The 72,089-nt window shown below is 32.0% G+C and overlaps 2 protein-coding genes and 1 long non-coding RNA gene across 5 annotated transcripts in view; all 3 read left to right on the top strand.

Moving 5' to 3' along the window:
- The first annotated feature begins 23,101 nt into the window (after window positions 1–23,101).
- Window positions 23,102–38,476, top strand: LOC118187309 (uncharacterized). 3 transcript variants are annotated; one of them, XM_035357503.2, is made up of 5 exons: window positions 23,102–23,172; window positions 24,444–24,643; window positions 28,343–28,522; window positions 35,579–35,714; window positions 38,278–38,476. In XM_035357503.2, the coding sequence occupies exons 1-5, from the start codon at window positions 23,160–23,162 to the stop codon at window positions 38,373–38,375; spliced, it is 627 nt and encodes a 208-aa protein (XP_035213394.1). In that variant the 5' UTR covers window positions 23,102–23,159; the 3' UTR covers window positions 38,376–38,476. The 3 variants fall into 3 exon arrangements, with proteins under 3 accessions (XP_035213394.1, XP_035213395.1, XP_035213396.1); XM_035357504.2 differs by lacking the exon at window positions 23,102–23,172 and adding an exon at window positions 23,687–23,711; XM_035357505.2 differs by lacking the exon at window positions 23,102–23,172 and having other exon boundaries at window positions 24,511–24,643; window positions 28,330–28,522.
- A 5,639-nt stretch (window positions 38,477–44,115) lies between these two features.
- Window positions 44,116–48,222, top strand: LOC118187305 (uncharacterized). The gene is made up of 3 exons (XR_004757918.2): window positions 44,116–44,715; window positions 45,892–45,956; window positions 47,020–48,222. It is a non-coding gene; the product is annotated as an uncharacterized LOC118187305 (long non-coding RNA).
- A 17,410-nt stretch (window positions 48,223–65,632) lies between these two features.
- LOC118187307 (uncharacterized) overlaps window positions 65,633–72,089 on the top strand; it is a 20,108-nt gene continuing 13,651 nt past the window's right edge. The window contains exons 1-2 of the mRNA XM_085825513.1: window positions 65,633–65,688; window positions 65,821–65,916. Coding sequence (XP_085681639.1) covers window positions 65,659–65,688; window positions 65,821–65,916 — 126 coding nt within the window. The 5' untranslated portion in view covers window positions 65,633–65,658. The remainder of the gene's footprint in view (window positions 65,689–65,820; window positions 65,917–72,089) is intronic.

The raw sequence follows: 72,089 nt of genomic DNA, 5'->3' as shown, positions 1-72,089 counted from the left end.
CTATGATTTTTCGGTATCTAAAGCAATGATAGACGATACTGTCAATAAGAAAAAAAAAGTTAGAGTTTGGTTTCAAGAAGAAAAAGTGTTCATAATACATATCGTAGGAAAAACGGAATGTTTCGAATGTTGCAAATGTAAGATTTTCTTTTAATATTAAATTTTAAAAGAAAATTCGCTTTTTAAAAGTCCGAATAATTATTTTTTTAATATATTAAATATTAAAAGAAAATCTTCGAAGCTAAAGGACAGTTGAATAATCATTAAAATGTTCAGTGTCAACTGAAGCAACTGTAAACAAATTGATTAATGCTTATTTGAATCTCAAAAAAGGCGAAAAAAATATGATGTGCATCGTCTTTCTCCACGACATATCACCGAAAGCAGAACGTGATTCAGAATTCTCTATAAAAAATAATTATTCGAACAAGAATAGAAAGATGTTGTCACAATAGATGCATCTTGGGTACATTTAAGTAACTGCAATAAAAAGAGATACATTTATTATCATCAAAGTAAAGGAAAAAAGTCTTAGAACATGATTGAAAGCATCTAAAGAAAGTTTTTCAAAGGGATTTATGATTGTTGTTGGTTTTCGATATAACGAGAAATAAAAATTAGGGAAAGTGCAAAAAACTGATAAAGTCAACTCCAAATATTACCAGGAATATATTTTATACCCAATTTTCAAATATGAAATAACTTCTGTTTACTCCAGTGCCATCCATCAGTAGAACTGCATCAAGACAAAGCAAGCAACCACATGTCAAAATCCTCTGTTAGCTTTCTGGAAAAAATGGATCAAGAAATGGGTATCAGCCCCTACCCTATACGTTATATTCCTACTAAATATTTTTATGTATCACCCATAGATTTTTGAACTTTAGGACTTTTAAAAAGCGAATTGTCCTAACGTCGACCTACAACCTTCCTTAGATTTGGAAAGTTTTTCAAGAGGAATTGGATACAATACCTCTCTTAATACTAAAAAAGTCTTTATTGTCTTGGAAATTATATTTTAGATAGATAGTGAGTTATCCCATGGAACATTTAAAATACAAAAATTTAGGTAAAATATTTCTGTAAATACAATGAAAATCGTCTAAAAATGTGCGAAATGTACGTATAACTTTAAAATCCTTGTGATATTTGAAGTAATTATATGTAGCTTAACAAATAATTCTGAATACCGTTCTATCACCATTTAGAACCTAACGTAAAACTCTTTTGCTTCCAGAAATTTTACACTCATTTTTTTTTTTTTTTTTTTTTTTTTTTTGTGCCAGTCTAAATTAAAAGTTCTCCTCGAAAAAGTTTACTACAGCCTAGGAAATAGAAATAAGTTTATCCCCATAGGTACAGTGTTAACATAGATCCTTGATTAATGATTAAATCCAACAGGAATGCAAAAGTGAATTTTTAAAGTTTCCAGAAAATGCACAACTTGGTAGTCTTTATACTAACTGCAATACAACAGCTGCATTTCAATTATATTTATTCTTCTTAAACTTACTTAATTTGCACATTTTGAGAAAAGATAGTATAACTTTGACAGAAGGTGTTATATTATACCAAATAATTTCAGAGCTTAATGTTTCTAGTTGTAACAAATTTTAAAAGATAGATATGTATAGGATAAGTAGTTTTATCTTAAAATATTATTTGAGTGTGACTGTCATCAAAACAAAAGCTCAAATCTAACTTTAGGCACTTTTCTCATATTTTTTATTAAAATCCAAGCAAACGATAGTAGTAAACATTTTAGGCAAAAAGACTTGAAAAGATATGAGACACTGGAGCAGAGTTTCCCAAATTTATTCCATTAAACAAAAGTTTCCATGGTGAGAACATAATATTGAAAATTAGATATTGAATGAATGTATGAAATATATTTCAGTATTAACTAACGCTAACTTATAAAAATTAACCGCATTTACGATTGAGAAATATATTTCAGTAACATACTGTTGCGTGCGTACGGGTTCGTAATAAATTGAATACACAAGTCCGATGAAAAGGGAATAAAATTTATTATTATCACAACAAATAAAACAAAATCCTTAAACTTCCTCAAAGATATTAGTACAGTATTGCAATATCTCACAGTAGTTATATTTTAAACTACGGAAACGTTCAACAGAACTTAAATCAAAACAGAGAAAGGTAATCCGATTTCACCGCGAATTTGCTACAATCAATAACAGCAATAAGTAAACAACTAAATTGAGATGTTTTCCTCCAGCTTTTATAAGCTTTTTAAATGCAAGTGAAAATTCTCGTATTTTCTCGATTTTTCTGCAAAGCAATATTACAATTACGAGATATCCATCTATTAAATGCGTGTGCTCCTGCATTTCTAATTTTTGAGTAACTTTCTTTTCAAATAAGTCTCGTGCTGTATTGCACGGTAGTATAAAACTATTGAGGACTGTAAAGAATTATTAAAAGATGCAAGATAAATCTGAAGTACACAACATGGGGCAAAAATTTTCATTAATTCTATTTCAAATAGCTAAATCAATACAAAAAAGTAGCAATACGTTTCCATGGTGAGACACCACATTTAATTTAAAACATGGAAGAATTGAAAATAAGTGTTTCTTTCTTACTTTGTAAGTAATTTAGTAACACGTAACTTCAGCAACCAAACCTATAAAATTGCTTATCGATGTGTTATTTTGCTCGCAGTTTCTTACTATATTTATTGATTTTGTCAATCCTTCATATTTGTCTGAAATGGCTTTAACGGTAAATTCTTTTAAGCTATTAAATGAGTTATCGATGCATTAAACTAATTACGTTCTTTGCTATTAATCATTTTTCTTTAAAAAAAGAATAATGTATTCCTCCTTAGATATTGATGGCACTTTTGAATGTGCTCTGGCTTCCGAAGGTCTGACTTCCATATGCGTAATATGTTATTTGTTTCCAAACTTTTAATTATATTGTTAAATAACATTTTTCATATTCAGGAAGCTGTTTGAGGAATTAGCATCGCCATTTAAATATGCACTATTTAATAATGCTTTTATCAATGAGTGTTTTTGCAAGTATCATTTGAAAATCTAAAAACACTTCGTTTACTTAGTACTTAGAATGGACAATTTTCGGTAGCTTTTCTTGAATTTGAAACAAATTGTGATGACCTTTTCACGAAACATGTACAAGCTTCATGTGTTTATTGCTATCTGAAAGTTTCTGAATATATTAATCTTTTCATTAGTGATGATGATACAGAACAAAAAATCTATCGTTTCTATTCTGCAGAACGTCAAAAAATACTATGCAGTGAATTTACGGAGAAGATTTTTTTCTTCTTAAATATTGCTCACCTAAACACTGTCAAGTCATCATGTAACAATTTCTCGCCGTTTATTCCTTCACATTCCATTACATTTATGAATCAGTATTCCATTAAGTGCTAACGAGAATTACACGCATGGCAACATAGACTGTAAACTGAAAATCTTTTTGAAGAGAATGCGAAGATTTCTTTTAAAATGAAATCAAGTAGCGGATATGTATTTTCTGCTTTTAAATTTAGTGCAGTTATAAATTTGGATATACAGGCCCATGATTCTACAGCAAATAAGATGCTAAAATGCATTTTTTACGTACTTTGTCATTTAATAACAGTTTTCTATATATTTATAGCTATCAAATTCTTAGTAGATTTTCCCAGTGATGTAAAAGCAATAGGGAATTTATTCTCCATATTTTATGCAGTAGCAATTCGATTCCTTTTATGTTTGAGATTACGTAAGTTGAAATTGATTGATACACAAATTGGTCAATTAGAGCTGTACAGAGAGGGCAGGGAAAAAGTATGGATTAATATGTGGTTTCTTGTTTCTGTACTAGGGCAATCTTCAGCATGTATTTTAGGTCTACTGCACAGAATAAATAATTCGAATGAAAGTTTTGCAGCAACTGATTATTACACTATAAATGATACCAAAAAGTCCTATGCAATATTCAATTACATTTTAGACGTTATATTCATTATTACGTCTATGTGTTGCTTAAACTTGCCAATAAACACTTTCGCAATTTTCTACACATTGCAGAGTCATCGAATGAAAGCTGCAATCTTAAAAATTGCAAAAAGGATGGAATTACCTAATTTAAATTATGAAAAGTGTTTGCATTCCTACGACTTTTTAAAAAAGAGTATTAAACATATGGATGAAGAAGTGTCAATTTTTGTCTTTTTAAGCACTCTTTATAACGCCTCTTTAATGTATTTTGCAGTGTCTGTGCTGATTCACGGTAAGTTTTTTCAAGAAATTTATTCTCAGTCCTCTGCAATAATACTTTTTATGACAAGTTTCTTATCATTTCTAATTATGACTATCTCTGGATCGTCCGTTTATGAGGCTTCATTAAAGGTAGCTACTGCTGCACAGTTCCTACCTATAAACTTAAACTTTTCAAATCCGTATTATGAAAGATTTCAGATGAATGCAGAAAAGGAAATCTCATTGACGGTTTGGAACATCGTACCTGTAAAACGAAGCTTCATCTTGGGAGTTATTGGAACAATACTAACGTATATTATTCTTTTAGACAATCTGCGAATGTTGTCGACAGAAAACTTTTCATAAATTAACACTGTTGCTCTACGGACATGAGATGAAGTGAAGCGTAGATGAATGTTTTTCCAAAGTTGCTTAAAACATCATGTTACAGTCAAATATTGAGGATTGTAAAGAATTATTAAAAGATGCAAGATAAATATGAAGTACACGACATGGGGCAAAAAATTTCATTAACCACTTCACCTTTTCCCCAGAGACAGACTCCTGTATTTGAAAAGGGTCTTCAGGCCTCAGTTACGGCACTCATTCTCAATGAAATTACGATCTCTCCACAGTGGGGTTGGATCAAGTTCATCGAAAACAAAGTTCACTGAAAATATGGAAAATAGAAATGTTCTTCGTGTATCTTTTAGCTGACATTGCAATAGAATTATTGTCGAATTGAAAGCACTCCTTAAGCGGATGGTCTTTTTTAATTTTCCGAGAAAAGTCTAGGAAGCATAAAAGAATTTTTTCTCCTGGTTATGGAGAAAATATTCAACGTCTTTGATTATAACAATTAGGCGGCTTTCTAAATAGGTCTTGACAGATGAGAATAGAAACATTTATAAAACCATTTTGAAAGGCAAAATGAAAATATTTATCTTTGGAGGTATAAAAATGAAGCAAATGTTTGAGTTTCGTAGGAAGATGTAATAGTTAAGGAAGTTTGACAACGGCACTAAAGCTTCTAAAATTTTTCGCCTGCGTACAGTAGTAAAAAAAAAAACACTTCTGCTCCAACATGGAATTTCGAGATGGAAAACCCGGAGTTTGAGGGTTTCCCACACCTCTTTCCCTAACACCAACCCCTCGAGACGATTCCGGCTGGTCGTGTAATTTTAGTGTCTCCCTGCTGCAAAAGAAGCTATACGCTTAAAAATATCCATGCATTTTTCGGGATTCGAAGCCTTCAGTACGGCTGTCAGCGTCACTAACCACTATCAATGAGCATTATAAGAAAATGCCACTGTCCCGTCTAGACGGTAAAGTTCGTTGTATACACCGACATTCAAAAAACCGACCATCGAAATACCGGTTTCTTCAGATTACTGGCAGGAATTTTTGTACACATTTTTTAATTTACCACTTTAATGCTTCATAGTTTTCTGGAGGCGACGTTTATGTTTTGGTGGCTCTGTACTCCTGAAACAGTTGTTGGAGCTTGCTTGCACTTGCTTATTCCTTCTCACACGTTCGCGCTTTCTAACACACATTCCTGCTTATTTCTTCTCATTTTATCATTTATTTGCTACTGTATATTTCCACTGTGGATTCCGCGAAGAAAAGAGATGATTTAAAACGTAAACAACATGCTATCGAAAGAGGAAATGGTAAAAATATTTGTTACCGTCGTGTCTCACTTGAGAAACATTTGAAATTGTATTTACGGTTAAAAGCCCGGAAGGAAATATATGTACAAGTAGTGATAAAGATCAAAAGCAGTGAAGAAAATACGGAAAATATGAGAAAAACCATCTCCATTGGCAGATATTTACTCTTTGGATTAGAGCAAATATCCAAAGATAGTCCTAATCCAAAGAACAATTGAATTGCTCTTTGGATTACTCATTTGATTTGGAGTTACTCAATTGCAACACAAATTACATTACCATACAAGGACAGGAAAAAAGTGTCACTGAATGGTTGCGAAATTTGGCGACTATTGGCGATTTCTCGTCGCATTTGGCCACACAAATTATTGGCCAAACCATCGTCAACTTGGCGATATCTCGCCAATTTAAGGAAACAGCTATTTAGTCAGTGTTAAGGGAACGGCGGACTTTAAAATAGCTAAAAATCAACCAAAATATTGAATTTGATTTTTTACTCTCATAATGTTCCATATACCTAACTAAATCGTATGCAAAAAAAACGAATTCAAGGATTCTAATTTTTAAAGAATTGACAATCATTTAAAATATATAAACAATGTAAACTTTGCCATTTAAATTTTGGAGAAAATGTTTAAAAAATGTATTTCAATAGTTATAATTTATATACATGTATTTGCCTAAAAGAAGTGTTTATTTCTAAAAAAAAAGGCTAGAAATGTCAGGATTGACAACTATTAATGAATTTAACTTTGGTTATGTAAATGCTATACTCATAGAGCATGGGGGAACTCGTTTTCCCTATTCGTTGCAAAAAAACGGGATCAACGTCGCTTGAACCAAAGCAAAAAGAGAAGTTTACCTGTTTTAAAAAAAAAAAAAAAAAAAAAAAAGTAAAAAATATTGTAAAGCATTAAAAGATAATGTAAAATGTGACAAATGAAGGTAGAACATATGGTGCAGGTGAATTTTAAAAGTTTCATTGGATATAATACATAAATTATTTCTCCTTATAACTTTGAATCACATGCCAATTTGAGATATGTTTATATTTGTCATATTTAATATTATGAGATTAAAAATAGGTAAATGATACGAAAATGTTATTTAGTGTTTACAAATTCATATTTAAAGTTAATTTGCTGTTTCTCATGACCATGTATTAAAGGTAAGTTTGAAGAAAAACTTTAAATTCGGTTTTCACAAAACAAATTTTTTGGCAGCTTCTATGTCTTGAAAATGCTCCATGCCTCTCATTTTTAGTTCAAAATAAATTATATTTGGAAGAAACTATCTTGTTATATGTTACAGTAGAGCTGTCTATGCATTTTTGGATATGAGGTTATTAAGAAGTTTAAACTTGTGATAATGTTTAACAAAAGGTGATATTTTTCCGAAAACTGGGTTTAAGTTCACAAAATTCCTTTTTAAAAATTTTTGATTCAACATATTCAATAAGGGATACACAAAATCTTTTGTTAAGTCTTTATAACTAACTAAAATTAGGAAAAAATATTGATAGGAAAAAATATAGAAAATTAGAGCCCAAGGAGCATTTTGAATCTTTGATTAAAATAATTAACTATTTGTTTTAAAAATTTTTAATTTAAAATAAATTGAAATTTTGAGCATATATTTTATAAACTGATGTTATAAAATGTATGTGGGCAAAATTTCTTGTTGAAAACACAAAAACTTAAAAAACTAATTTTTTAAAGTCCGCCGTCCCCTTAAATAAACTTCCCCTATATTCGTATTTTTTCGGTGATGATTTGCTTCTTTAAATTGTCATGTTACATGATACACTACCCGACATTGAAAATGCAAAACAAAGAAAAGTGGCCAGAAAGTGATGAAACTCGGCAAACAGAGAAAGACAGCAACGTATAGTAAGTGATCTTTATTTCGAAATGATATGCATAATACATAGCGAGAACAACGTCGACTCAAATATACAAATCCGTAACAATATTTTTTACAATAATTTGCTTAGATATGCTCCTTAAATAATATCTTAGCATCAAAAACCATCTTCTATACGATATTTTATTTTTAGTTCGTGCAAATACAGACATTTCGGTATTCCATTCGTGTACTGTAATTGAATACTATTCCTGATATTAATATCAAATATCTCGGTCAGTTTATCTCTTATGGGAATCAGAATTTTTGATTTTCGTTTATACACAATATTACAAAGTTAAGTTTGGTAATTTAAAAAAAAAAATAGTTTTTTTTATTTAAAAATACCAAAACATGGATCTTTGTGTCATTTGAATTATGTTAGTAACTGGAAGTAAATGTCTATGATAAACGGTTGCGAAAATAAAGGCCATGTAATGATTTTGCGGACGTCATGTACATTCAAGGAAATATCTAAGGAAAAGATATTTCCTTGAATTCCTTGAACTGTGTAGAAACTGAGTACAAACTTATACCAGATATTCTATTACTATCGAATTGAAGTCTGTAAAATGTGCTACAGCTACCACCTAAATTCCCTCCACAGATTGAAGCAGTTCCTTCTGCTAAGGGATACGTTTAATGTCAGTCTTGTCCTTTCACAACAATTCTTCATAGTCGTCTACCATCAACTGATGTTAATGCGTATAAAAGATATATATTAAAAACTCTGGCATAATAAACATTACAGATATTTATAAAATCCTAAAATCGATGGGGCAGGAGTTAAATACAGCTGCTTAGTTACATGAACCTATGAATTTAATTAAAGCTCCTCTGTTATTTCTTTATTCTCAAACTCCTCTTTCTATATATACATAACTCTGAAACTCCTATTCTCAAGCTTCTGTAATCTCCTCCTATGGTTCAACTAAGGCTCTTGCATTGTTGCTTCTGAATGGAATAATATGTTTGGACTATGTCTGTTATGCTAACCAACAGGTGACCTCGTCTTTCATCACCTATCACCTATTAGTGTCAGTTCTAAAATCATCCTGTTAGTTCATCTATTGTGTAGCTAATTTTCGACGATAGAGCAATGTTTAAAATTCTAGGTAACTATTTTCCCTAACTGGATTAAAATTCTATAGATTTTTTTTGACTAAAATTCTGAGGAATTATTTTATGTATTCAAGTCCAAATTCTGCAGAGTTAGTTACTACAGTTGAATTAAAATTCTGTAAAACTGCTTTATTCAGCTGGTTGAGCATTAATATTTCTTTTGCTTTATAGTTAGTGCTTCATTATCCTTCCTTAAGAGACTATACTGGGAATCATTTTCTGTTAAATATATGCAACAAATATAAACGTAAATTCAGGCATTTTAAAAAATTTGGCACTTCAGAGATGGTCTTATTTTTTAACACCAAGCTGTAGTAATCTTATGTGCGTTACTTTAAAATTTTTGAGTTATTTATGCGAAGAACTGAAAGGTAAGTAAAGATCGTATCTTACATCGAATGCCAACATGTCTGGTAACAAACTGTTTGTAAATCTGTTTGAATCATACGTGTCTTGATAGCAAAACATAGAGTAATGATATTGTAAAAGCGAAAAACTTAGGTTATAGATATTTCCGAGATTCAAACACAATAAATTCTGCAACGTTTAAACCTCCATCTATAAAGCAGCACCAAAGAGTTAAAAAAAACTAAGAGGAGCTCGTAAGTTCGTAGGTAAGTGCGAAAACGTTTCCGAAATTTTTTCGTAAGTTTTCGTAATTTTCGTAAATATTAAGTATGAAATATTCTTAATCCATAATTCAAAAACATCATAAAATGCATGGTATTAAAACTTTTAAGCGCAAAATGACCAACATTGTTAACTGGAAAGTAGAGTCAATCATTGCTCATTGCTTCCACACAGAAATAAGGCTCCAACTGCATACCCGAAATGATCCATACGGTTTCTAATGTTAAACCATTGGTAACATAATAAAACCCGCCGACGCAGAAATCAATTGCAAAATTTTAAAATACATTTGTAGTAACAATAAATAAAATAATAAACCAAGACTTATAACTTAAAAAACTAAAAAATATAGTCTTCATCAGGTTTTGCTGAGGCATATAGATCAGTGCGGAACAATTTGTGGAATCCTGCATGAAAGTTATTTACCATGAGATAAATCGAAATATATTGTAACGCTTGATGGAACATGGATTAATTTAAATAACTGCAAGAAAAAGGTATATTTATTACTGAAAATGAAGAGAAAAAATGTGTACAAACCTGGTTCCATCAATGAAAAAGAAGGTTTCAGTAAGGGTTTTATGACTGCCACAGAATTCTCTTACAATCGGAAATTAAAAATAAGAAGAATGGAGTAAAAGTTAAAATCAATGTTCTATCAAGAGAAAATGCTTCGTCTGATATTTACAGAAGAAATTATTTTTCTTTTTTCCAAAGGCTTTCAAAGAGTAGAACTTCATCAAGACAAAGCAACAAGTTATAATTCGAAAAATACCATTGCAGTCTTTCAAAAAATGAAGACTGATACTTGTACTGCATATATATCTTTTCAACGTAATCCTGAAAAATCGCCCGACGTCTCACCTGTGGGCTATCCTGTCTGGGATCTCTTGAAATGCGTTCTTCCTAAGCGCAAATTCTAGCACGATTGATGAACTCTTGAAAGCACTGAAATATGAATAGAAATTAATTGCCGTGGAAATTTAACGAAAAGCCGTTCTATCACGGAAATTAAGATGCTGACTTACAGTCTAGTAAAAGGATATCAGATGGGACATTAAAAATATTACTTTACTTTTTAAACATGAAGGGTGGAATCGTTCCTTACTACGTGATGTACCTTCTGCAAATCACGTAGTAAGGAAGAACTCATATAAAATAAACATGATATATACATCATGATAATCAAGATGACATACGCTTAAAACCGCGATATATGTTATCTTGTGGGGATAATAATGTTGAAGGAAGAGTTGATTGCATTGAAAAAGAATATCAAGCACATTTTATTTAAAACGCGTGAGTTTGCTATGTTTTGAAGTTTAAAAGTCATCCGAGAGAAAAATTGGAAAATAAACGTTGTTGTCCAACTAACATGTAAGATATAAGAAAATACGATGGCTGCTTTAAGAAATACGATGGCGACCTCAAAATTAACGATTCTAGATTTTATGTTCTCCCCCTAAATTCATCTGTTCTCCCAAATTCGATATATTTCCATGTTACATAACACTGCTTGAAAAAGGTAACTAAAACTAAAATTAACCAATCATAGCTTAGAGTACTTTCTGCACCTACTCGGAATAATTACTGCTGGACATTCAAAAAGGGTTCAGTTGTGTAAAAGGATTAAGAAATGTTGGTGTAAATTATCCAGTTGCAAACAAAATCCCAACATAAAAATTTAACATGCTGCTAGAAATTTTGTATGTAGATAGGTGATTTTAGTGCAATTATAAGTGAAGGTGTTGTATTTTCTATGTAAAGCAAAAAATCTAAAGACACAAGCTATGCCGAAAAGTAGAATACAGAGGCACATCCAGAAAGTTTAGTAACTGAATAACACATAAATAATTTTAATCGTAAAAATATTTTTAACTGTTTTTAACCGTATTTAGTGTTGTAGGTTTTCCTATATTTTAAAATTTTTAATGAAGATGTTTAGAGTTTTATATATTTTTGCCCTGCCGCGAAGTGAGAGTTAAATTGATTGAATAAGAAATATATCTCTAATGAAATTCGACGCTTAAATGAAGTGCAGCAAAAAATGCATATAATTTAAGAGGCTGTACAAGAAAGTGATGTGGTGTCCACATCAGATTTTTTATATTATCATTATTAATTTTGGTGTAACTTTTATTTTTTATTTTTAGGGACATATTTTTTATTTTAAGTACATTTTCCCCTCATTTCTGAAGGCATTTTGAGTGAATTTTTATGTCATTAAAATCGGGCCTTGATCATTATCAATCTCTTTACGAATGATAAATACAGGGCAGGAAAATACAAGTTGCTATAGACAAAGAAGCACAAATACTGTGCTATTAGTACCACAAATTGCTGTAGAGAAGGAAGCACAATTAATTACATACTCTGAACATTTCACAATTAAATTGTTTTTGATAATAATTAGGAATTAATAATTATGAGGTTTCCTTAATAACTACGAGTATACATAAAATTAATCATAAAAAATAATAAAAATGAACCGATGGATTTATATTAAGCATATTCAAATACTAATAATAGACATAAGTACTTTTCGCAATTTGAAAATAACTCATTTTATTTCTTCACGTCCATGTTCATGTTCATTATTCAGTTTTAATAATTTCACAGGAATCGAAAGTAAAAATTATGGGATTTTGTATTATGCTCACGAAATGCTCTGGCCGCTAGAAATTGAAAACCGCTCTTGCCACTAGTCGCCAGTTGAAATCTCTAACAAATATGCAAATATTTATAAGTGCTTAGAAACTCAGGAAATCCCGTTATTTTTGCCTATAATTAGAAAGAAAGATGCTATATCATTTATTCACATTAATACTCTAGCTTCAGTTATTAAGGCTTCTGTTGTTCTTAGATATAATTTAAGTGTCTCAGCATTTATTGGTAATAGTGAAATAAAATCATACAAAGAAGATAACTTTACGGTTAAAGACTGAATATTCAGTCATTCAGTCAATTTCGGATGCAATTTGGGGATTACTAGGCATTCTTAAATTGAATGATCAAGTCGAAGAATTTGTTATTCATTTTTTGGCCGAACAAGCTTCTTTTTTTTTCCACGCAATAAGATTAAACGTCGACACTCACCAGAAAGATTAATATTTTCAACTTTATTGCATTCCATATTCTCAACACGCATACAAGTTTGTACGACAATCGGAAAATATAATTCTTCCCCATCCAGGAAAAGTTCGAAACATTTGTACTCAATTTAATGCAAGTTCCTTTGAAGAGCAATTTAAAGTATTCCTTCATTATGGGAGAGAAAGATTTGTGGAACTTCAAGCTTATGAAAGAATTGTTTCCCTGATGATGGATGAAATTCATATTAAATCATATTTGGATTTCAGAGGAGGTAATATTGTCGACTCTCCTTTTAACACCAAGGATGCAGCAACAAGTGCTCGTGTTTTTATGATCCAGAGCTTACTCTTCCAGTATAAAGATGCTGTGCATATTTTACCTGTGAAAACCATAACAGTGGATATACTGTTACAGGACTATAGAATATAGGAATTTCGTGGTTTGTGTATGACAATATTTCACTCAATCCTAAAAACTATGTCTTGGTTTTCAAATCGATCGAAACTGAGTATCGTTTATCCTTCTGCAGTGAAAGCAGGAAACTTCTTCTTTCATGTAATTGATGCAGTACATATATTAAAATGTATGCAAAATAACTGGCTGAATCAGAAAACCTTAAATCAGTGTTTTCAACACCCAAATTTTGAGACGTTTGAAAGTAATGTTATTATGAAAAATGCATCATTTTATATTATAAAAAAACTATATGAAGTTAAAAATTTATTTAGACACATTTAATCGCTCTCTAACTTTTAAATAGCTTAAGCCATCGAATTTAGAGAAGTAGAATGTTAAACTCGAATTGCCGCTTTTTAATGAACATGTAATAAATGCTATAGTAAAACTAGAGAAAAAGAACCTGCAATTTCCAAAGAAATCAGAAATTTTATAAAATAATTCATGTGTGGAGGTGCATTATAAATATCAGAAGTCTCCATAAAGGAATACAATTAAGAAATGAAAATATGAATCCATTAACTAACTTGCCTGACGATGAAACTGTGAAGTTGTTAAGCAAAGTTTTGAAGTGTCTGGATATTTGCAAAAGTATGGATGCACTACAGGGAATTTTACAAAAGAAACTCAACATACTGTTGCACACGCAACTCATGCTTTATTGGAAATGAAGCAGCATTGTATGAAAAAACTGAAAATGAAGTGCTTTCTCTATGGAAAAATACAAACTGATTTCTTAGAAGAGAGATTCGGAAAGTGTATATTTTTAGCCGGATCGCAATATCTTGTATCAGTGAGGCAAATGTTTGAATGAGACTCCAGGCTCAGATTACAAAACACTTTTTCATTGAGATCTGCAACTCTTGTCAAATTACTGTTAATGTGTTTAATCTTCATGTGAGAAGGAAGATGAAGTAATTAATTACCTGAATATTGATGTAACTAATGAAGATATTTTAATTATCGAAACTGTAAAACCAGTCTTTACATACCTTGCAGGATACTGTGTTTATGCCATCTGCAAAAACAAGAAATGATCATCATGTATATAACAGTTTTCAGTTGATAAAGAACAGATATGCGAAGATGTATATCGCTTAATTTTAAACATGTTTAGAGGATGTTTAAAGAATCCACATCCAGACATTGTTGATATCTTTGTGTATTGTTATATAGGAGTTCAAAATTTTTTCTGAGAAATACAAAAGTGAATTTTTAAAAAATCAAAATCAACGAAATTTTGCGGTGACTGTTGCATTTCCTATCATAAGTAGGTTAGAATTATTTAATTGAATTGATATATGGGATTTAGAGATCATACTGCTGAATATTGTGTCAAACAAATTTTGTGGCTATGCACAGATATTTTACTGAAAATTTACTGTTGCAAAAAGAAATGATAACTACAGAAAACACTGTTTAAAAAGAAAACTACAAACACTACAGAAAGCAGATATTTAAAATAAGGTATTTATGTTTTAGAAAATATTTCACTGCATTTAAAAATATCAATTATTTTATTAAATACTGTATATTTATTTGTAAGCTTAAAAGGTATTTCTCCCTCCTTCTTAACATGCCTTCGTAGAGTAGCTGTCTGCACGCTGGGTGCGTATTCCAGAAGTCCGTGGTTCGATTCCAGGCGACGGCCTTGCTCATTTTTCATTTTGTCTGCTTCCAAGAAATACCTAATGTCTCTACAAGCTTTTTGTTGGCTTTTATAATTTGTAATTTTTTTATTCATTATGATTTAAGCGCTAAATTTATATTTACTGACATCTTAAGTATCATCCCTTGTAACAGATACTATGACTAGTAATGCTGAAATTGTCAGTGAAATTGATGATTAATTATTTTAGTTTGAAACTTTAATTTTATATCGAATAACTGTCCTAAGGAGTTAAAAATACAACATTTGTTTCATTACATAAATATGAAGAATATCAAATACTGAACAATTTTGATTCTTAACATTGTATTCTTAAATTTAACTATCTATTCTATTTGAAATCATTAAAGATCGTTTTATCATGAAGAAACTTAATAGCATATATTTAGCTAATTTAAATTTTGTTCAATTTTACTCCTGTTGTTATAATCTAATCAGTTTGCTAAAATTTGTTATACAATGTAAATCTTTATGAGATTGATAGAAAAGTTTCTAAAGTAACGTATGTATGATTCATATTAAGATGATTAAATTGTGGAAGTACAGAATAAAACTTTAAAAATTTACAATTATTGAAAGTAATTGAAATCATGTGTACACATTTATTTTTATTATATTTCAGTTCGATACAATTTCAAAAATATTTCTTTTCTAATTATTTTTTGAATTAAATTCCTTATTTTGAGCATGTTGCACCATCAAAAAGTTACAAAAATTTAGTTAAAAAAATGCTTAATTATAAATAAAATCTGCACATGATGTTCTGATTTATATCTTCTTTTCATGCGACTATTAACAGAAAAGATATTTTCCGAATAGAGGCTGCGCTTATATTAAGTAGGTGCGCTTATATTTAAGTAGCTGTAGTAAAATCAATATAAACATTATATTGATTTTACTACAGATTCTGTCCAATAATTACGTAGCATTAAAAGGAAAACATTAACTGTGATACAGAATTACGTACAATATGTAATTAACAAATAATTTTAAAAATAGCCTCTTTAATACTTTACTACAATCAAAAAAATTTCTGACTGATCTAAAGCATTTAAATGTTAGCCTAAATATTAAGTATCCTCTTTCATTCGTTTGACTTTTTATAATCCTGCTATATTAATGTGATATAAGTAGATAGAAATACACAATAATTATAAAATGAGAAATAATATGTGTTCCCACTGGCAAACATTTTTTAAAGTAAGTGGTGAAACAAAAACAAAAACAAAAAATTGATGCGGGATGAGAATCAGCGAAAGAGTAATAAAAACGATTCAGAAAAATCAAAGTAAAAATTTTTATAACTTCAATTTTAAAACCAATTTTTCCTTCAAAGAAATGATTTGCTTTTAGAAGCACCACATTCTCTCAAATATTTTTACTTTGAAACATAAATAACAACAAAAGAAAATGAAAATATTTCATATTCATATAAGCTTTGTAAAACTAACCGTTTGCAATGTTGTTTCAGATTAAATGTATGTATAAGAAGTCAACTTCCTAGAATAAGTATAAGAAGTAAGTATAAGAAGCCAACTTCCTAGAATAGGTTTAGAAAAACGATGTTTAGCAAGGGAGCTAAAACTGCGCAAAGACCAGTCTCCTAGAAATGACGTAGTAACTCAGCGCGCAGTCCTTATTCCTTTCGACGGTGGTGGTTATACCTCCTTAAAAGCCACGTTGCTACTTTGAATTACTAGCGATCAGATTTTGTTGCGCTGAGTGCTTTTAGTCATTAGGGTTGTTTTCTGTCGACTTCAGCAAGTTAGAGCCTTTCTGCGCATTAGATTATCCTCTAAGCCGTTAGACAACATTTACTATATTGTTGCGTTCTACGGGTTTGTGGATTTCGAGTGACTGATGAAAATACTTGATGAAGAATAAAAACATAATTTATTGGTCAGTATTACAGAGGACAGTTACGGTTCCAAAGACACGTTTACAGCCGTCGAAAAACTACGCTAAACCACTGAAACAATCAGGCCTTCAGGCCACTGAAGCAATCAGGAACAGAGCCTTCAGGCTATCAGGCAATAACGGTGAAGACAGCTTCACGGCAAAGCACTAAAGTACAGCTTTCTGCTTGGTCGATCGCTCTAGAGCCTGATCTCTGAACTCAAGACACTACTACTGAACTTCACATATTCACAAGATACTCTCCACAATTAAACTGAAAGATAGACCACTTCTTTGTCTACAAGCAGGGTTTTTGTAGCTTTGAACTATCTTTAGGAACATTCTGCGAAAAACCGGCAATAATTCGTTCTACAATGGCTCCGTCTGTGGCATATCGCCGATTTTGTCTAAAAATGGGCGATTTCACAACAAATCTGTCAACCGTACCTTTCCTTGCCATTTTCTGGAGACCCTAAACCCGCTTTGCGAGAAGCTATTTTGCCGCTGTTGGGCATCTTATAACACTGCCCCCTCCCAAGGACTGCACTCCCCGAGCAGTACAGTCTTTGGTCAAAAGCCAAATTCGATACAAACAAAATGTAATAAAACAAATAAATAAGAAAGAAACAAGTACTTACACTATTTACAAGTAACTACGTACAAATTATATACAAAAATTAACCACATAACAGTTTTAAATTAATGTTCAGAATGAATTTCAATCTCAAGCTTTTCATTAAGTTATACCCGGGTTGATTACTTTTTAACTGCAATTCTGAGACGTATTTCTGTTTTGCATATCATACTCTGAAGTTTCCGTTTTTTTTCATCCACAGGAAGATACGAAACAGTTTGCTCACCACTCTGCAGTTTATTCTCATCATGTATACGGTTCAACCCTGTATTTTTAGCAATTGGAGCATTCTTATTTTCCTCTGTTTCCTGAAAAACCAGTTCCTATTCTTGCATTAGAGTTATGACTAGAATCCAATTCTTTACAAGCAGAATCCAATTCTAAATAGAAGTATCACGGCTTAGAATCAATTTTGTTTCAGTAGAACTTGTATTATGAGACACACAGTTTGAGAAGGTGTATTTTTCTGCAATACTAGAACATTTTACTTAAGCTGTACATCAGGTTTTCCCATCTTTGCATCACATGAATTTTTAGATGGTTCAATACTTGCTAACTGCGACTTCCAAACTTCACTATCAGTTTCTACCAACTTAACAGTCGCATTTTAACTTTCTTCCATCTGGACTTCAGGCACTTGAGATGCAGGAACATTTATTTCCATGAATTATTTCTTCACCTTTTTCAGGTGGTTTACTAACTATTTCTTTTATTTCATCTTCACAAACAGCATTTTCACTTTCTGCCATTTCAACTTCAAGCACTTGAGAATTGAAAGCTTCTTTCATTTCTTCATCTTTTCGTTCTCTTTCTTCAATTTCCTTAAATGTTTCATCCTTCATTTCTCCATCTTTCTCAGACACTTCATCAGTTACTTCCTTCATGCCTTCATCCTTTGATGCTTCAGATGCCATAACTGTCATTTCCACATCTTCTATTTTGGCACCAGTTTTCTCTCTAAACTACACGATGTCGCTTCTAATCTTCTTTTCCTTCACATCTATCCGTGGGAGTTGCTGCTGTAGCTTTACTTGTGAGGCTTTTATTTCTTCTCGACACGATTTTATTTCATTCGTTATTTCTTCTTATCCAGCAATCATCTCTTCATATTGAACTTTCATCGCAGCCTTCATCTGTTTATATCCGTGTTTAATCTCTTTCAGTCCAGCCAGTCTGGCTGCTAACAAGTTCATAAAATCCTTATTTCCTCCGCCATGGCTGCCTCCTACAGGAGGATAACTGGCATTCACTTACAAATCCCACTTCTGACACCAGCTGTTGTGTTCTACAGGTTCGTGGATTTGGAGTGATTAATGACAACACTTGATGAAGAATCAAAACATAATTTACTCGTCATTATTACACAGTACAGTTCCAAAGACATGTTTACAGTCGTCTAAAAACTACGATAAACACGCTGAAGCAATCAGCAACACAGCTTTCGGGCTATCAGACTATAACGGCGAGAGCAGCTTCACGGCAAAGAACTAAAGTACAGCTTCCTGCTCGGTCGATCGCTCTCGAGCTAATCTCTGAACTCGAGACACTACTACTAAACTCAACATACTCTCAAGATACTCTTCATGATAAACTCAAGATACATTACTACTCCGCGTACAGGCAGGGTATTTACAGCTTTTGACCTGTCTTCGGGAACATTCTGAAACCCGTAATAATTCGTTCTAGAATGCTCTCGCTCCGTCTATGGCATATCGCCAATTTTGTCTTCAAACGGGAGATTTCTCAACAAATCTGGCAACCCTGCCTTTCCTTGCCATTTTCTTGTAACCCTAAACCCACTATGTGGGAAAGCTATCATACTGCTGCAGGGCAGTTTGTAATATTTTATTTCATGTTCACCGTTACCTGTTTAAATTAGAAGTGTTGGCTTTGTGTAATCCCAAGTGGGGCCATTTATTGAATTATATTGAATTAATAAAGGGTTCTTTACACCCTTGTTGTGACGTTCTCTTGTACTTAAAGATCTGAGAATAATTCCTCTTACAGTCTTTTAGAGCTCTTTAGTTTATGCTGCCAAAGAGAACCAGACTCTATAACTTCTTACAAAAGTGTTTCGCTATTCCACCTGGGCTATCTCTATTAAAACCCTGCTAATAAACCATCTCAAACTTTAAAAATCCCTTTCGGGAGATAGTTAAAATCTTATTATTATTATTTTTTTTGAATAGTTTAGTAACCTTAGTTATTATACGCGCGAGAACTTCCAAGTTTTCATATTTCCAGGCTGACAGTTTTAAATATGTAATTTAAGCGAGAAGATGATTATGCAAATATTTTTGTAAACATTTAAAATTTATTATTATTAGTTTAGAAAGCCTTAATCCTAATTTTATTATGCCAATTATTATTATTAGTTAAGAAAATCTTATTCTCTACGTATATTATAAGAATACAACATGACAGAGAGGCTGTTCAACTATCGATTTAGTATCATTCGTTTATTCGTGCACCACATTTAAAAGACAATAAATGTCCGAAATTTTCAAGGCTCTTTCTCTCTATGTATTCCAAAAATTCTAACTTCTATTCCCAATAGTCCTTTAATTTTTATTAGCCCAAGTGGGCTATTAGTCTGGAAACGGGATTTTCCTTTGAAACACTGTAAACGGCATATCACTTTCCAAACTGTTGCAACCGTGTATTATCGTCTAGTATTATTTTTAAAGAAATTATGTAACGAAGAAATCTGCATGAATGTATGCATGCTTCTCTCGCAGTGTGAAAAACAATGGTACCTAGAGCTTCAAAATTCTGAATAACGTAGTCCTCCACCAGAACATGGGCACCTGGCAGCCTAAATTTTGTATTTGCTTTGTTATTTATTTCATATTTCCCAAAACTTTAATGAATTTTTGATTAACAGAATATACTACGTGAAAGCGAGCAGTGGCAACACTGTCTGAAATAAAACAGTTTTCGAAATAAAAAAAATCTGATGTGTACACCACATGACTTCCTTGTACGGAATATTAAATTATACGCATTTTTTCTTGCATTTCATTTAAACTTATTAGATTGAATTAAATCTACTTCGTCGACAGCGCATAAACCACAATAGAATAAATGCATTCTTTAAAATTCACTTTGTTTACCATAGCGATACTCTGGCGCTAGGTTCAATTAATAGTATTATATTTCGTTCATATTATAACTCAGAATGCACAAAATTTATATCATTTAAAGAATAGAATTATCTAATCGTTGCCACATGTTCTATTCAAATACTATAATAAAGCTACAATGATGTATAAAAGAAATTAAGCAAACAAAACAAAAAAGAAACAGTTTTTCACAGACAATTGAGTATTTCTCATTCAATCAATTCAGTTCTCACTTCGCGAGAAGGCAAAAATACATAAAAACTCAAAATATCTATATTAAAAATTACGAAGTATATCTTAAACACTTATTTCCTCGAAAAATTTCCAGAAAGGATTAATTATGATTTAATTGGCAGTAATAAATGAAGGCGTTTCAAATATAAACAAACAATGGCCGCCATCAAGAGAAGTATTAGGCTTAGCGGTACTTAAACAACTTTAAAATTGTTGATAATTCTAAAAATATTGCATACAGATTTACTAAAGGCATAAAACCCTTAACCGGAAGATAAAACAACATAATTCAATCATTTTTAAAGCAAAAAATGTACAATTTACAAACATATAAGAGTAAAGAAACTGAGATCACTGAGCCGGGTAATAGAGTGGATGTATATATAAATATATTTATATACGTTTGGTGTGGCCGATTGCAACCAAAATACGAGGTGCACATCTACATGTTATAGCAGTCCTATATACAAAATTTCAACGTTCTGAGGCTACGCATTTTTGAGTTATGCGAGATACGTTCATACAGACGCCACGAAAAATTCTCTTCAGAATTAATTTTAAAGCAGTTTTATAATTTTTTTGAAGGAAAAGAGTATTTTATTCTGTCCTTACGTACAGATATCACGCAAAAACATCGTTAAATTGCATTCGATTGCAGTCAAAATGGATATTTTCGTTTAAATATGCTGCCTGAAACTTTTTGCGATTACAATACTTCCTTTTTACTTCGCATAAAGAAGTAAAAAGGCTAGTTTCTAAAAGCTATTACAGCGAATATTAAAAAAATATATAAAAATTTGAAAGCTTTCAGATTATACATTACACCCAAAGAGACTTTTTTTTTAACGTTTTGTAGTTCAACAGTAATATCGCAAAATAATTTTAAATCAGCATATCTTTAGAATTTTCGATACACAGTCGCTCGCGATGGAAATAAAAATGTTTTTCTCCCGTGCAATGTTGCCATTGCTCTATTTAAAATTGTTGAGTTCGTAAATCAAAATTTCCTTAAAGTTTTACAAAATATGAAATAGATAATAAAAGAAATTCCATATTCAAAATTTTGGCTTCCAGATGCCCATATTCGGGTGGAGACGTACGTTATTCAAAATTTGATGGCCTTAGGAACCGTTGTTTTATCACAATGTGAGAAAAATACATACATTTATGCAGATTCTTCACTATTTAATTTCTGTAAATATAACACAGGGCTCTAATATTTGGCGGGAAGAATTTGAAAAGTGAACCGAAATTTACAGTGAACCAACGCAAAATACCAAAACGAAATTAAGAGCCTTTCTGAGCTAATGCCCTTTGGGCTAATTATACATAAACTCGTTTATAAAAAAAATTAATTGTTTATATATTATTAAAGGCATAAAGTAAGAAATTTAGAAGTAATAATTCACAAAAACCATAAATTGAAATTCATAATTAATTAATTTTAAACAGTCATATAAATGCAATAAAGAATTTAAAAATGTTAAAACCAAAGCATTTCAGACAAGCAAAAATTAATTAAATTTGAAGAAAAACGAACAAAAAATAGAAGAGGAATTCAATCAATCTTAATGCCACTTCATCAGGGGAGGGACAAACATTGAAATTAATTGAAATCTCTCTTCTACAAAAATCCTTGTTTTTCTATATCCAGAATTAGCCGATGAACCATTTCAATGTATTTTAATTGTAATAGTTCACCCAAAAATTCTGGTCCTTCCCCAAAGCAAGGAAAAAACAAAGCAAATTCTAACTCTTTTAACAAAAAAGAATTCTATTTCATTAAAAGAATTTAAAACGAAAATGAATATATATATATATATGAAATGTAATTTCTCATACATTATTTGTTTTGTGCAGCCGGGGCAACAGGAATGAGACAAATTTTGGAATATAAAGTGGTAGGTTTATTTTAGCATCCATCTCACAAGCGTTTCTCTTCGTACCTTGAGCAGAAGCCCTATTTATCCCTATGTGTGCGTCACGAGGCTCATCCAATCAGCGATATTAATTGAAATCACGAGGTTAGAGCTACTAGAGATACCCTTTATAGTAGCCTTACACGAGGTGACGCTATCTTCTCATCAGGAGTCTTCTTAATCCCGCTTTTCCCCATATATTTTCCTCTTATCCTTAGCTGCGATTCTTCACATGATATTTACTTCCGTTGACATAATAAAATATCGCCCACGTCGTTAAAGGAGCCAAATTGGCGCCATCAAGGCTGTTCTCTGTAGAATATCCCACCCTCACAATTGTCAACGAAAGGTGATAACAAGAAAAAAAAAATGTTTTCATGTTTTTCCTCGTGCTTAACGTGTATGATAGATTGCCTCAGAATGTTACACATAAAGATACTCTTACCCTAGCTCATCCTAGCTAGTTAGCCTAAGTACGTTTTGGCATATTATTATAACATAAAAAATATTTCTCCTGTAGTAAACAAATCCATTTAACTGTAACCATAACCATAATTGTAAAATTGCCAATATGGCGGCTACCAGTAAGTCGAGATGTATTTACGGGCTATGTTTTTTTATGTAATAATACAAATATATTTGATTGAAAATTAAATGAAAAAGTGATATTTATAAAACTTTTCTTACTGATAAAGTTTATAAGTAATCGAATCTAATTCTGAGCTGCTTATATATCTTTCATTGGGTGTTTACCTGTTATATGTTTTGATCTTGATAATCGTACATGTATACGATATTAACTCTCGCAACCAATAAATCAGTTTTCTTAAAGATTTTTTTAAAGAATTAAGCATAGTAGCTACAAGTTTACTTGAGTATGGTGAAATAAACCTTTCAATAACCTTCATATGTCAAATCCTTATAACCTTTAGGGGGGATGTGAGGTAAACTTATAATGAAAATTTATTATACAAGAAGTAAATAGGTAGAGATAAAAAAATTTTTCTTTTCTTGTGGAATCAGTAAAATATATTGTTTCGGGCTCAGTTTTTTCGGAGGCTGTATTGCGTGTATTCTTGTTATATCACCAGTCGACCATCTAACACCAAAGAGATGGGATTACGTAATTATTTTTTTATTTATTTTTCCCACCTGCAGTCTTTTTAATGGATGTAAAATTCTGAATAGGAAAATAGTATTAATACAGTATGAAATTTATATCGTTCAAAGAATGCCTTAAAAGTAACATAAATCGAATAAATATTTAAATGAAATAGTTTCATAATGGTTGTTGTAAAAATACCGTTTATCATTACTTTAATTTTTAAACAGTGAAATTCTTGGTGTAATTTTATACTTTTTAATGTGTTATATGAATAATTTATTAAATAATCTATTTATGTAATGTAGGACAGCAATTATACAAAATTTAATTTTGACTGGGCTGTTGGTAATTCATTTTAATTATTTAATATTTTCTTTTTTAAACATTAAAAATAGCCTAGGGTAGCGTGCAGTTTGTTTTGTCCTTCCCTCAGCAAAGTTAAAGCTTGTGTAAGCTTTAACTTTTATACTTTTACACAAAAAGTTAAAGCTTGTGTAAGCTTTAACTTTTTGTGTAAGCTTTTGTTCCATGAGTTTTGCTTATTTTAAATTTGTATTTCCTAGATAAACTTTTAATTTGAAGACAATAAGTATTGTGCAGTCTTTGTTGGAAATATATAAATCAGAAGTTATTTCATTTATAAGTCTGTTCCTTATCTCAGAGTTGTTATAAGTCTTATATATTTATCAGTATAAATTTTAAAATGTACTGTTATTAATTAGTGGGAACTAAATTATATGTATTTTACAGTTTTGGCAAAAGGAAGGTTCGGGCAGAGTATAGTCTCAAAAGTTTTCGTGCAGAATAGTGCAAGAGCACAAAGTACTGTCCCTCAGACGCAAGAGAATGTTCCAGTTAAAAGAAAGCCATATTCTCCTTTCCAAAATACTACTGGTAAATTTGAGTATGCAATGGCTCGTGTTGATGATCTTCTCAACTGGGCAAGAAAGGTTTGTCATGAAACTCAAAGAATTTTTCTCATTTGGAAATTATTTTTTATTTATACTTTCAGTTCTTTAAAATTGTATTATTATCAAAGCAGGACTTGCAATTTGTATATTTTTTAAATGTTAGTTGAATTATTGTAAATTCTAACAAAATTTAATCCTAGTAAATTAGTGAATTTAATTCTGTTCCTTGTAGTATGCACGCTTTACTTCATTTTTAACCTTTCTTTAAATAGGTAAAAAAAGTCTGTGAAATCATATAAACGATTAAAACTTTTTGTAAAATTTTTAAATCGGTCAGTTTTGAAATAAATGTGGGCTAATCTTTGGAATATGGTAACAGGTAGTTTGGCGACATTTTAGTAAGGTGATAAAGGTTACTAGCTAGGAATTTAGCAGTGTACATGGATAAAGTCAAGAGTGTGCGCAATGCCATTTTTGTGAAAATCTGGGATGCTTTTTTAAGTGAAAATGGGTCGACGTGTATATGGTTACCGTGTATGTGAAATTCTTAAAAACGCGGCAAGCAGTTTGCGATTCTGCACTTTCTCCCAATTTCGCACCTAATCTTCATCATGATTAAGCACTTTTGTTCCATAAAAGTTCCAGCATAAGTAAAATTTTTAAATCGGTCAGTTTTGAAATAAATGTGGGCTAATCTTTGGAATATGGTAACAGGTAGTTTGGCGACATTTTAGTAAGGTGATAAAGGTTACTAGCTAGGAATTTAGCAGTGTACATGGATAAAGTCAAGAGTGTGCGCAATGCCATTTTTGTGAAAATCTGGGATGCTTTTTTAAGTGAAAATGGGTCGACGTGTATATGGTTATCGTGTATGTGAAATTCTTAAAAACGTGGCAAGCAGTTTGCGATTCTGCACTTTCTCCCAATTTCGCACCTAATCTTCATCATGATTAAGCACTTTTGTTCCATAAAAGTTCTGTTAAATAGAAGTTTCGGCACCAAGGTTAAATAGCTTTACTTCAAGGTACCATTGTTAAATAAGAAACTACTTGCCATGAAAGGTTTCTACTTCCTCTTAGGGAGGAAACTAAACTCTTAAGAATTTTTGCTAATTACCCAAACTTTTAGTGATCGTATAGTGAAACGGTAAAGCATTTTGCGTTGTGAAAAAATGCATCCCGGGACCGCGCCGTGAGAGGATCGAAAACATAGGAAAAACATATTAAATATATAAAAAAAACATACTGTAATAGGTTTCCAGATTAAATATCCGTTTATTCAATTACATCACAATAAAAAAAAATCTTAACCTCATCTGAGAGTCTAAGGAGAAGTCATCAATTTGTCATTTACCCTTTTTTTTTCATTTAAATTCATATATAAAAAAAAACTTAAGGTTTGTCTGGTAATTTAAAAGGGGAAAGGGAAACAATTTAAGGCCTGAGAATTAATTTAAGATTCGACGTTGTTTTTACATTCTAAGAAAAGTTATTGAAAACTTACTTAAAGTTCAAACACAAAAAAATAGAACTTAACTTGGGTGGACATCTTGAAGTGGAGGACTCGTATCCTAATAAGCGTTGACGTCGGCGGGGCTCATCTTTACACTGGTTCTCATAATGTCGACATTATTTTACCTCTGTAGAACAGAAACAGGAGCACTGCTGCCCAGCACAGCTATCCGCTTGGTCTTGAAAGTCTTAAGTCAACACGCAGGTAACTGGTTTTCATAATGACGAAGCATTTTTTTAAGTCTGTAAAACAGAAACAGGAGCACTGCTATCCGCTTGGTCTTGAAAGTCTTAAGTCAACACGCAGGTAGCTGGTTCATAATGACGAAGCATTTTTTTTCAAGTCTGTAAAACAGAAACAGGAGCACTGCTATCCGCTTGGTCTTGAAAGTCTTAAGTCAACACGCAGGTGACTGGTTCATAATTTCGCCTTTTTACCAGAACGCGGCAAGGGAGCGTGTTTGCAGCTTCCGGCCAGAAAAGTTTTTCTAGGCAATTATGGCTCGCCTGTTCTTGCTCATCCCAAGAGCAAGCTTCACGAGTAACGTCCAAAGTAAGTTCCACACGCCAGTCAGTAAGTCTCGCCTCTTAACCAAAACGCGGCCGGGGAGCATATTTGCCGCTCCCCACCGGAAAACATCTCCCTCCGTAAACTACATCCCTTCCACCGCCTTCAAGCAAGCCTCAAGAGCAACGTCCAAAAGTCCAGCAAGCCCGTCAGTCGGTGATCCCAACTCGAATTTCCTTCGTCTCCTTCACAAACGCGGGCTCCCACTATGGCTTCACTTATCGCCCCCTTAATTTTGGCAAAATTTTTGTTTTCAACCCCTGAATGCGGAAATAAGGGTGATCGCGCATGCGCGCCCTTCTTCACTTAGCCAACAACCGGACCCTCAATCGCCAAAAACCTGAATGACTTACGTTGAAAGACAAGTAGCAACCTTTGACCTTTCTGTCACGTACTTCCTCTCTTAAGGTCAACTAACAATGAAAATCCTTCTAGAACATTCTAAAGGACAAAGCGCGCGAAATTATGACTTGGCAAAAAAATTGCTTCCCTTTCCCTGCTTCTTTCACAATGAATCAAAGCTTGTACAAAATTTGCAAATAAAAGAAAATAAATAATATTCTTTTAAACTAAATAATATTCCCAGAAGCATCTGTTTTTCCCCAAAATTAAAGCCTTAAAATAAATAATTCAGAATCAAATAAAATTAAAATTTCCATAAATCAGAAAATCATTCACCTAGTTTTTATACCGCTATCAGACAAATTCTCTACACAACAGTTCTAGCATAAGTGTAATTCGGCTAGCAGATTGATGGGGAAAAAAATGTTGATTTAAAAAAAAAAAAAAAAAAAAAAAACTTGCCTTTACTTCGTGAAAACAAAATGGCGTCCAAACAAAAACATGCAGGTTGCTGTAGCAGGGTTGGTCGCCAAAAAATCGCCAAGTTACAATAATACAAAGATTAACCTAAATGTGTACTTTACTTGATTAATTAAGTGGTTAAGAATGTCATTCTGAATAGTGATCGATTTGTTGATTATTTTGAAGGATTTGAGCCTAATGAGAGATATTTTGGGAAAAGTTTATGTGGAAATTTTGCTTGTATTCATGTTGCAGTTGGTGAAAGTCTGTGATGCTATGAATCAAACAGAGTACGAATTGCCAATGTGGGTGATTTTAGTTAATTGGTCACAAGTTAGCACTTACTTGGAGAAGAACACATTTCAAAAATTATGAAAAATCTCCATTGTCAAAGAAAATTTAATACTGAATTTACTTCTCAATTTACAGATTAAAAATTTCTTTATTCTTTTCCATTTCATTAATTCTGGAGATGAATCATTTCCAGTATTAATACTGTCAGAACAAGCACCTTTTTTTTAGTAAAAAAAAAAAAAAAAGTAGAAATTTTTTTTTTTTTTTTTTTTTTTTTTTTTTAAATTCATATATAGAAATAATTATATGAAAAATGATAGGCACTGATACTTCTGAAAAGTTTTATTTTTCTGCCAACATTTTTAAATGCTATCAGAGAGGCATTGTGACAATTATAAGGCATTCTGAAGTTTTTTATTTATATATAGTATATATATATAAATCTAAATTTTAATGCTTCCATTTAATTAATTATACTTTAAATGCTGAAAAAATATGAAAATATAAAAAACATGTAATTTTCTGAAAATAAACTGTGAAAATTAAAGTTTTCTTTTTCAGAACTCACTGTGGCCAATGACTTTTGGACTTGCTTGTTGTGCTGTAGAAATGATGCATATGGCAGCCCCACGTTATGATATGGACAGATTTGGTGTAGTTTTTAGAGCCAGTCCAAGACAGTCCGATGTGATTATTGTTGCTGGAACGCTTACAAACAAAATGGCTCCTGCGTTAAGAAAGGTTAGTATATATGAATTTTTAATATCATCTTTTAAATGATATATGGAATTTATTGAAATAAATTTGAGTATTTATCTGTTTCTCATTAACTGCAAGGATTGTGTCTCATCGTCATGAAAGCTGGCAGAGATCCTGCCAAACTTGTGCCATTCATTTAAGCTTAATTTTGCAGGAAGCAGACAATTCTTTATTTAGTTAGATAATAACATATTTCTATTTATTCAATTACATTATCAAAAGGTACAAATTATAGATACAGTATATAAAAAGAAAATACTTTCACAACCCCTTTTGAGAAGTTGTCAATTGATTGGCAGCAAATTTTTCACCATGCTAAAGGCAACAGCATTTTGAAAAATGGTGGCTCACTACGACTTCCATAAAAGAACAATAAATCAATAAAATTTAAAAAGCAAGAAACATCTAAAATAAAATATTTACATTTTTCAAGAAATCCTTATGTAAATTTCAATATGCTATTGTTCTTAGTACAACAATCTGTTTTCCCTTAAAAAATATCAGAGAATTACACAAATTTGGTATTTGTGCATGGTGTTTTTCTCCACATGTACTCAGTGATCTGTTTTCGCTTTAAAAGAAAAAGAAAGAAAGAAAAAAAAAAACAAAAAACAGTAAACTGCAAAAAATTTGGGGTATCGCATATAAATTTTAATCTGTAAACCGTACAGCAATTAAGATGCTTTGTTTAGAAAGTACAGTTTCATGGAATGCAAATTTTTGCATTCTATGCATTCTCTGCCAAACAAAATATTGGATAGAATGTTAGATTTCTAAAGAAATGCAAGCTGATAAACTGCACAATCCCATTACTATTCCTTTCAAGGAAGAAAAATATATGATACTTGTGTATTATCCCATTGACTGTGAAAGTTGGCTACTATTGAACCATGACAGCTAGCTGAGACTAAAATGGTTGCAGCAGTTGATCCTAATAAATTCTGAAGGAACTGATCTACCTTATTTAATATAGAGTCAGTATTCGACCATCTTTATTTTTGTGCTTCTTTAAAAAGGCTTCTATTGGTTTTTGCTGTTTTATTAGACCCTCTAATTTCACCAGAAGCACTGTTCAGAATGCTATTAGCAACAATTTCCCATGTCTAATTAATTCACTGACTTTATGTTTTTCAGCCATAACTAGCAGACCGTATTGTGTGCATTAATATGTACATTTTTATGGTAAAATCTCATGGCTTTAAAAATAATCCACTGTTTTCTGTTTTGCAGAAGGTAGGTCCCAAATTTGAATATTTTTTTTCAAATGCAAAGAAAAAATACAGCGATAACTGTTAATGGTACTTTTCCGTTTGCTGGCGCAAGCGATAAAGTCGCCGAAAATGTACTACCGATGCCAAACGGAATATCCTCACTGGTAACCTTTTATGCCTCATTTTCAAAACAAGTTGCAGCCATTTCTTATCAGATTGTTTCTTTCAATACTGGCATAAAATTGCATAGAATTTTTACCAGATAATTCAATTTTATACCCTATGGCCATTCGCGATAGTTAAGTCAATTAGGATGCAATCACACCGCTCATCCGAAGGCGAAAATACAGAAAAGGCAAAGTGAATTGTTAAATTCATCAGTTCTAATGCGAATGCACTAGCGAAGTAAAGAACTGCAGTTTTACATAATTTTTTAGTAAGGCATTCATACGAATAAAAATGATTCTTGCATTTAAACTTCTATTCCATATTAAGATTTAACTTGAAATTAATGTAGAATGAACTAATAACTGGATAACTTGAAATTAATGAGAGAATTAGATTTTTGTAGCTTAGTTTATGTGAGATGAGATCACTTGGAGTCATGTGATATGAACTGGTGATTCAGGATGCTGTACCATGAAAGCATAGTAAATTCTTAAATTAATTTTGTTTTACAAATTTATTGTCTTTATTTATTGCCTTTTTACAAAATTTTAAACGATATTAAAATGTTTATGCCTTCAAAATAAAAAATTCTTAGAACTAACATTTGTTAATATGTTTTATGTGTATGCCGTGTGCTGTCGCCAATAAAGTCTGCTTGGCGAGATTTGCACCGGCAAAATGAAAAAGTACCCAGTTAATTTTATATTCTTGTTCATAAAAACAAAATGTAGCTTTTCAACAAATAATGGGGTTACATCAATCAAAGCACACACATTTTAAGTGTGCCGTTACATCATGTTTATCCATGACTGGCACTAAATTGTGCTGCTTCGCAAGATTTTCATGGTCAATTTATCATGATAATACATAAATATCAAATGTACTTAATGTAGAAACACAAATTTAAAAAAAAATGATTGTTCAAGTTGTAAATAAAAATTTGCACTGGTCTGCTGTGGGTCTTGCATATTTGGGTTCCTGAAGTGCATTATGGTGATGTGATGGATTTTTCTATTTTGGCAATAACTGCTTGATAATTAATTGGTTTTCAGGAGGATACAGATTATCAGAAAGAACTAAAGGAATTAAATGAATATGATCTCAAGCTTTGAAGCTATCTGACAATGAATTCAAACTTTTCAGTTTATTAAAACTTATACCAGTCATTCTAGCCACCCAAAAATCGCTAATGATATTTAAAATAGCAACAAAAGTCATCATCTTTGTGTTTGACACCAGTTATATTAATTTAAGTAAGAATCTTAAAGGAACTGTGCCGTCACATAGTGTTTATTTTTATTTACTGCACTGTTTTTCTGAGCCTGACTCTTTCAACTTTTTTAGCATGCATGCTAGTTACAGAATCTACAAAATTATATTGATGATTAAAATGTTAAAATCCTGCAGCTCATAATTAATTAGTTTCCTAGGCCTTTGGAGAGTCCAAAATGATTGCAGATCAAAAGCAAACCAGGTTATATACATCCATGCTGGCTTATTGTGAAATAATCAGGGTTATGTAAAGCCTAAGAAAGACCACGTGAGTGATTGTAATATGTTTATCCTTTATTGGTGCTAAATTGAACTGTTTGGTAACAGTTTTTTATTTGTCGAAATGGTAGATGAGAAAATATGCAAGTACCTAAATTTGTAATGCAGTACCTTTTAATGTGTTCAGATGTATGTATTTAAGCCTGTTTTTAATGTGCTTTGTTAGGTCTCTGTTGTACTGTTGAATTTATATATATGCAAGTGAGAATAAAGTAAGTTATCTTAACCCTTTCACGCACGGTGGTCGCACTTTGAAACCACCAATTTTTGATTTTTTTTCCTCCTCTTCTTTACAAAAGTTTTGAGTGAAAATCAAGTCATTACTGATCTTTTACCTCTAAATGACACAAAATGGCTGCAGAATCATACATGTTTTAGGTCTTAGTATTTCAAATCGGATCCTTTTAAAATTCGTTTTCTATGAGACAACTTCCTTTTATTAATATAAACAACTTTTTAATTTTCAAAAGTTATTCGTCGCACATCATGATTTCTATCATAAGCAATAAAAAATAGCAATAATTAATTTGTATGTATCAAAAACGAATCTAAATTTATGGCATTTGTTTTGTGGTTTCAGGGCGTGACCACTGAGTCACTAGAGCTCACAATCTTCTAGAGGCTGGTCGTGCTTTGAAACCACTTCTCTTCACAATGGCGTTCACTGCTTTTCAAATAGTAGGAATGTTTATTTTTACCTGGATATAGATAAGGGGCTTTGAAACCACAGAGTTATTTTATTACTAAACAATATATGCACTTGCCCAGAGAAAAGATCTTTCTTTTCCAGAGATTTTTCTCTGACCCCACTTTCTTCCCAAGCTAATATTGTGATTTTATAAATTATTTCTTGTTGTTTAAATTCAATGTAAATATACTTTGCTATAATTAAAAATAGTAATCGCATAAAAGTTTTATTTAAATTAAAAATATTTTCTAAATATTTTGGGAAAAAATATGAATAAAATGAATATGAATGAGAAATTAATCATCCATACCAAAGCCAAAAAGACAAAGCCCTTTCCCCGTTAACATAAAAAAACCACAAATTTCATGTGCCAGATGAAGAGAAACTAAATAATGCTGGACATATACCAGTGAAATTTACATCCAGGCAATGTGCATTTTGTAGCACAAGGAATAAACCTCATAGAACAAGATACATGTGCGAAATGTGCAATGTGTGTCTATGCATGTACCAAAAAGCCAAAACATGCTTTGAACAGTGTCGCAAAAAAAATTTGTTCTTTGAAATTTAAAAAAAAAAAAAAAAAAACTGAGTTTTTTTTATCCTTACTTTTTTTAATCCACTTTCCAAATGTCCTTTTTATGTAGATACATATATTTTCACTGCTATAAGAAAATTACATAAATGTTTATTTTTTTATTTTTTCTGATGATTTACTTTGTAAAATAATGTAAAAAATTTACATATCGTGCAATTCTTACATAATTTTCTTTTTTAATTTGCAAACTTTGTCATTTATTGAAAACACACACGGAAAAAGGTAAATTTTTCTCCTACTACTTCAGTAAGTTTCAAAGTCCAAGACGCATGCTAGTTTCACAGTGCAACCACCACCCACAGAACAATGGACAAGAGTAGATTTTTTTTAATACATATATTATTTGTTTCTAGGATCATAATATTCAGTTTCTAGAGTTTTTAGTTAAAAAAATTATAAAATTAATACCACGTGTGTTAAAGGGTTAAATTGATTGATGAAAAAGAATTTAGAAAATGCAAAAAATGATGTAGTTTTCAAAATTAGTTAAAATGTTATCCTAACAATAGTATGAAGTCCAAGTAAGATGACAAATAGAAATTGCAAAATTAAAAATATGAAATGGTGGAGCATTTTATGACCTTAAGAAAAAAAAAAAAAAAAGTGTTTATTTATTAGCTCTATCAAACATTTTTTTTTTTTTTTTCAGTGTAAGTTTTTTAATTTGCTTCCTCCCCCTTCCCTTGTGCTTCTCCCTTGTCCTCTTTAATTCTATATATTGACTTAATTTCTTTTTCAGTTACAAAGTTCTATTATTCAAGTCCTGTAATTGCCATATCAAGAATTCCCAGTAAATTATCAATCAAAATGTTTTCTTTCTAAACAACCTCTCTGTTACTTTTTGCTGTTGGTAGCAATACTTTCTAGATTTAGACTGTATTACAGATTTTACTATCTGTTAGTTGACTGATGATTGGGGTATTGTCATTACAATGAAAGACTTCTATTATATCATTTTCATTTATTACCACCTCTCTATGTTTCTTCACAAATTCCATTAATTGGAAAATTTCACTTATTGTTTTCAGTATCTAAAACTTTCAAATTTGCAGCTATTATCATAAAGCCTAGCTAGCATCTACTGTATGCTGGTGATGTACAATGAGATTGCCTATTGAAGACATGTTTTTTGGCTAAATTTTATCTTGCTTCTGTGACATGTTTACGAAATTAATCTGTGACATGTTTACGAAATTAAGCATGGATTATATTACTTTGATTGTGTAATATACTTATGCTATTTCCTGTATACATAAGTCTCAAATAAATAAATTCCCACATATACGTGAGGCTTTTCCAAGGCTGGCATTAGACATTTTGTAGCTTGGTGCAGTTTCTGTAGGTCCAAAATTCTGCTGTAAAACATCTCCCTAAATTCTAAAAATTTTTTTACCTCTAATTTACATCCCAGTATTTTCGTTATATTTTAAAGATTTTTGTCATCACTTAATTTTGTTGCTCAATGCTTGTCTAAATTCTAAAAATATTACCTCCCTTAAATTCTGCCAGCTGTTGTGGCTGCACCAGCACTGGCACTAGTTCTGAGCTTATCTAAATAACAGATATTCTCAATTTAAATAGTATTAAATGATTGGCCTATGAGTATTATTTGTAAAATCTATTTTTTTTCACATGAAAAAAAAATATATATATCTGTTAAATTTGTCCTTGTCAACACGCTCAAACCTTTCCAGTATAATTAGTTGAAGTCTGTAATCATTGCCAAGGGTAATGTCAGCATAAAAAGTAATCTTGTTGTTTGGTATTCACTTGCTATTATCAATTGCTGCATGAGTTATTCCTCAAGCTGCCATGTGTTGTGTCATGTTGTGATGAGATCAAAAATAATAAACAAATATTTGCCAGGTTGACGTCAGGGATATAAGTTAGTAGTAGGTGCCAAATTGAGACAATTTTCGATTTAAGCTTAATGATAAAACTATGCCCCCCTTTAAATTAAATTCAGTAATGATACTGATACTGCAGTTGATCACTTAACTTCCATTTTAACAAATACTTTTTAAAAAGTATCAAAATCCACCTTTTTGCTCAAGTGTTTCTAAATTACATCCCAAGATTAGGTCCAAAATTTTTAAGAAAAATAAAGTAGGAAGAATTTGGCAAACAAGCTAGGAATCCTGACTTTAAAATTCAGTTTTGTACTCTCCAGAATAAGATCAAGACATCATGTGACCGTATCTACCAGTCACGATACAAAGAATATGTTCAGTTCATAATAACCAATGACAACACTCTTTGGCATGCATCTTCCAGATAAACAAAAAATACTCATCCCGTTAAGCTGTGGATGCAGTAGAGGCTCACACAGACACGGAAAAAGTCGAACTTATTGTTGACAATCTCCAAATGCAATTTACACCCTATAATGAAGGTATTTTTTCAAATAACACAACTACCTTGCCACAAGATATTATTGAAAGATTCCATAACTCCCTTTTTAAGAGAGAATTACAATATACTTCACTTTCACAGCTTAGCAAATCTATAGATAATCTCAAACCAAAGAAAGCACCTGAACTGGACTCTGTTTCAAATCATGTGATTATAAACTTCCCCACCAAATTTGTATTTTCAGTAGTAATGTTAATTAACTTTATGTTATTACATTGCTACTATCTGGAAAGCTGGAAATGTGCACTAATTTTTTTCTGAAATTAATTGGTGACAGTATGATTCATTTGCACTGTTTTCCACATAATAATTTCTTTATTACAGTATGTTTAAATCAATACTGTTCATCTTACATTTGCCAAAATTAATCATTTAGTCATTTTTATTTATGTATGTGTACTTTGTTCTAGATTTATGATCAGATGTCTGAACCTAGGTGGGTTATTTCTATGGGAAGCTGTGCTAATGGAGGAGGATATTATCACTATTCATATTCTGTGGTTAGAGGCTGTGATCGTATAATACCAGTGGACATATATGTACCAGGTAATATAACAGCTGTGCTCTTGTGTGTATATATATATTTTTTCTGTATCAGTACAAATAGGAAAGCATCTCTTTTCAAAATGAGAACTTAAGTCAATATTGACCAAATTAGTACAGTACACAGTCCATAATCCGGACCTGTCGGGACTTCTGCTATTCAGGATTAGGGGTTTCTCCGGATTATAGATCATTAATTTAAGTCTGGTAAGATGGCATGCAGAAATTACACAATTAAAATTATGAAACCGTAATTTATGAAATAAAGAGCAATTATGATCTAAAGGGTATCAAAATTTACAAAAGGTTAATATTTATTTGTTTACTCTATTAAACATTTCTTTCAATGTAAGTTGTTTAAGTTGCTTCGTTTTTTGTGCTAATACTTTGTCTTTAATTCTATAAACAAGTATAATTTCTTGTTCAGTTACAAAGTTCCACTGTTCAAGTCCTGTAATTGCTGTGTCGAAAATACCGACTAACTTGTCAATCGAAATTTTTTTTTTCATTTTCAATAACCTCTCTGTCACTTTCTTCACTATTGGAAGCGCGCATGGGTAAACGCTTTACGCGCATGCGTAAACGCTTACGTGCATGTGTAAGTTTGTGGCTTTGAGATCTTGGACTTCTGGATTACGGACTTTTTACTGTATTTGTTCAGTATAAAGCAGAATGTTTTCTTCCGTGTATTCTCATAATCCTTTTCCTATGCTTTTATTATTAAAATTTGTTGAGGTCTTAGAAATATATTTACATAAAGATTCATACTGTTTTATGATAGTGATTTGTTCTTATTTCTTGAGTAAACATTCAGATGATAAGAATAATTTAACTTTTTTTAAAATTATATAATAATTACACTCAGTATCGTGCAGGTGTGCCAGCATGAAGAGCATTCATTTCCTGGGTGGTATACCAGCACGGCAGAGCATTTTCTTGTTCACTCTTGCCTGTCATCTATTTGTGTCAGATTATTGAAACATTTTAGAAATTAATATTTTTGGCACAAGATGGTGTTATGTCCTTAGGATCTGAAATATATGTAGACTTTCTACATTTATCTTTTACTTGAATTGAGACAAAGATGGTTGACATGCATTTGGATTTTGATTATATAAGCAGAAGGCAAAATGCATGTTCTTGACTCGCAGGATTCTTGATGGCTCTTTAAATGCGCACATTGTATTTTTTAGTGAATTTTATTATTACTTTTTTTTAATTTGGGTTAATTAATTGAACTTAATTTGAAATGTGGGAAGAAGGAAGGGTGCAGGTGCAGCCAGAGTGACATCAGCACGTGTGGATCGACGCATCCGCCGACAAGCTGTGGCGATTCCACAAGTCACTTGTACCATGATTTTGCAGCATGTGCAAGATACCTTGGATGTTCCCGTGTCAACCAGAATCATTCCCGGTCGATTGGTTGAACGTGGCCTACACTCACCACCTCTGTTAAGAACACTGTCATTGACCCCACGCCAAAGCTTAGAACGTTAGTGCCGGACTGGAGCGATGTGGATGACAGAATGGCGAAACGTCATGTTCTCAGATGAGTCACGCTTCTGTTTACTCAGTGACAGTCGCCGCAAACGTGTGTCGTGTTGATGTGAAGACAGATCTAATCCGGCAGTAACTGTGGAACACCCCACCGCATGATGACGTGGCATAATGGTTTGGGGCACTATTGCCTACGATTCCACGTCACCTTTAGTTTGTATTCAGAGCACTATGGCGGCCCAACGATACTTGGATAATGTACTGAAGCTGGTGGCAATCCCCTACCTTCAGGGGCTGCCTAATGTAATTTTTCAGCTGGATAACGCCCGACCAAGCAGTGCTCGCATCTGCCAACATGCTCTGCAAGGTATACAGATGCTTCCCTGGCCACCGTACTCTCCTGACCTGTCACCAATCGAACATGTGTGGAATGTGAATGGACGATAATTGCAGACTCTGCCCCTGCTTCGTTCAGAAGACGAACTGTGGCAAATGGTTGAAAGGGAATGGAGAGCCATCCTCTAGGACACCATCCGCACTGTTATTGACTCTATGCCTAGATGTGTTTCTTCGTGCATCACTGTCCACGGTGGTCCTACATCCTACTGAGCCGACGCTGTTCTCGCTCTGTATTCTGACTATCATTTTGAAATAAAGATCACTTATTGCTGCTTGCTATCTCTGTTTTTTTCCCAAATTTCATCACTTTCTGGCCAGTCTTTCTTGGTGTTGCATTTTCAATGTCAAGCAGTGTAAATATTTGTTTTGTTTCATTTTTATCACAATGTTCTTTGCTTTAAGGGATTAATATATTAGACTTGATTGTTTTCAAAAGTTTTGTGCTTGTTTTATTAAAATAATGTTTAGTCATTAATTAGATTAAAAATTTAAATTTCTATTAATTACTGTTAAAAAAGAGCAGTTTTGTGTTCAAAATGTAAATTTTGTAATACTTCAATATATCAGTAATTCTTCTTAAAATGAAGTAAAATGCTTTAACAATTGTATGTAGTTCAGAATGAAAGCTGTGTTTGCCTTATGCAATTAATGGTTTTGTTTTTATATTAAGGGTGTCCACCTACTGCAGAAGCTTTACTGTATGGTGTGCTTCAGTTGCAAAAGAAGATAAAGAGAATGAATAGTGTTCAGATGTGGTATAGAAAATAAACACATAACTGGAAATTGTAGGTTTAGAAATTTGTACATACAGTCAATGACAATGTTTTTCATTGTAGTTGATACAAGAAATAAATTTAATTTCAAAAACACTGGAATATTTCATGTATTATGTGAAGTTTTTGTCATTATTTGTTATTAAAGAAGAAAACATTAAAATTATATTCATCTTATGAAAATCCATATTTTAATAAAACTATAATTTTTATAACTTTAAACGATGTTGAGGAATTTTAAATACTAGACTGTGATGAATAATATATCTAAAGTGTCATGAGTCATGATATAAAGTTATTTCTAAGAACGGTATTGTTATTTGAGTATATTTATTGTAAAATACAAACTCAGCACATATTTAAAGCATACTGTAAAATAAACATTGCAACTGGAAACAGTATAGCATAATAACAAATCATGATCTGTAAAAGTGCCTTAAAAATTCTGTTTCAGTGACAGATTGCTAGGATAATGGTTCAGAATCCAAGAAATTAGTTATTTCCATTAATGGTTTTGGTTTATCAGGGGCTATTGATGAAAATTTCACCTGTATATGTTCAGAATTTCAGAAAGGTTCAGTGTTATTTCTGAAACCATCTATGTGTGATTGTATCAATTACGGAAGACGATTATGTTAATCAGATAAAAATCTAACGAACTGGCTGACAGCAAAAAACTTCTTTCTCTGTCTGTTACTCATCTTCTGTCATAAAAGCAGTGTGCTCCGGGATTTTTTGCTAATATGATGAGAAGTCAGTCCAATATGCCGAAGCTGGTCACATCATTGTCTGTTGCCTGCTGGTTTCCTGCAAAGCCTTTATCCATGTCAGTAATTTTTTGGAAGACAACATACGCATGAAACATACATAAAGATGACTAGGTAAAATGAAAGTCAGCCAGAGTTTTTACTTCTGAGGATATTTCACAGACATGGTATATATAAGCCTGTGTCATTTTGAGAAAAGTTACCTAATATTCAGGGTGGCTATTTTGATGAATAAATATTTTTTTTTTTTCTTTTTCCTGCATCTGTTTTGCTTTGAAATTTTATCTAATTATCAGAGGCAATAATTTTTAGTTTCTCCTTGATATATATTACATTATGCAGTAGTATTAAGAGGACATGAGAATATCATATTTTATTTTCCTGGTGAAAATTTCGTAAGCTGATGAATATTTCAATAATTTGTTATACAGGTTGCCCCTGCCTGTTTTGACAGATAAGTTTACTTTATTTAAGATTTATTTGTTATTGCTTTATTTATAATTTTATTTAAGAACCAAAAATTTTAATAATTTGTTGAATTAGCCTTTGAATGGAATGGCTAAATTCATTTTGGTAGATTACTAGCATGAACAGTGGTTGAAAGAACCGATTTGCTTCTTAAAAAGCTTTCATTTTAAATGAAAAAATTATATATATTTATTTAAAGATAAATGCACTTTAAACATTAAAAGCAAATGCACCAAGGAGGAGTTATTCAAATGGGACGAAAACCAGTAAGTATGATATATTTTTACACTGTAGTATTTCACTTCATCTGTTAATGTTATTTAGTCAGCTAACCCTAAACTAGCATTATATCTGAAAAAAAAATGACAAAGCCATCAAAAGGTTTACAATAAAACATTTGATTTAAAAAATTTTATAACACAAAGGCACTTTCTTATGCTACAATATAACCACAGCTCATGATGATGAAACTAAATAGAACCGTCAAATTTAAACATGAAACAGTAGTCAAAGACTACACAACTAACTATTATACTAGAAGTTGGCTTATTACTTTATCAGAGCATCCGAATTAAAATGTTCACAGTGAAAAACGCAAAGCCAAATAACTAACTACAACTACCGGAGCTGGCAGGAAACTAACATGTAGCATGCACACAATGCCAGAAACATACTCTGTCTTAAAATTCAGAAACTCTGTTTTAAAATTCAAAGCAGTTTAAATACAGGCTACTCATTTGCTTCTGGTGAGGAATTTGAAGAGGAAAAGTTATAGTAGAGGCTGAAATTATAAAATAACTTGCTAATAAACATAAAATTCTCTATATTTTTTCTAATCAAAATTTAAGTAATTGCAGCAAAGTCTTTAATGACCTTGCTGAGATTTTTTTAAATTTTAAACCTACAATGTGAGCCAACTTTTACAATCATGAAGTTTAATGCCTAAAACTGAATTACAATTTTTACAGTTTCAATTTTTTTAGACAAATTTTCATGTCATCTTCATTTAGTTCAATCTTATCTCCTTTCAGGCACCTGAAAGGAAAAATAGCTTAGCAAAATATTTCACATTTCATATTTTTCCTACTTCCCATTTGGAACTTTATCACCTTTTTAACTTTTTGTTTCCTATAAACTCAATTTCTCACCCCTGCTGTCTAGCATTGCATACAAATGCATGTGAAAATGTCCCCAATTTTCAATAACTACCTGCTAACCCAAATCCTATATGTTAATAACTTAGACACAGTAGACCTCAGCAACATACTGCTATTTCAAGACAGTAACTACTGTTCGAAGCTTACTTATCATTAAATCTTATGTGTTTGCTGGAGAGCTTTTTAACTGCGTAAATTCACTATGCTAGCTTTCACTTTACTTCAGATCATTATCACCTGCTAGCTTTAAAAAAAAAAAAAAAAAAAAAATAGTTAACACATTACTTTTACAAAATAATGAAACATACTTCATGAAAATGCATTTCAAAGTCATGTACATTAAAAAAATTACTCAGTTTGCACTTTGCATTGCAATGTACGTTGCTAGTATCTGTTCTGCAAGTATGCCAAAAACATTTTTAACACAGTCTCTTGGACTGTATCGTGTTATAATAATCAGTTTCATTTTTATACTAAAAATAAAATCCTACGAGATAATAAGCATAATTAAATTAAAGAGCTCTTGCTGAATAAAATCTAGGTTGTCTTCATTTGAGGTAAAACTCAACATACATAGCAACTGTTGTACTGAGAGATAACATCAACTGAATATTCAAAGAAAATAACTTAAATTTCACTTACCTTTATTTGTTTGAACCCGTCCATTTGTTTTTGCAGAAATTCCTCACTGGCCGGGGAAAAGTTTGTGTGATGAATCCATAGTTTCCTTGTCAGCCATTGATTTCATGTCTTGTCAACTAATAGTTTGACAAAAACCTGTTTGTAACTCGGTTTACCGATTGTCTTTTGGAATAAATATATAGTTAAAATGTAGAATATTTATGTAATAATAAGTATGTATGCAAGATATAATTTTTTATGAAAAACGTAACTGCTCTTTTTTCTTCCGTAAAATTCACCAAATGCACCAAAGTCGCTGCTATAATATAATATGTAAGTATCATCCGATGCATCTGCCGAGATTTCTTATTTGGCGTGAGCTTCAGGAAATTTCAAGATGGGTGTTTGAATTTATGCCATTTTAAATCTTTCAAATGTCATGTCTGCCGACCACGTGACTATGGCATTTTTCTTCGTCTTTAATAGTGGCTTAGCTGTATGAGCAAAATCTTTGATGGAAGTCCTATAATAAGAGCACAAGTCCGAAAATGAAACCAACTCTTTGAAAGGTAGCTGGTGCTCCACAAGAGACGAATGGCATTCTAAGACAAGCTGAAACTTCTGATTTGATAATAAATGTGGTTTTTGCCACATTCTCTGGTTTCATACATATCTGAAAGTATCTAGAGCAGTGATGGCGAACCATGGCGTATGTGCCACACTCGGCATGCAGAGCATCATCAGTCGGCATGTGAGTAAAATATGCAGATAAGTTTTAACACTTTATTGTTAAATAGATTTCAGTTTTCAGATCTAAGCATTTTGAGGTAACTTATGAATAATTTTAATTTAATATCTTAAAAGGAATGTACAAATATAATGTAAAATCATGCAGTTTGATAATATAGCAAAACATGAAAGCTTAGTAGGGAAACCAAGCTTATAACATGCACTCAGCCAAAATAAACCCAAAGCCGAAAAGGAGCATATGAAATCTTAAGTTTAGCAAAGAGGTATCTGGTTTAACGATTACTGCTGTTCTGGTCTTGAACAGTCTAATGGTCTTGAACCCTCATAAATGACTCCACCAAAAAGTCAAAATTAAACATTGATAGTGGAAGATCATTTCAAGAGACCTGAAGAGAATCATTTAAAATTATTGAATACAATAGGAAAGCATTATGCATTCTGAGCGTTGATAGTGATGTCTGTCATACATCTAGTGTCAGACACCAATCACAAGATTGTTGTTAATTTTAAAATTTCATATCTAAAAATATATCGGTTACAAACTTCCGACATTTTTACAGCTTATAAAACAAACGTTTCGCATTTAAAAAAATGATACAGGAAATTAATTGGATGTTTTTTTTACTTTTTTGAAAGATGTGCAATGAAGGAGAATGGGAAATATTGGTTCTTCTTGGGCATCAATTCGAAACATTGGTTTCAAAGTAATAATCTCATTAAACCACACTATTTTTATGACATTATTTATGCTATATAAGTTGTTATTGTTGCCAATTGTTAGTTCAGCGTTAGATTGGAGATATTTCTGAGTTAACTTTCTCTTAAGATGCGTTTTGCATTCCTTTGTGTTTAACATTCTTATTTGATTAAAGCATAACTACTGATTATACTTAGTGATATTCTAAACACTTGTACGAGTATTTCTGTGGAAAATTCCAGAACTTTGAAGTGTTTCCGTTGATAAAATTAATTTAATTAAGCTAACATCGGATTTGAGTGCAATGACAATCATTTACGAACTATTATCAATCTATTACAAACCCGTACGCACGCAATAATATTATAATTAATTAATGTATTAAATTGTTTTGAACGTGTTTTACAAAACAAAAACAGGTAAAGAAAAATTCTGCTTGCATTTTATGAGATTTTGCAATTTTTCTGGCCACATAAGGTTTTAAAAAAAGGTTTGTAATTTATGTTTATATTTACCAATTAAATAAATAGCACTACGTTTGATTTTTATATATATATGTGTGTGCTGAAATTCAGTAATAAAATTTTAAAGATTTGAAATCATTAAATGTTTATTTAGACAGTTTGTATTCTTTAAACTACAAATGCAAACTGAGAAACCTTTTGCATTTTTTTCAATAAATCCTTTTACTTAAAGTCCTAAAACATATACAGGTATGGACTAATTTTTTTTATTATTTTTACTGCTTATTTAAAATTATATACTTTATAGAAACAAGGATGGGTTTTGCAAAATACTGAAAGGAAAAAATTATTTGAAATGAAAATGTGACTGAGATCATATTTGTTTTAAAGATTTTAGATAAGAGTGTATTTTTTTTCTCAGAAACTAATTCATTAATTGCAAAATCATTCCTTGAAGTTATTAAGAACACTCTAATAAATACAATAAAAAAACTGGGGGGAGACATTGAAAGTTGTAGGAGAAGAAAAACATTTTAATTGTAAAATTTTTCTTCAAAAATTTAAATTAAAAAAAATACTAGCAAAAACTTTTTTCAGCTTAAAATTATTTTGTTTCACAAAACCATTTAATAATATTCATAAAAAGTAGATGAAAATGCTTAAATTTAAAAAAAAAAAAAAAATCATTCAAAAGGTACCGAGTCCCTTGTCGCGTTGAAGCCGATATGCACTTAACTTTAGTTTTAATTTGAACGATATTTCTGGAATACCTAGCATCAGATAACGCTGTCTGTATTTGTCTATTATTTGCGTATCTTGTACAGTTCTATCTAATTCCCCAGACATCTATCAGCGCGATTGTTTCGCTGACAGTCCAGCGAGCAGTAAGTAAAATTAAGTGAACCGCGCAGTATAGTACGGGAAATCTCCCCATTTGCCCTGCTCCCGAGAGGTAAGGAACATTCAAATAAGTTCTACCTCCAATTCGGCGAGGCAGTTAATGCTTGTCCCATGTGAACGGGACGCGTAATGGCAGACCGCACATTGAGTTGAACAGTGTTAAACGAATGTCGCCTACTGCGCATGCGCAGAAACGAATTTGGCGTAATTATTATGTTGGCCCGATTTGAAAAGAGGATAAATACGGTATGTGGTAGATGTACCGCCATCTGATTGTAAACAAATCCGGCGTTTAAGTCTTTGTAGAGTATATGTGCAATGTAAAGTAATTACTATGTAAAATTAGATTTTTTTCTTGTACTGCTCCAACAACTGGAAAGTTGAACGATACGATCAAGTTGAAATTCGATTGAAGAGTGCAAAAAATGGGTAAAGGAAATCAACGTAAATGCAGATGCTCCAGTGGATAGCGCGAGCTTCAAAACAAATGCTATTGCAAGATTGCTTTCAGGTATGTATATATTTTCCCATTTCAGTAAATTTGATATGTTACATGTGCAATATGTAATATATTGTATTTTAACACATATACAGTTCATTAACATTTCCTAAATTTCTATATAATGTAGCATTAAGAAAGATGTTTTAAGAAATAATTTGTTTCCTTACTGTTTTAATTTTTTCGAAAAGAAACATCATTTTCGAGAAACTTCAAGAAGAAAGTTATTAGTATGTACAGCATAATTTTATTACAGCTAAAACTGATGCAAAGTACTTGAGTCTTTTATCTCAAAATGTGCTGAAATGTTTTGGTTGAAGTTAATATGATATAAAATAATGTAATGAATTGTGGTATAACTGTAAAGAATTGGTAAAAATAAAATATAATTAGTTCAAATTTACTTAAATTACTTATCAAATATCTATTGAATAGAAAAACCTGTTGAAATATTAAATGTAACAAGTTCTATTTTTAAAAGGCAGATGATTGTACAGCATGTGGGAAGTGATGATGATTTTTAATAATCCTAAAGTAATAGTAAAGTCAACAATAAAGTATATTTTGATGTATGTAATTTTCATCAATGATTACATAACACTGCACTTTAATATAAAGTATGCTTGGATTGTTTTTATGTGTGCTATATATTATTGCAAATTAGTTCTTCATAAAATTGTATATTTCTGCAGTGAAAAAGTATGTTGTAGGAAAAGTATGTTGTAGGATCATGCAAGTTGTAGGAAAACATGTACGTGTACTGCACATGTACCAGGAAGACAAGATAACAATCTGTCAATCATCATTTGCTGACTGTATCTGTCAAGCTGACTACACAGACTATAGTAGCCAAATATAAGTTGTAGAAAGTGTGTTTCAGAGTTGAATATATGAATTAAAGTTAGTAGGATAATTATTCTTAACTAAATAGTAAAATTTAAATAAAATAAAGATAAAACCCCTTATTTCATTTTTTATAAATTCTCTTATTATTATGATGTGATTTCACAACCATTGACCTTCTCCTATTGTTAAATAATTCATTCAGCACTGGACAACATATTATTTTATTGGTATAAAAAATAATATATTTTGTGTGTATGACCAAGTTATGATCTAACATTTTTCAATACTTGAATCATCCTTTTAAAGATTTTTATAAAATGATTTTTTTTTTTTTAATTTCAGGCGTTGGCACAGTGAATGGCAGTTGAAAAATGTTGACCCTTGTTTCTGGAAGTGAAATGTTAGATGTAAGTAATGATGTCTGAGACCCTTATCACACGGCATTTGTTTCACATGAACAACTTGTTTCGGATAATTGTTCTGCCTGGTTTACTATTGAAAGAAAGACATGCGACTTTTTCCTTCCTTTCTAAAAAAATTGCAAATTGTTTGTTTTCAATCAATCAGCTATCAGCTTGTTTGTAATGGAGAACCAGTTTCCCATGTTAACCCCAAAGTGATCTATGATAATTGGTTGTTGTGACAAACATTTGTTCTTCCGAAACAAACCGACGTGTGATAGCATCCTTACTGTTAATAATACTGTGAAGCACTTAATTGTATGCTTTGCTAATGAATATATACTAGGCAATTGTGGTTATTATGAAAGAGGTGAAATTTCAAATACAATTGTTTCAGTTACAATTATTACAGATATTATTTAATTTTGTAATAATGGTAATTAAAAATATGAATTAAGAAAATGCAAAAGTTAGTGTATAAACATACTAAGTAGTTCAGAGTAAGACTTGTACTTAATTTATAGTAGGCACTCATTCACACATATGATGACTCGTACACTGATATAAATTTAGTATGCTTTTATACTGTTTACATGTCTTCTATATTCAGATTTCAATCCTCATCTGCCAACAAATTCAGTTAATCAGGCATTGTTGACCTTATTAATTTCTTGCAGATGTTTGAACTTTGGAAACATTTTTTATATTTAGTATAGTTTTTGTTTGCTTTTTAGGTTTTCACATAATATTAACTAGAAACATTACCTCTTCATTTTAAAGCTCAAAGAGATAAAAAATAAAAAAATAAAAAAAAAAATTAGTTAATATTATACCTAAAATGTTCTTTTATTACACAACTATTATTAAGCCATCTAAATGGGTGCAATATTTTTATAATACTTTTATTTAATTTTCCAGTATATGTTATTGAAGCCATTCAAATCCCACTTGGGCATTTTCAAGCATATTATTTGTTGAATATTATGTCTGACTGTAAACACACAAAGTATGTATAATTATTATGTAATTTTAACATATCTTTTCTTCAAATATTTCTTTAAAATTACAGGAGACAGGCATACATTTGAGCTTTGATTAACAGACTTAGTGTAGTCGCCATGACGGATAAGAAAACAGATGAATAATAGACCACCCATAATCACCAACATATAATGCAAGGATTTGAGAATAACGATTGTTTATTAGCATAATAGTGCACTGAATATTAGATATAAAAATTATAGAACTGAAAGATTTGTCTTGTATCATCTTTGCTTATTATTATATTTATTGAAAATAAACAGTCTGCTTCTGCAACAGAATAAATATCGAGTGTCTTGAAATGTTTTGTATACCTGGAGCTTTACAGTTCAGTACATTATACAAAGAGCAGTATATAGAATGATTATCAGGTCTGCACAGAAATTTTTAATGGAAAATTCTTGTGTATAGATTTAGTTGATATTTCATATCTTGTGTACAGATTTAGTTGATATTTTGCAAGACACGGCAATATTTCAGACTTTTATTCTAATTACTGTGACAAAACAATTGTAGTATATTACATTATGTAGCTTATATTAATAATTTTCATACGTGTATATGTAATATTTTGGCAGGCACAGGAATGACCAAAGCTTGACAATATAACTACATCATAGGCCGGGCATTGTTATGGCTGGATAGAAGGTTGCAAAAGAAAGATTTAGCTTTTTAGATCCCACATCTTTATTCAATTCTCCCAGCAGATCATTTTGCCTTTAGATGAAATTCTCAAAATTATATATTCAATATTGATTTAAACTAAGTAAGATTAAATGTAGACTTTACGTCATATCTGCTTTAACAAACGAAAGAACAAGATGGGAGGAGCAGCTGCAAAGTCTTGTAGCAGCGGTAGAAGAAAGCAGTCTGACGAAAAATGGCACGTATTCAGTATGTGTACTAGCAGTTATATAACATGCCAGAATGTTCTCGAAAGTACTGGTCTAGGGTAAGATCCTGAAACTGCAGTAAGTTAATTATAGGTTATGTGCTCGCGCAGAGCAAAACCACTGTATTTTCTATATTTTACATGTATGTAATACATATTCTATGTGTCTTGGTGAATACATTCTACCTCGTAATAGAAACTGACGATCAAAAGATTGATGAATATTTAATAATTTTGATGAGATTATCTAGGAAAGTAAAATAGTTTAAAACGTATTAAATGTGGTTTTCCAGAATGTTTCCTAGCATAGTTTTTAATCTCAGACTAAATGATACACATTATCTGGAAGTTCATATTCTTGTGTCATAAAGTATGCTTTATTGTAATTAGTCTTAGATTGTAAAGTTAAATTTATGAAAATATGATGAGTTAAAAATGTATTGCAGATATTAAACTAGATTTTAATTATATGCAATTTTGAAATTTTAGAGATATTGCTTCATGTAATTATTTTTAATGTTTTTATTAAATTCTTAATTTATGCTATTATGCATGCATTAGAAAGTGAAATGAAATAATACTTAGGGATATCATTTGGCTGAATTCTGTTGTTTCTCAGTTAAACTATTCTGCATTCAAAAAATTACTCAAGGATTCTCACGAATACCAGCTCAAACAGTTCCGAAGTATTTCTGCAAAATATACGTAATTACTTAAGAATTGTATATTTTTGATAATATTTTTTTAGCCTTTACAAGTTACTGCCATTATTTTGTAAATCAGAAATCTTCGAGGGGATTATTGTGTCTCGCATAGTTACCCTGGTGCCACACTATAACACTGAAATTGATAGATGTATAATTGAATGTTTAATCAAAAATGTCTAATTCCTCTTTTATGATATTTCAAGAATTGATACTACTGAAACAAGAAATATTGGTACATTAACATTTTCTTAATATTCATTGTGTATTTGTTATGACACATGTATTAATGTCATTATAAGTTAGCATTTGGTAATGTTTGTTTCAACAATTTAGGGCTTGATGAAGTGCTACAGAGATTATCGCTTAAAGAATGCGTGCAGGCTAACCACCAACACAAAATATTAAAAGAGCAATGAAAATGAAGATTTAACTATAAGGAAAAATCTGACTAATATTATTACTCATAACACTTAAAATTGTTTCATATTATTGTAAATTTATGTGAGTTTTCCTGTATTCTGTTTATTTTGCAGCTTATGTTATTGTAAATTCATGTATGTTTTCATTCTTGCTCTGCATTTCATACAATAATCGTTTGTTGTGCATATTAATTATATGTGTATATTAATTACATCATTGAATTACTGTATTTGAATTTTAATAAACCTTTTTACCATTCAGTAGTACTTTTCCATAAAACCCTGAACATTCTAAACATCCCATATCACTAATCCTCGATTCTAAATAATGCTTGAGTTTACTTAATTCATGTATTAATAATGAATTTGAAAAATAATACAATAGTAACATATTTTGAGGTAAAACAAATACTGCTCAATTGGACATTTTAAAATGTTTTTTTCTTTTAATAGAGGAACATTTTTTAAGGATTTAATAATTAGTATTTGAATATTGTATTAATATATGATTAATAAGTATATGAATATATTGTGTGTAATGAATAAATAAGGCAGTGAATAAATTTTGAACAATAATTTCATATGAGGAAATATGATCTGCCTGGGTTAAAAAATTAATCTTTAAATGCTATTTATGAGATTATATGGCTGAAATCTGTAGCCCAAAAGCAGTTGAAGCAACCCCCGCCCCCCAAAAAAAGAAGACATTTTAAATAGTTTCTTCCAAAACTTGAAATATTTAAACATTACACGACCCTAAATTTCTAGTGAATTTAAAATACTCATTTCATTCAGTTCAGCTACTGGCCATTATATGAAATTTTCCTATGTTATTAAAATGTTCCTCATGATTTTGCAAGGTGAAGACCACAAATGTTCTGCCCTCATAACTAATGATGATATAATAAGCATGAAGTAGACTTCAGCGTAAGGAATATGGAACTATATATTTTGCTCTTTGTTTATTAATTAGCTCACTTTTAAAAAATTCATATCATATAGTAAGGGATTGGGATTATTCAATTATGGCAAAGCACACGATGGTCATCTGCCTAAAGGGAAGGGTGCCTTCGTGGAGGACATTCTAAGGGAAACTGGCTCGTATACATGTTACACATGGGGAAAACCACGAAAACGCCCATGCAGCCAGCCCGTTCGCGGGATTCGAACCTCGGATCGAACTACCAGTGTTCAGCGTGTTTACCGCTCGGCCGCTGGTGGGCTTATCATATAGTAAGTAATATTCATAATTTTTCTCATTTTCTTAATATTTCATTGAAGTATTTAAATGTTAATTTAATTAGCAATACCTAATAATGTCAAATGCATATATTGTTATACAGAATGGGATTCTGACCATAACACTCGGGCAAAGTGATATACATGTTAATTTTTCAACGAGTTTCTGCGTTATGCTTTTTACTCTCTACACAGTGTTTAATTTTTAATTATTATTTTTTATTATTTGTAGGACCTGACTTTCTTATATTATTCAACAGGAGATCTATGTTCACATCTTATATTCTGAATTTACAGTTTTCTTTTGTAGATGACAGACACCATATATTCAAAAGAAATTAACATGCTGCTGGATATATGCATGTGTTTTTCATATTTACAGCTGTTGCATGTGATGTTATGTAATCAGGTAAAAAATGAAAGAATTAAGTTTATTGACACCAAAACAAATGCATACTTCGATATAAAGGCTGCATAAAAGTGAAAATGGCTAAATTAAAATAGTGAATTGAGGTTGCAGAGTTCTCATTTATTTTTATTAACCAGCTATTTTATGATAATTAGCTTTTCTTTCTTCCTTTCCATTTTCCTGCCAGAATGCTAATTTTGAGTGCATTCGAATGAGGTAGAAAGCAGTAGTATTGAAAGGAAGAGGTTTTAGGTGGTAGAATCTATTTGAATATCATACTACAATATTAGGTCTGAGATAATTTGTGCAGTTTCTTTCTGTGTAGCCTTCAGACTAAAATTTACTTAGTTGAATTCATTTCATTACTTTTGATTTACGCCATAAATGCTGGCTGATTCTGTATGAACAAGCTGTGCACTCTGTTAATTTGTCCGAGTCTATAAAAGGGTTTTTTTACACCTATTCCAAACCTATGTTGTAATTTCCAAAACATAACGAGAAGTCGCTTAAGTTTTCCAGAGTTCTCACACAGTATATATTACCAAAGTGGGTGAAACTCGTATAAGGTGTAAGAAAGACCGAAAGGAGATTTATTAAATCAAGAAAAGTAATCGGTGGAAAGGGCATGTAATCTTAATAATGAAAAATCGAATTTTACACCAAATATTCAAACTTTTGTAAATGTTTTATATTTAATTAGCGAGAGTTAAAAATAAAAATTACCTTTATATTCATAACATAGGTTACATTCTGTTAATTTCCCATAAATAAACATAAAGAATATATTGACAAAATCATTGTACTAAGCTATTTTGGTAAAATAAAATCTACTATTTTCATTGTACTTCAAATTTAGGTTGTTTTCATGAATACTCCATCGCTTGAGTTCCAACTAGTTAGACATTGACTACCAAAAGTTAATCATTTGTATCTTCTATAGTAAAATATGGGCATACCCAATATCATCCCATTCGGATAACTCCTCCTTTGTGCGTCGCTTTTTATGTTACAGAGTGTATTTTAAATTACTGAAATTTGTGTATAGTTTAATGGCTCACTTTTTTATTGATAAAGAATACCATTAATTATTTTTTAGATTTTTCATATAATAAAGGCCGAAATATCCTGTTATTAAGGAAGTTTGTCATTAGGAATATCTATAGATGTTCCTTTAGTCTTGTTAAATTGTGCACAGTGGTGTCTTGAGGTTGTGAATGGTTTGCTGGAGTGTCACAAAATATATAAGTTTTTTGGTCGAATGATATTTAGTGCATGTTGTTTTAGAATTTGACAAATGATGTGTTAGTGCTATAATACCTTGCTGCAGTTTTTCATTTGATAGAGGTTTCAACCACCATTGAATACATATTAGATAATACTAAACATAATATTTGTGTAAACAGGTTGTTTGCAATTGAAAGCTGTTACGGTACAGATTTAAGAATTTAATTGTGATTATCTACAGGTGTATGAATTCGAATGAAATACAGAGAAACGTGCTGTTTAAAAATTAAAAGATGATTCACTTTTCTGTAGAAATACATATGCTTAAGTCATTTTTTTTTTTTTTTTGAGAAAATTCACAATGGATATGGCTATGTAATCTTGCAGACTTATGACAGTAGAAAAATTTGGAATTATAAAAATTATATCATTGAGTTCAAGGGGAAAAAAGTTGTTTGCTTAAGCAGTTATTCAGTTTTCAAATTTTTTGTGTTCTGATGTAAACAACTTAAGCAAATTGTTTTCCTGAGAATTTCATGTGATGTTAATGAAGTATGGAGTTTTTCCAAGTTGTTGAAATGGCTGACATGTTTAAGGCATGGAATTTACAAAGTAATTCTTAAATAGCAGTTTTTACCACTCCTCCAGAAGATCGCTTTCTCTAACTTTCAGACTAGTTGAGGAGTCACTGTCCAAACTGCAGTATGCATCCTTAGAGTATTCCATGCTATATTGGATTCAGGTAAGGTGAACATGTTAGCCACACCATATGCTCGATTTCCTGACTAAAAGTCATTTTTCTATAGGATGAATTCTATGATATTGACCATTATCATCCGTTAAAAGGAACGTATTGTAAATAGCAGCATCAAAATCAAGATTCAATATCTCTTTCTTGTACCTTAAATCTTTCCGACTGCCATTCTTAATGATAGGCAGATAAGCATATCCAGCTGTTCTTATTCCTCCCCAAACCACTTTTACCATTCACTTTTACCTTGTGATGTTTTGCTTTTTTGTGTTATATTTTTCGTGTGAAGATACAGTGATATATGGCTCCAGAGTGTTTTACGCTTAAGGGAACAGAAACTACATGTCTACATGCATACAAACCATACGGATGAAAATGATTTCATGCAGTTTGTATTGACAAATTTTATCCTCTAGTGCGGAAAAGCTTCCTTTGTAGGTAAGGGGCATTTCTTGTTCTATTTCATCAGGCTGACAGACTTTTGATTCGATGTTTACAGACTAGATTTGAGTTAGTTCTTTAAAAATTAACTAAAACTGGCTGCACTTAATACAAATTAGACATTATTTGCTTGGAATACAACTTTTGATTGACAGTATTGAATAAGGATTTATACCTTATCTTTCTGCACTACCCGGCATTGAAAGTGCAGCACTAAGAAAGAGTGGCCTGGAGATTAGGCAAATTTCAGTGTAAACGCACGTCACTGAGTTATGCGAACGATGTGAAATGTGCAGCTCTCCAGCGCACGTTGAAGAAGATAAAAGGGAAGGAACTTGCAGAATGTTCAATTTTCTTGCCGTTATTTCTGCTGGGGATGTTATCGTAGAAAATTTATTGTCTCAGAGGACACGTGTAATAGCATAGAATGCCAGGCCGTCGTCAATGGAGGCTATTCCAGCAGACAGGGGATTTTACGAGGGCATGGTAATCAGTCTGAGAAGGGCAGGTTTGTCCATTCCGCAAATCTCAGCTGACACACAGCTGGAGGCGTCCACAGTACACCGGCTGTGGCGATGGTGGTTAGAACAAGGAAATGTGTGCAAGTTCGAGAAATGTCGGTGCAGCCAGAGTGACGTCAGCACACGTGGTGTAGCCGCAAGCCACTTCTACCTCCATTCTGCAGCATGTTCAAAACACCCTGGATGTTCCCATATCTGCCAGAACCTTTTGCCGTCGATTGGCGACTAAAGACCTGCACTCGTGGCTTCCGATAAGAAGACTGCCATTGGCTCCACATCATAGACAACAATGTCTGCTGTGGCGGCGAGCTCGAACGATATGGACGAAAGAATGGCACAGGGTCGTGTTCTCAGATGAGTCACGCTTCTGTTTCTCCAATGTTAATCGTTTCATACGAGTGTGGAGTCGATGCTGAGACAGGTCCAATCCAGCAGCAATTGTGGAACACCCCACCGCGCGGCATCGTGGTTTGGGGCGCAATTGCATACGATTCCAGGTCAGCTCTAGTTCGTATTCAGGGCACTATAAAGGCCCAACGATACGTGGATGATGTGCTGCGACCAGTGACACTCTCCTACCTTCAGGGAGTGCTCAATGCCCTTCATCAGCAGGATAACGCCCGACCACACACTGCTCGCATCAGCCAGCGTGATCTGCAATGTGTACAGATACTTCCCTGGCCATCGTTCTCTTCTTATCTCTCACCAACCGAACACATTTGGGATGTGATTGGACGCCATTTGCAGACCCTGCCATTGCCGCGCTTAGAAGATGAACTGTGCCAAATGGTTGACAGGGAATGAAGAGCCATTCCTTAAGACACCATCCATAGTCTCATTGACTCTGTACCTAGACGTGTTGCTTCGTATATCGCCGTCTAAGATGGTCTTACATCACATATTGTTCGTTGTTGTCCCTCTTTGCCGAATTTCATCACTTTCTGGCCACTCTTTTTTCATGTTGCATTTTCAATGTCGGGTATTGTATTTTCAACGATACGTAGTAAGTTATATCGTAATAAATTCTTTTATCTACTAACCAATAATAAATGAATTAATTTCTGTTAAAAAGAAAGGAACAATAATACATTCTTAAACAGTTAAACAAATTAAAAGATTTGGAAATTCTGTAAATGATACTCTGTGGATTACCGAATCTTTAAATGAATTTCTTGAATTCCTAATAGTTAAACAAGGTTTACCTAACAAGTTAATAATGATATTGAAAAACTATTAAGCGATGAATGAACTATGATGAACATGAATTAGAAATTGGAATTTCTCCAAGATTGTCAGTATAAGATAATAATCTGGTGGTGTAGGTCTTGTAAGCGGATAAAAGAGCTATGTATAGTTCCTTTATGTTACTTAATTAGTTGTTTTTATGATTTAGAACTTTACTGTCACTTCTTTCTGTTTCATCACCGTAATGCAAATTAGCTGGTTTATATTTAATATGAGGTGTTTAGAATGTAAGACGGAGCGTGTTTTCTCTTTCGACTAAATTGCTGTCGACGTTACTAAATTGTTAACTCAGATAAGATTTGTATTCTTCTGTCTTGCATTATAATTGCCGATATTGAATCTTCACAACAAGTAGATTTTTGTGCCAACTTCTCGTGAAATTGATCTGTGTAGCTTTTGGCTACTAGCATATTTATTTAAATTTTATATTTGACTTAATTTATCTATCCATAAGTACTGGCTGCACCAGAAAGCACCAGCTGTGCATTCTGTTCTTCTTGGTTTTAAATAAAAGGGTCTTTTGCACCCTCCTCAAGTTTCAGCAGTTATTTTAGACATAGCGATAACTTGCTTAACGTCTACTAAGAGTCTGGACATTATCTGATGATTACGAATTCAATAAAGCTAATCTCTGAATCATTTCCGAAGTGGATCGTCCAACTCTATTTCAATTGTGTCATTTTTCAGTTTTATATTATGAAATGGATCATGGTATCTGTTAAGTTAGAATACAGCGCCACCTATACTTTGCAGACATAATTTGTTCATTGTATTTATCACTTGCAGAAATATTTTTTAACTGAGTTTCGATTTGGCAATTCAACATTTTCAACATGTTTTCTCTTTCCAGAATTGTTTCCTTCATCTCCTGCAATCTCCTGTTTGTGTTTTCGATATTTTCTGATAACAAAGATTCTATTTTTGTAATTAATTTCGTAACGCTACTGCGTTCATTTGTGCGTTTCTACTTCAGTTTGTCTAAAGCTTCCATGTTAAAAATTGAGTAATCACAATCATGAAACTCAGTTTTTTTTCTTCAAATTTTCAAAGAAAAATGGGAATTGCTTACCTGTTTACAGTTAATCCATCTGCTAATCCAGATTCTAATCCAAAAGTCCCTTGGTGAAAAAAATTCTTATATAATGTTTTCAGTATCAGTCTTTTTATTTTATACATTCACTGCTTGCAGAAAATGGCCTACTTTGCTGACATACTTGAATGCCTAAATTAATTAAATCGAAAAATACAAAACCCAATTAACAAATGTATTACTTTGCATTAACAACATAAATGGCTTCAAAAATAAAATTCAACTTTAGAGAGATGTGGCGAAAAAATATTTCCTTGAAATTGGAAGTCAGTGCCGTAGTTCGAATCTTAAGAAAGCGCATGCTTGCTTGAGAGAAAACGTCATCACTACTTTGAATTAATGAAGACAAAGTAATTCAGTTAGATTAGAATCGGATTTGCATCTTCATTAAATCACATAGCATTGGATTTTTGCCAAAGAAAAGAACGAGTTATGTTGGACTTAAAAAGAGATTGCACACCTGAAGCTGAATTTAAACATGTTTCATTACCTTATTACTGAATAACTACAAAAACTGAGTCCATCCATCGGCGAAAAAGGTATAAAAATTCTTTTACCATTGACTACAATATACATGTGTGAATAAAGTTTTTTTATACGCTCGTTATCGAGAATTTAAAAGAATCGGGAATTTAAAATTTTTAATTCTCGTTATCAAGAATTATTGAATAAAATTTATCATAAATTTCATATAGTTCTTTCAACCATAGACCCAGATTTTAGAAAGTTATATTCATTGAAAGAAACTCGAGTTTCTTGATCAAGTATCTTGATATACTTGATCAAGTATCTCATCGAAATAAAAAGGTGATATATGTATTAACTGTCGGAAAAAATACAGGTGTTTATTCAATACTTTAGGTGTTTTCTTGTCATTAAATTATAATTATTAGCTTTTTATGCACGGTCAGTCATTCCTTTGTATATAATTAATTTTTCTTCTATATTTTCAGATCAAAATTTTACAAAATGAATGCTTTAAAAATTTAATCACGTTTCAATCAGTCAAATCTGATAATTTAGTTCATAGATGCGATATACAAAATTGACGGGAGGGTTTTTGTTCCAAAGGATTGTTGGGATTTAATCTAGTTCTTTTCGTGACTTGGGAATATCCCCCCCCCGAAAAAAATTGTTACAAATTATAAATTATATTTATTAACGTTTGCATACAGTTTCTATTCGTAACTATATTATGCAATATAGGACCATTATACGAGAAATAACAAATTTAATTCAATAACTGTGTAGTAATATTTTGTGTGAATGGTAAGATCTATAAACGAGTTGTGAAATGTACTTTGAAAATTCGAAGGTACCTTATTCAGACTAAAGTGTTGTTCTGTGTAGTCGAATACCTTTTCATTTCTTTTCTTGTTTACTTTAAAATCTTCCACCATAATGATGGTACATCGGTATCCATATCGAACTCTTCATCAGTGAGAAACTTGACACTCGGAGTATCTCATAACCTCACTAAAAAGAAACAGTTTTAAATTGGCTGAATGAATGTAAACAGATGCCAAAATAAAACGCGACTGTCCATTAATTATAATATCAAACATACATAAATTACTGACCCTATATCTTCTATCCCTCTTTTACGGTTTAAACGGCGGCACCCAAGGAGCGACTAAGCCGGAGCCGCCTACCAGACGAGAATGCGCGGGAGTGGGATGCACAGCCATTCACTGCGCATGCGCACAGTGTACACGTCATCAAAATTCCCATAATTTTTGTATATTGGTTATTCTGCTGTGGCTAAACCGTAATTCCGAATTCTATAATTGTTTTTGCATTTTGTAGAGTACACCTTCATCTGTCAAATGAAACATAAACCCAACTCTCTATACACTGGTGTGCAAAAATTAAGGACGAAGGCGAAAAATTAGCATATCAGCTGAACGAAGAGGCAGAGCGGACAGAAAGACCAATCAGGAGATTAAGTAAGGTGATGTACGGTAGCACATGCGCAGATATGCAAGTAGACGTAATGGGGGAGTGTTTGAGTAGTATAAAGCATGTTGTCGGTGTAAGATCAGTATTTCTGGCAAAGAGATTGCACGCCGTATAGCAGTTAAAATCACACCGAGTTGCTGCCTCAGCGAGAAATGGCGAATAATCAATCTGTTAGACGACATCTGGATGCTTTTACCCGAGGTCGAATCATTGGGAAGTTGGAGGAAGGCCGCAGTGTGACAAGTGTGGCTGCAGAGTTCGGAATTGCTCACAGCATCATTTCACGGCTTTGGAGACAATTTCAAACTACAGGAATAGCTATCCGGGGGTTTAGTAGTGCTCGTCCACGAGGAACCACACCCGCAGATGACCGGTATATTGCCTTACAGGCCAGAAGAAACAGGCGGCAGACAGCGGGAGAAATCGCTAGACACACGACACAGGCGACTGGACGACCGATATCGCGTTTTACCGTGGCCAGAAGACTGTACGGTGGTGGTCTGTTTGCACGACGCCCTGTGCGGTGTGTACCTCTAACGCCTGCCCATCGGAGAAGGCGTTCTCTGTGGTGCCGGGAACACCGGAATTCGAGAGACAATGAATGGGGACGAGTACTCTTTACATATGAAAGCAGATTCAGCCTGAGTAGCGATTCTCATCGCATACTCATCTGGAGAGAGCGGGGAAGCCGCAATCATCCCTCGAACATCATTGAAAGGGACAGGTATGGAGGTGGCGGTGTTCTCGTTTGGGGACGCATCATACTTGGTAGTCGTACAGATCTTCACATCTTCGACGCAGGTTCAGTCAACGGGACCCGTTATTGTAACGAGATTCTTCTTCCATATGTGCAGGCGCTATGGGTCCGCAGTTCCTTTTCATGGACGACAATGCACCATGTCATCGCACAGCAGATGCCGAACAGCTCTTAGAGAGTGAGGATATTGAACGTATGGATTGGCCGGCACGATCTCCGGATCTCAATCCCATCGAGCATGTATGGAATTTTCTAGGCAGACGCTTGGCAGCTCGTACCTTACCACCAGTAACGATTCCGGAGCTTCGATTGGCGCTGCAAGACGAATGGGCAGCAATGCCTCAACAACTCATTGACACCCTCATTCTCAGCATGGGCAGACGCTGTGAACCTGCCTAGCAGTCAGGGGAGATCATATACCCTATTAAAGACCGGATGTTTCTTGCTGGACACCCATCACAGGGATGTTTCGGCCTTCAGTCGCATTGCGCTCCATGCTACTTTTTCAATAAAGCTTCTTTTTATCCCTCTGATTTCTCTTTTAGTATTGCTTACATTACTCATGTCCTTACGTATTGGGGATCTTACGGTATCAAATGTGTTTATTTGGAAAGCGTTTGTACAAAGTTATATTGAAAAAACCGTCTCGTCCTTAATTTTTGCACACCAGTGTATTTTTTTAATTGTGGAGACCTAAGCGTTTCCTTAACCCACAAAAGAGTCTGGTTTTCTTTTCCACAGACCATCATGGGGGAACGTAAGTCTACGTTAAAACTGCCAAATGTGAATCACTCAAAATTTTGTATTCTATTCGTGTCGTTTAATTCCGTGAAATATTTTCAACAAATGTCTTATAATTTGAATCATTAGCCTGAAAAAAAGAAATTAATGATGTGCAAAATGCACTTTCACATTATGTTGTAATAATAGTTATGTTTGCTAGGTGCGCCGTGACGTGAAAATGGCTGGGAAGCGCTGGTCTAAACAACGGCAGCAACAGTTTGATGGGAATCATTCACTTAAAGTTCATTCAAATCCCGGAAAAGGGATAGATATTTGTAAGTGTATTAAATACACGGCGAGCCGAGTACTCGAGATTGCGGTGGGAAAAGAGGGGTGGGAGAACCTCGGACTGCCCCCCCTCACGGTGAATGCATTTAATGCTGTGCAACATCACACAATGTTGTTTATTGATTTGTTTCTTGTATCAATAATATAGAAGGTTATGTTTTGCTTCTATTATATATTTCTTACCATTTTTGCATTCGAATTATAACTGCACAATGCTCAGCAACATGTGTAATATGTATGTAGCTCCGGTGACTACAATGTCACAATGTATTAGCACTGTTTCTGCTACATTCTGCATTGTACCTTTGATTAGTTTTCTGCTTACTACAGTTATGCTACTTGGCTTAGGCCCTATTGCTCAACGTATTTTTTATTGTATATTTTATTTTGCTTATATGTGCATTCATTGCTACTTTTTCACTTTTTGTTTATATGTGCATTCATTGCTACTTTGAAACATTAAGTGGAAACTTAAGTGAAAACACTTAAGTTTTTAAGAAAAACTTAAGTAAACTTGAGTATGTTACTTAAGTTTTTTGTATCTTAGAATAGTATCATGTGCACATATATTGTGTAATATTAGTTGTTGGACACATTCATAAACTCTTATGCCTGCCTGATCTGCAATTTTGGCTTCTGCCCGAGGTTTTGTATTTAGGAGAATCCACTGCTAACAGAGCATGGTGCAAGAAACTCATTGTTAATCGGCTTCCATTTAACCGGGTCTCCGCTTTAACTGGCCGTAAATAATTTAAGTAAAAATTTTTTTTAAATAAAAAATTTTACAAAAAATTGAAGAAACCATAATTATATATTTTAAATACGAAATAAAAAATAAATAAACTTTAAAAAAGGAAAACTTTGTGCATTAACGGTATCGCACACTTCTCTTAATTTATAAAATAAATGGGACCCGAAATAAAGGTTGGGAAGTTACACTAGGGAGAAGGTACTTCCAGACCCAGGCTTAAAAAGCCCATACATAATTATGACGCTCCAACCACTAAAGGTAATCCAAGATGACCAGGGAGAAAAAACTGCACATAGTAAGGAGGAAACGTAAGTCAATTCGACCGGCAAGCAGCCTCCGACAAAAAGGACGAAGATCAATGTCAAAGTCTCTCCTACAGTGTAGACCAAGGGAACCTTCGATACATAATTATGTAACGTCCCCACAACCAAGACATTGCCAGTACGGTCCCTGCAGAGCCTGAACATACCACCGAATGAAAGATGGAAAGTCACTGTGAAGACTGATTACTTTACCTCATAAGTCGAGTCTGTCTAGGTATAGGTCCTAGCCAAAACGCCAGAAGTTGCCTCCCAGTCGGCTCCGGGGGGTAGAATGCAGTTCAATAATAGATACGACACGTGTTAACCTTGAAACGAAAAGGGTAGGGCGCACATATCGCAATCCGAAGAATGGCGATTGGTCAGATGGTCACAATAAAGTTGGTTGAAGTAGGAGAAAGAAGGAGAAATGATGAAATCTCAAACACTGTTCCCGATAGTATTCGAACGTATTGGGCTTTAATAATTTGTTTGATTCGGAAAATTTGTTTAAATGTTGTTGTGGTAAACGAAAACTCTTTGTTGTCTCAATGAAAAAGCGATTAGATACCTTAAAAATAATGGATAGAGGTGAAAACCTTAAATCTATTGCTTCATCTCAGTGAGGAAACTAACTCTGATTCAAGCGTCATCGATTTATTGAAAGCGATTAATATAAAGGAAGTTACTTATATGATAGATGAGCCACGGTCAGAGGTTGCCGAATCTACAATGGTAAAATCTTGGGGGAAATTTTGGTCACCATATCAAAGAACTACAGAAGGAGAAGCAGTCGCTGCAGTTGAAGAGACAGACTTTTCTACTAATAACTTTGTATCGCCATTCAGATGTCTTAGTGGATGCCAAGATGTTGATGTTGAAGACGTGGAACGGTGATTGACGACTGACAAGGATCTTCAGCAAGAAATTTTATTAGATGACATTATCGTGCTGTCGCTGATGTGGTTTATGGTGACGATGACTCCGACATCGATGACAATGTGACCTCTGTCATATCACATACAAATACAGCAAAAGTATTGGAAATTGCTTTATGCTATGTGGAACAACAGGCATTGGTTCTTTAACTGATGATGCTTTTAAAAAAATGGCAAAATTATGCATCGAGTTGCCGAATTTCCAGGCTCTCCGCTTTAACCAGAATTTCCTTTAACTGGCTTAACCTCGGTCCCATTTCAGCCGGTTGAGAGCGAGTATACTGTAGTTGTACGTTCAAACGATGGTAAGCAGTCTGCCAGTGGAGGCGGTGGATGTTCTCCCTCAAAATTGCGGAAAACTGCATAGTCAGTGCGGAGGAACTATACTTGTACGACCAGCGGTGAACTTCCCGTATCCAGCCCTGTACCTGTACTTGAAACTGTTGCATCAGTTTTTGAAAATAATTGTACATATTGTAATGTATTACAAGATTCTGGCCGTTGTGAAATTAAAAGTGTGGATGAGAAGAGGAATATTTTGAAAAAAATCAGGATTAGCGTTTGTTATGTCTTAAAATCGTGCATAAAAAAAGTATGGAAGGAAAGAAAATGTGTGAAATTTGTAGTAAAAAACACGGCAGATCTATTTGTTCCCAACTTGAAACAAAATCAGATAAATATAAAATCGTGTCTGTAATTTTACTTTGTAAAGAAGATATTCAAATTAATCGATTAAAAACCAAAAATTTTCGGAGTACATTCTGTAGATGCAGTGTAACAAAGAGCACATATCCTAATGATGATTATCTGAAGCCAGTTCGTATTCTGTTAGACATTGGTTAAATGACAAATTTTATAATTCGGGACTTGTGAGAGAAGTGTAAATTACTAGTTACTAGTAAAGACTTTCTGGGTATTCGCCTTCGTAGTTAACTAAGCAGCAAACCAACATTTGATATTTTGAAAGTTAATTTTTATATCTGCCTTTCTCTACCTGAGATAGAGTATAACTTGAGAATATTATATACATATACATTTTAAATAAAGTAATTAAAAGTAAATTAAAAAGCCTATAACTTTACAGCTTTAGCGCACTAAAGCTGTAAAGTAATAAACCAATAATTTATAATAAGAAAACTTTCCATATTCAATATCCAAGAAACACAAATTTAAAACCATCAACGAAAATATTTGTTAGAATTTAAATAAGTATTTTAAATCATTTCAATTATTTGATTAAAAATCTGCAAAGAAACTCTTTACTCACAAAAATATTATTATTTATGTTAGCCTCAGCTTCCGATTTTTTCTTCTTTATTCTAACTGGAAATTAGGTTACTGTGCTTAGAATATCATCTGCCCAAACAGAGAGAAGTTGTAGAAGAAAACAAGGCCCATCATCTAACTTAGACTGTAGCTTTCAAGGCAAAGTAAGCAATCAGTTTACATAAAAATTTGCTTCTTATTTAAGGAATTTTAGTATTACTGCACTAAATTAGTCACTTTCAAATTGTTTTCAGTGGAACCCGATGTTTCCATGCAGTTCTTCTAGCGGTTTCGCAAGTCAAAATCAAAATGCAAAAGAATTTTTGAATACCATAAAGAATACAGAACTATATTCTTAAAATAATCAATTAAATAATACATTTTATTGTTGTTACTACTCTTTCTTAAAGTAATATGATATAGTTCTGTTCTAGGAGTGAAATTACAAAAATTTTCTTTGGATTTTTCACATCAATGTTCAAAGTTGGTTTCGCATCAGTTCATATGAAATGTAAATATTATGTGTTGTAAATTTCAATATATATGTTTAGCTTTTTTGAAGATAGTAGAGGTTTCGCAAAAGAAAATTTTAGTTATGTGTTTACTTGGTCTCGAAGACCATTTTTCTAAACTATGTTAAAATAATATGCTAATTAAATTGAAATATTTCTTAAAAATTTATGTGGGAGTAATCTCACAAAGTATTACACGAAATTTTCTGAGATAATACAAAATAATTACAAAATGCTTTAATATAATATTACTCTAAAATCCTAATATTATTTTTTAAATTAAATCACTGCAGACTCAAAACATTTTCTATCCGTTCTTTCATACGATTTCGGTTTTCCGTGAGAATATACAGTGGGTCACATTTGTTTTCGGACAATTGTATATTTGAAATTTATTAGCATAGATTTTGCATTAAATACTGAAGCATAGACTCCATATTTTATTTACATATTACTTTTTTTTTCTATTTTATGACTTGCTTGTTACAAATTAAATATTATCAAAATATTTTCTGCAATAAAATAATTTATTCCAAAAGTTTTAATCAGTAACTCATATAATAATTCGGACACATAAAAGTTTCGTTAAGATGGTCTGAAATACTATGTTTTTTGTCATATATTTTCGTTTTAAATAAAAACGTACATCGCAAAAATTGTCATCTGCATTTAGCAATTATTGCTTGCTTAGTATAGTATGTTAACATTTCCATATCTGAAGTCAACATGCTAAGGCGCTACAAATTAATGTAAGTTTCGTACCAAAAGTAAATTCTAAATATTGAAAAAGTAGCTACTGTCATTGATCGCAAATTAATCGACTTATCAAGAAGATAAACCAATCTACCATCAATTAACAATAACTAAATTAAGAGAGTATTTCATCTTACTTCCAAGTAAGCATCAAATTATTTGCTAGATCAAACCATAAGTCACATAAATAGTCAATCCAAATAAAGACATTAGTCTCTTTAAGCCAAAAGAATCTTGTAAAAAAAAGCAAATAATCTTAAAATTGAAGTTGCTCAATAAGAACACAATTAATCTGAACGAGGTGCTTACTTTAGAAGACATATCCCCTACACTCTCATTTTCAAATTCAGAAACAGAAGTAAACATATTAGAACATTAAAAGTTTATTCTAAATCATAAGATCAAAAATGATACAATCTTAAAATTAAAGTTTAAAATAAACAGGTAATTAGAAATTTAAAGATCAAACTAGTAATCTAAAATTAACAAACTTATCTTCAAAATTTGAAACCCAAATGGCTGGAAATTCAAGTATTAAGTGATACAAGTATATTATATATATATATATGTACATATTAGGTTTTACGTCTAATTACCAGTTAGCTTTACATTTTCTTTTTCAATTAATATATATATACATATACATATATATATATATATATATATATATATATATATATTACATATACATATATATATTACATATACATATATATATATATATATATTACATATACATATATATATATATATATTACATATACATATATATATATATATAAGGGGAAAATATTATCATTACAATATATATATATACATATATATGTATATTGTAATGGTTATATTTCCATTCTCCTATTTTCACAAGCATTCTCTTGTTTTCAGTAGGTAATCCTCTTCACCGTATTCAAATTAGATAGCTTGCCAAGTTTGCTGCAGATGCTTTGGGCGATATATAAGCTTTTGTCTAACATTCGTACAAAAGATAAAGGTAGTTGGCACATGAAAATTTGCCTTGTTGTACCAATGCATAAAAAAAAAAAGAGAGAGAGAGGACAAAACAGCTCATAGAATTAAACTATAAGCGAAACGTCTTTGAAAATACATTTTATAGAGGATATATGAGCCTGGCTTATAAAATAACAATAATCGAAAATGTACCAATGATGGCCCTTAGAAGATTAAAGAAGAAGGCTATTATTCTAATAAAATAATATTTCTTCTAAACATAATACTTCTGTCAAAAATGTCTTATAATTATCTCTTATGATTATGACTCTTTTGCTTCAGGGAAACAAACCTTCAAATTTATCTTATCTTATTCTTTTATGAAGAGCGAGGTCTGTTAGGTCACGGTGTACCAGTTTAAATGAAGTAGTTCTCTAGACTTGGAACTGCACAAACTTGATTAGAATGATGAAATATGAGCTCTTTTTTCTTCTATCATAATCTAGTGAGTGGAACTTTACTAATATATATTTTTATCACGTGTTTCATGCAAACGCAATTTTCATTAAAAATGGTATCAGATTTTATGTTAGCCTCAGCTTCTGATTTTTTCTTCTTTATTCTAACTGGAAATTAGGTTACTGTGCTTAGAATATCATCTGCCCAAACAGAGAGAAGTTGTAGAAGAAAACAAGGCCCATCATCTAACTTAGACTGTAGCTTTCAAGGCAAAGTAAGCAATCAGTTTACATAAAAATTTGCTTCTTATTTAAGGAATTTTAGTATTACTGCACTAAATTAGTCACTTTCAAATTGTTTTCAGTGGAACCCGATGTTTCCATGCAGTTCTTCTAGCGGTTTCGCAAGTCAAAATCAAAATGCAAAAGAATTTTTGAATATCATAAAGAATACAGAACTATATTCTTAAAATAATCAATTAAATTTAATTGTTTTATTGTTATCAATTACATTTTATTGTTGTTACTACTCTTTCTTAAAGTAATATGATATAGTTCTGTTCTAGGAGTAAATTACAAAAATTTTCTTTGGATTTTTCACATCAGTGTTCAAAGTTGGTTTCGCATCAGTTCATATGAAATGTAAATATTATGTGTTGTAAATTTCAATATATATGTTTAGCTCTTTTGAAGATAGTAGAGGTTTCGCAAAAGAAAATTTTAGTTTTATGTGTTTACTTGGTCTCGAAGACCATTTTTCTAAACTATGTTAAAATAATATGCTAATTAAATTGAAATATTTCTTAAAAAATTATGTGGGAGTAATCTCACAAAGTATTACACGAAATTTTCTGAGATAATACAAAATAATTACAAAATGCTTTAATATAATATTACTCTAAAATGCTAATATTATTTTTTAAATTAAATCACTGCAGACTCAAAACATTTTCTATTCGTTCTTTCATACGATTTCGGTTTTCCGTGAGAATATACAGTAGGTCACATTTGTTTTCGGACAATTGTATATTTGAAATTTATTAGCATAGATTTTGCATTAAATACTGAAGCATAGACTCCATATTTTATTTACATATTACTTTTTTTTTCTATTTTATGACTTGCTTGTTACAAATTAGATATCAAAATATTTTCTGCAATAAAATAATTTATTCCAAAAGTTTTAATCAGTAACTCATATAATAATTCGGACACATAAAAGTTTCGTTAAGATGGTCTGAAATACTATGTTTTTTGTCATATATTTTCGTTTTAAATAAAAACGTACATCGCAAAAATTGTCATCTGCATTTAGCAATTATTTCTTGCTTAGTATAGTATGTTAACATTTTCATACTTGAAGTGAACATGCTAAGGCGTTACAAATTAATGTAAGTTTCGTTCGAAATTTTACTGTTCATGATTTTAAAGATGTAAATAAGATAATATAAGGTATCAAGATAATAAAAGAAATATCCAAAAAAACCCGTGATGCAAAGCGTTCAACCACCTTTCATGTATTAAACGATAGAAACTGAGCGGAACTGTTCAAAATGCTCTGAAGTCTGGACCAAATTCAAAGATAACACGAATAAATCGGAGAATCGGAGAAAAATCAAGCAAAACCCAAAAATTAGGTATGTAAAATTTGCAGTGGATTCAGAAGGACGGCCGGTTTGCAATAAAAAGGGACCCTGAAACTGTTAGAAGAGTCTTCGAGGACACATGGATGTGAAAGATGATCAGCAAGAAGAAAATTCTTCATCAACAAGAAAACGATAAAAATACGCTTTCGCTAAATCCATGATCAGTAAAGATATACCATATTGAAATAATGTTGTATTTGCAGATGAGTTAATATTTAATGCATTTGGGTCCAATCAATGAATTGCTGTGAGGCGAAAGTCAAATGAAGAAATCCGAAAAACATATTGGCTACTGTTGAGCATGAAGGTTGAAGCATAATGGTTTGAATATGTTTCGCTGCCTTTAGAATTGAAAATTTACTTTTTATTACAAAAAAATATGGATAACATATAAAATATATAAGCATACAAATATTCTTGATGAAAACCTCGAACCATAAACTTGGAATACAAAATAGATTGAAATTATATCAGAATCACAGCCTAAACATGCAGTCCTAAATGTTCCTTTTGGTTATTATACAATTGTTCTGAATTTAGCAGAAACCCTCCGTATTCTTCCGTCTTAAACGCCATCAAACATGTATAGAGTGAAATGGAGAAGAGAATAAGGAAACATATTTCTTCGAAAGTGTATTGAAAGAGATTTTTACGGAGGAAAAGAACAAAATGGAAAATTAGATAAATGGTCTTGAAAGCGCATGAAAAGCTAAAGGATAACTAAACACGTATTGGATGTTCCGTAATTTTCCTGTTTTATTAAGTATAAATATTTTTTATTAAGTAAAAACATTTTTTTAAAGTATTCGAGTACCTGTGTCAGTTTATTTTCAGATCCTTTTGGATAAACTACTTTTTTTTTTAAAACCAAAAACGTTTCGAATAACATTTTTAAAAACAAGCATATTTTTAAGAAAAGGACGAATCATTATTGTACATGAAAGAAAAGTTAGTTCTTTAAGATTTAGTAACTCAGATTGAAAAAAACAAAAGTGTTCCAAAATAAATGTAAGCCATTGGAGCCACTTCAGAAAACATGCTTATTTATAATGTTCAATATTAATATTATTCTTTAATTATGTTCTTAGAGAAAGCCAGAGGTTGCCACCTTGCTGCGACTGTGAGGATTTTCACTCTGCTTGTTGAAAAACGAATAGAGAAATACAAATATTAGAAGAATTAAGTTAAATGTACAAAATGTACGCGCATGGCGTGTAGAAAAACCGAAAGCACGCGTAATCTAAAAAGGGTTCATTGAGATGTAACTGATATTGATGCACGGCTATTGTAAAAATATGAAATCTTTTAGAGTTTTGTATTGACTTGCACACAGCCGAGTGTTTAAAGCAAAATTGAATTAAAATTGTGCTAAAATTTATAGAGGTTTCCAGTTTTTCTACTAGAAAATATCTGTACATTTATTTTCTTGAAAACCGTGTTCACATGCTTTCAGACATCTCGGCAAACACTGACTAAAGCTATTATGATGTCAAATTCGAAATATATTTTTGTAATTATCTTATTCACTCATTTAGTCCAAAAATTTGGCTATTCATTCTTATATTACTATTTCTCCTTCATTTTCATCACTGCGGACTTATTGAATCATAAGAAGATTGGTTGCATAAAGCATTTACCACTTTTGCCTTTTTCCATTCACATTTTTAACAGGGAAAAAAATCTGAAAGGTTTCAGATTTTAAACTACGTCCAAAAGAGCGTTTTTTTAACATTTTGCCTGTTACCTTTATTTATTAAATATCACGTTCTCCACACTTAAACCATAAATTTCAGTTCAAGAGCAATATCACAAAATAGTTTTTAAATTGAGCAAATCTTTAGAATTTCGGATACAGAGTCTCGCGCGTTGGAGATAAAAATGTTTTTTCTGTACAACGTTGCCATTGCTCGCTTTGAAATCCTTGAGTTTGTTAAAAAAAATTCGTTAACCTTTTACAAACTATGAAATCGATAATAAAACAAATTTCAAATTTGGGTTTTCACATGGCCATATTCGCAGTAGGATAACATCATTCAAAATTCAATGGCTGTACGTACCGTTGTTTTACCAGAATGCGAGAAATATACATACATTTATGCAGATTTTTAGTCCAAAGGGGCTTTGTCCCTGAAGGACTATTGTTTTCGTTTTGCGATTTTGCGTTGGTTCACCATAAATGGCCGTTTCACTTTTCAAACTGTTGTCACCAAATGTTAGAGTCCTGCATTGTATTTTAAGAAATTAAATAATGAAAAATCTGCATAAATATATGTATATTTCTTTCATTGTGATAAAGCAACGGTACATAGAGCCATCCAATTTTGAATGACGTAATCCTACTGCGAATATAGGCATGTGGAAGCCCAAATTTGAAATTTGGAATTTGTTTTATTATCGATTTCATATTTTGCAAACTTTTAATGAATTTTTGATAAACAAACACAAGATTTCAAAGCGAGCAATGGCAACGTTGTACAGAAAAAACATTTTTATCTCCAGCGCGTGAGACTCTGTATCGGAAATTCTAAAGATATGCTCAATTTAAAACTATTTTGCGATATTACGCTTGAACAGAATTTTATGGTTTAAGTGCGAAGAACGTGATATTTAATAAATAAAGGTAACAGACAAAATGTTAAGAAAACGCCCCTTTGGACGGAATTTAAAATCTGGAACCTTTCAGATTTTCTTTTTAAAAATTTTTCATTGTTTAATTTCTTCAAATATAATGCAAGACTTTAACATCTAGTGGCAACAGTTTGAAAAGTGAAACGGACATTTATAGTGAACCAACGCAAAACGAAAACAATAGTGCCTAGAAAGCCCTTTTGGACTAAAAAGGCAGTTAAAATGTTTTAGCTTAAAACTGGTTCTTTTGTCTTTTGCTGGAAGCAAACAAAACATCTGCTTTTGGTTTAAATTAATTTCATAATTCCTTCCAGACAATAGGAAAAATCGTGTTGTTATGACTCATTCTCTTAATCTGAGAACAATCTAGATCAGGCTTTTTCTTAAACAAGAGGATTGCTCTTGTCGCTGCCTGAGGTCTTGGGCGTCTAATAGATGACACTACGAGTCTGTTCAACTGCAGTCCAATTTCCAATTTTAATAAAAAAAAAAAAAAAATTCAAGGAACGGAGCAGACCTCGTTTTCGTTGTGGACTCATTAGGTTTTTTTGAAGCAGGAGATATGAAAAATATGCAGTGGGCTCGCAGCGACTCGAACTTGGACCTCTCGACTATGTGCTGAGTGTTTTATTGTTGCACCACGAAGGCATGCTGGAAAATACTTCCTCCCTTTTAAAGAGCGAAGGGAGATTAGGGGACCAAATAGTCAAATCTTGGTGGAGGCGAATTATTGTTTACCACCTCTTAGTTCGGGAGCCGCTGTAGAGTCATTAGTGTTCCCCCCCCCAAAATAGGAGACATGAAATATGAGCAGTTCTCTCGCCGGAACTCGAATCTGAACCTCTCGAATACGCGTCGAGTGTGCTACCATTACACCACGAAGTCCGGCTGGAAAGGATGAAGAAAATACCTTATATCCTTTAATATCAAACTATCGAGAGGATTTTTGGTTATACCGCATTTTAAATACCCCTGTGCCCCCAAAATAAACATCTATAATTATTTACAAACACATATAATTCTCTGGAATATGAAGCTGGGTTCCAAGCTATGGCAGCCGACTTCCCTTACCACTAAGCCAAGAGGTCGTCAGGAGAAGTCGAGTTTTATAGAAACAATCAAGAATGCTTACATCTGAAACATTTTTTTCAATGAACTTACACTCATGTGAATAGCCTCTGTTGAAGATAGTTATGCTATTTATTTTTAGCATAAAATGTAAAAGATTGTCTATTCAAAATTGGTGGTGATAGTATAAATTCTGAAGATGTAACGGTCACTAGAGTTTTATTATTATTCTAACAGTTTCAATTATCACTTGCTTCGTAACTTGAATTTTTATCAAATAAATTATTTCTTAGTTTTTCTTGCGTCTAGTAGCATTGATTGTAAAATAAAATGATAACCTTTTACTTTTTATGTTCAAAATAAATAGTATAACGATCTCCAACAGTATCGAACAAGGTTATTACTTATTATTCCAGAAGGAACTCTTTTTATTTAATATCCACAGTCATCTATCACATCTTTGACTGATACGGAATTATAAATGCTTTAATGCTTAGTGGACCTTAAGATGAGCCTGAAGTTTGTCAAATCTTGGTGGAGGCGAATTATTGTTTGCCGAACTAAGAGGTGGAACTAAGAGGAACTTCTTTCTCTTTGCTCATAAATTTGCTATCCCTTTTTCCTAGGAAAGTTATTTAATGCCCTGTTTGTTTCCTGGGCATCCTTCAAATTTCTATAAATTCCTGTCAAATTTCTTTTATCATTGAATCAAAGTATATTTTTGCTTTTCAAAACAAAAGTGGATATTTTTAACAATTCCAGTCATATTTAACTTTTCCATTTTTTTCCAAAGGATGATACGTTGCTTTTAGCAACAGTATTATCGATTGGCATCGTTCTAGAATATAGTCCAGGACAAAAATTTGACGAGAGATGTATATTTTTTACGCAAATACTTGTCTTTGAATAATCCATAAAAATGCTGACCCAAAATTTGAGTTTGACTTCTGTAATAATTGTTTTGTAAATGATATTATTTCTGTGTGTTTAGTCACAGTAAAATCCAATATTCTAATTTTTCAGCAAACTACCAACATCTTTTCAATAAAACTGCTATGGAAACTTTCTTCAGTAAATCCCTCGAAAAATGCTAGTTTTTCTTCGAT

Source organism: Stegodyphus dumicola, chromosome 10 (genome assembly GCF_044657685.1).
Source record: "Stegodyphus dumicola isolate Sdum_Otavi_A_Nest chromosome 10, ASM4465768v1".
NCBI lineage: Eukaryota > Metazoa > Arthropoda > Arachnida > Araneae > Eresidae > Stegodyphus > Stegodyphus dumicola.
This window is presented reverse-complemented; position numbering and strand designations above follow the sequence as displayed.

Excerpts from the sequence above, each read along its gene's own strand:
- LOC118187309 (XM_035357503.2), top strand. Across the intron at positions 24,644-28,342 it reads TTCTCAACTGGGCAAGAAAG|AACTCACTGTGGCCAATGAC; the intron begins GTTTGTCATGAA and ends TTTCTTTTTCAG. Across the intron at positions 35,715-38,277 it reads AGTGGACATATATGTACCAG|GGTGTCCACCTACTGCAGAA; the intron begins GTAATATAACAG and ends TTTTATATTAAG.